The sequence below is a fragment of the Chenopodium album genome, chromosome 11 (assembly GCF_948465745.1).
Source record: "Chenopodium album chromosome 11, dcCheAlbu1.1, whole genome shotgun sequence".
NCBI classification, from domain to species: domain Eukaryota; kingdom Viridiplantae; phylum Streptophyta; class Magnoliopsida; order Caryophyllales; family Amaranthaceae; genus Chenopodium; species Chenopodium album.
The window spans coordinates 45012097-45084185 of NC_137844.1; the positions used below are offsets into that span (position 1 = coordinate 45012097).

A 72089-nucleotide genomic window follows, 5' to 3' on the forward strand; every position below is an offset into this window, starting at 1 on the left:
ACCAAACTAAGTTTGGGATTATATCTTTAGCTTTGTGAGCTTGTGGTCCTCCACATCTTTGAATAATCAATATACTAACCATTACTCCCTTGATTATTCCTATTTGATTATTACCTCTTCACTTAAGTTAATAATCTCATGTCTGAATAAATAGTCGTGTAATTATTTTAAGATATTCAAAAATAGTTTTCATCTATCTTTGAAAAGTAATATTCGTTGTTCATAACTGAATTTGATCATGACATGTCATTAATGATGAGAAGTTAGACATTGGACAAGTAATTTTGGATAAATGAAATACCTTTTTTTATTGTCCTTGTGTTAATTTAATCGTACCTATAACTATAATAATAAGGAAAATGATAGACATAGCCCTTAGGACTATGTATAAGGAACTAAAAAAGGAAATATTTAGGTTAAATTCACATTAATTACACCGATTTGTGCGTGATTTTGTCATGAATTTTTAACTTAATTTCATTTTAGAAAATATATTTAATGTTTATATATAACCCTAAGCGCTATATATATTATTACCCTAATAATAATTGAATTGTTTTACATAATACCAGTACATTGAAGTTGAAACTCAACCCAACCACCTTTATTTTATTCTCTATTAGCATTCACACTCCGTAATCTCGGTGCTATTCCTTATAATCTTGTCCTCTCTTCATTACGACACATTTTGATTTTACACATAACTCACAATTCACAAGCTCTTCTAGCTTAAACTAGCTTTTGTGATACCTTAAAAGTAATAAATAAATAAATAGCTTTTGTAATCTATACTAATATATTAAAAGGCGTTCATAAAAACGTCACTGTGCCACATAAACTCCTCCAAATTATGCCATGTTACTTTACAAACATTTCACGATGTCATGTTACTTCACAACACCTTCGTTAAGCCATGTCACCTATCCAACATCTCATCATAATACATCATATAAAAAAAATTTGAAGATAAGGAGATTCGAACAACGAACCACTTATAACAAAATTGACTTTTCAACCATCTAAGCCAATTATCAAGCATGTTACAAATATGAAAAAGAAATATATATATATATATATATATATATATATATATATATATATATATATATATATATATATATATATATATATATATATATATATATATATATATATATAGTTTAATTATTTTTTAAAAAAAGCACACACATTCATTCAAAGAAAAAAAAAAGACAGGTAGGCATAAAGGCATTGTCCGTATTAATAATTTAAGGCAGGTACTAAATTACCTTGACAACTTGACTCTTTATTTCCTATTACAAAAAAAAAAAAAAAATTAAATAAATAAAATAAAAAATAAAAAATAAAATAAAAAATAAAAAATATGCCTACACAAAGACAATTGTAAAATGCAAATTCCATAAAAAATTACAAAAGTAGCAACCAGGGACAACGTCCGGCCTACTCACTGGTTTCTAATTATAAAACAACTTAAACTAGCTTTTGTGATACCTTAAAAGTAATAAATAAATAGCTTTTGTAATTTTTAATTATAAAACGAAGTTAAGTATGTAAAATGTTAACATTGATATTTATTTACTTATTGATAATTAAAGATACTAATTGTTGAATATATGGATCGGTAAACATGATAAATTAAAGAAACTTATTAACTTAAACAAAACAAAAAAAGCGTTCCATACCGTTAATCAAAAATATTACTTGTATGGAGTATAGCTTAAGGATAAGAGAGATGGATGGTTTTAATAGTAATTGAAGAAGCCAAGTGGGATTGTGAAGTATCTCAATTACTCAATATGATTCCATAGTACACCAAACTAAGTTACTAATTAATTAATATTATAAATTAAATGAAAATTAAAAAAAAAAAAAATAGAAAATTGGTATCCTTCTCTGACAAGCAATCTTATGTAGAATAATAAAAAAAACTTCTAATCCTTTGACAAATGTGTACCATTTAGCTCAACAATTCATACTTTATAAGTTGATATTTTTTCTCTTTATAATCAATCATGAAACATGCACAGTTTTTTATAGGTTGGCATTGAATATTGTCATCCTGTTTATACATTACTATAATATTTGCTGACGTCTGAATTAGTATTGTCTTATGCTCATTCAAACAGTACACCTCGTCACATTTAATAATTTTTTTAATCTTGTTATCCATTGTAAGCAAATGACATCAAAAGGGTCATTTTCATTTTGTAATCTAATATTATTATCAAATGCTATCGTATTATGACTTTATAAGATTTAAAAATTATAAGTACATAGCATGATACCATAGTTTGTAGAACAGTTCCCTAATTAAAACTTTATAGTACTATTACTCACTTGGTCTTTTACTTAATTATGGCACTATTTTAACTTTTGACACTATTTATAAATTATAATTTGATTGTATATATTTTTTTAGAATCAATATTATAACGTAAAAATACAATGTATATTTCTGAGTTGTCATAATTTACATTATCAATGTTTAACTTCACTCTATTCGTTTCATAATACAGTGTTCATTTCAAGTTTTTTTTTTTTCTTTTTTTCTTTTTTTTTTTACTACGGGAGTTAAGAATAGTAAAAGAAGTGTGTAAAATGACATTGAATTGTATAAAAATCTGGTCAAATGTAAAGATAAACCAAACATGTAATTAATGAAGTTTTGAATAGGGGCATAGGGAATTTGATTTGTTAAAGGTTAAAAGATGTAAGTAATGACACAAAAATAGGGAAAATTGGTATTTCATTCATAAAGTGGTTGTCTAAATTGTAAAATTATGTAAATACTAAAGAGAAGCATATCATCCAAAATGAAATAAACATACACTTTGTTATGAGACGAAAGTAGTATAATTAACAACAAAAGATTAAATATACTAATGATCAGAATTGTCTATAGACAAAAGAATAATCTTTCAAAAAAAAAAAAAAAAAAAAAAAAACAAAAGACAAAAGAATAACTAAAATATTTTAGGGGGTATATTTTTAAGGTTAATAGTTGCTTGTACTTATCTTGTGAAAAGAAGATGATTGTAATTGTAGGTAGCAATTGCTACAATTGGTTAAGAATGCAACAAAGTTTTGTGAGTGATGGATTTTGTTGCACGTTCAAATAATAAGGAATCTCTGTTTACTTTATTTACTTATTTGTATCCATTTTTTCTTCTTCAACTAAATCAATTATGAATGAATAGAGGTAGGCGGCTGGGCCTAAATTCCCTATCAAACGCACCGACAATATCATACTCTATAAATAGGATTATAGTGTGTGATTTTTAGTTTTTGCAAAATTATTTGCTTTAGCACTTTTTATTTGGAAGATAAAAATAATTGAGTCTTATAATTTACAAACTAACCCTTCCTTGTTGTTAGTTGCGTTTATAATTTTAAATAATGTTATACTAGCTTATCTCCAGTGCGATGAACGGTTTAACTAAATAAAATTTGCTAATTTTGTTTGTTTTATTGAATTCAAATTGATTGTCCCAAATAATTGATACTTTAGCCGTTTTATATTGTTCTTTTTTACTTGGGCAATTTGTCTCACAAAAAAAATTCAAAAGTAGGAAGAAGAATATTAATCGAAAAGAGTAATGTTTTTAGTAAGCCTGAATAACAATGATAATATATTCTCAATTTTATATTACATAAAAAAAATAATAAAAAATAAAAAATAAAAAAAAGCACCAAGTTTCCTTATAATTTTGGTGTAGAAATCAATCCAATTCCATGCGCCTAGCCCATTTGGTGTAGCTAAGCTAGGTGTTTGTTCCTTTTGATTCCATATCAATGATATACTTGGAGGCTTGAGTGCAACATCTACAACACTAAGGGCCTGTTCACATTTACTAAACTGAACTGAACTGATTGGAGCTGAACTGAACTGATTGGAACTGAACTGAACTGAGCTGAAATGAATATTTTATGAGAGAGGGAAATTAGGAGCTGAATTGAACTGAACTGAACTGAACTGATTGGAGCTGAACTGAACTAAACTGATTAGAGCTGAACTGAACTGAAATTAAGTAAATGTGAACAGGTTATAACATAAAAAAAATTTTAATAAAATTTATGGAGTATTTATTAATTTTATATAATACATTTGTTTTATGTTATACTTATAAGTTGTTTGGAGTTGTATGTATCATTCTTTGACTCTTGTCAATAATCATTTTGAGAAATATTTTCCAAAATTTATTAGTAACATTTAACACCATTTATAAAATATGATTACCAACGTATATATGCAATAATAATGACTTATGAAAGGAACAAACGTCAAACCTTCCAAATGAAATTAGAATCAATTTAACCCCAACCACTCAGCCCAAAACTTTGAAAGATTAGGCGATTAGCACATCATAGTCTACAATCAAAGCAATCAAATGAACTTCATTAGAAAATGGAAGAATTAATATGCAATTTATCAACTTTCAACAATTTTAGCACCAAAAAACATATTGTGATAAATTGAAGAATATAGGTACTATCTCATTTCTTATTATTTACAGCAAAGGAATATTTTATGTCTCGCAAAAACTAATAACTCTTTGATGAAATTATAATATATAGAGGTAGTAATTACATTCTAATAAAATGCTGACAAATAAAAAATAAATAAATACTTTGTAATAAATTAAAAAAAACCTTCCAAATTACATATTTTCACCAAATTTTCTTGCTGACAGGCTTCTATGGCAAACAATATATTCTATCAGGGAATCAAAACAAAGAAAAAAATTGGAAGACAATATTACGGAGATACAATTGCACTTACTGACACTAAAAAAAAACCCGAAAATAGATTGCCGCATTTTATCACGGTCAAATATTATAACATGGAAATAGGAGTATTAGTTAATTGAGATAAGTACAGTAAGTATAACATGGACAATATAAATGATGCATTATAAAAGGATAAGTAGAAAAACGTACAACTATATCCTTCATATCCCACTTTTATAGGACATAGTAGTTTAGTGTTAATTTAAATTACTTATTTAATTATGTAAAATGTATGTAAAATTTCACGTTATAATTTTTTTTTTTTTTTGTAACATGCAATAAACTTTTGGGCGGGAAAATGTTTTATAATAAGTTGATACGTGTATAGTTTTGGAGGAAAGCTGACATCAACGGTTGTTACTTTAGTATATTTATAGATTTTGGAAGATGCTTATTTAGTTAACATACAAATATATGAAAAGTGTGTCACTCCACGTCATAATGAGACTTATTACATGGCACCACATGGATAATGACATGATGCCACATATACATATTTAGACCATATTTAATCCCCTCACAACCCTTAGAATGTCCAACTTTTATGACCATTATTGTATTTAGACCACATTGATTGCCCGTAAATAAATTTCTTTTTACTCTATTGCATTTGTTTTTTTATTTCACAATTAATGTCATTCAATCACTTAATTAATATTTACAAGATTTAAATTTTCATTAACTTGGATTCTAAAAGTTTTTTAACTTATTATGCAATTTGTTTAAAAAACAAATTATTATGCAATTCTCTACTTAATTGTAAAACATATACTACTTCATCTCTCTTTCTATCCTATATCTTTTTTTTTTCTACTTTTTATTTTATTATTTAAACTTAAGATAATATTTTCTAGATATTATTAAAACTTTAAGGTAATTCATTTTTTTCATACAAAACCCGGGGCATCGCCCAGACCTTAAACTATTATTAAATCATATATTTAAGCGTTGATGCATTAGGATATTATGTTATGTAAATATCTTTGATGTCTTTTATTATTTGATTTTTATAGTTGGAATCAGGAATGAAACCATATTGGTATGGGTTTGGAACTTGATTTTTAATACCATATGTTTGGTATGATTATGGAATATAATTTTTTTTTCTTTTATTTGATACCTAAAAGTATGGGAATGAGCCAAACCCACCTTTCCCTCAAAGTTTCTAAACCCCATATCTTGGAGGTTTGAGGTATGGATTTGAAACTCTTAAAATCATAAAATAAACATAAGGTATGGGTTTAAACCATTCTAAACTTATACCTTATACCTTAATTATGTGAATCAAACACTCCCTTAATGAATCATCGAGATTGTACTATAACAAGCTTTCCAACCCGTTCTCTTTCTGTTAACTCAATAACTTGACCAAAATTATCTTAATTAATTTTGTTTGGAATAAGTCAATATAGGTGAAAAAAATTGTCTTCAAAGTTTGGGGTTTTTTTTATTTTTTTTAAAGAGCCTTTAAAGTGTTTTGACATGTAAAATCATTACAATTTTTAAAGTAGTGAGAGACTGAAAGTAGTGGTAACCGGTAACTGTATAGTAAAAGGTCAATATACACAAGTAATATGGTGCGTTCATAATCAGAGAACATAGTTTTCTAACAGAACCTTTATTTTAGGGGGGCAAAAAGATCAATATTGATGTAGAAATAATAACTAATAAGCCCCCAAAAAAAAAAAAAAAAATTGTTAACAAGAAGATGACCCAAGTGATGAGTTCTTCCAGTCATTTTCGCAGGAATCTAAATTCATAAACAATCAACTCAGAAAGATACTGATACATGATATTAATATACTATTACAAGCTAATTTGAACAGAATATAACTTTACTCTTCAAGAAAAAAAAGCTTTTTATTCTAGAAAAATAAACCCCAAATCATGCAATTACCATATAAAAGCTAAAACCTTATGTATTTCTGATGACATTCCAATCTATTTACTATCCTTATATAACAACAATATGCTACAAAATTTAATATACATTCCCAATAACCTTATACTATCCCCAATCTTCAACTATTTGAACAATATATGTCTCTAATTCTATGCAAAAGAAGGTATAGTAATCCTATATTTACTACTACATACTACCTAATAAGTACTTGTTCTGCCCTTCTCAAGCCACAAAGTCTGATAACAACTGAGCTGCGAACCCCTTTCGATTTTGGATATCGATACAGTCGAATGCAGCTGCTGATGAGTGTGAGGAAGGGCTGTTAATTGTACCAAAATCATTAGCTCGACGAAACTGGATGTTCTGATTAGGTGACAGAAATGTATGATTTGTCGCAGACAGATTTTCGAGTTGCTGAGGATGATTTTCACAGGAAGGAGGTAGTCCTAAGGAAAGGGAAATCCCATTTCCTTGAAGAAATCTTGGTGGTTGAGAGAAATCCTCTGTTTCAAACCTCCCTATTTCTCCAATTTGGTATGTTCCTAATTCACCTCCTCCCATTCCTATGAAGTTCATTCCTCCTGATATGATGGGATACCCATTCTCATTCACATTCTCTCTTCCTTGCTTCTCCTCGCCTCTGCCTCCAATGAAGTTCATTCCCTCTGATATGATGGGATACCCATTCTCATCCTGTCTTTCTTGCTTCTCATTTCCAAACTTTATCATGATCTCGCCATTAGTAGTGTTCTCATCGTATCGAAGGACCTCATCGTTTCTTTGTCTCTTAGGACTTCTTTGCGAAACCCCACCATCCATCTCTAATGAGCTAGTTAGAGTGAATCCATGTTGATGTTGAGTCAGGGTATTGTTACCTTTAAAGGGTGTGTCGGGATTCGTGGGAATGCCAATAAACGAGGACGTAGCAACAGCAGCAGCAGCATTGTTTTGATCTTTTAGTTGTTGATTTTCAGCAATGTTGATTTTCATCTCTTGGTTTTTGATGGAATTTAAAGCTCCTACATTATTGTTATCCTCAGTGTTGCTGTTATCCTTGCTGCTGCTTGCTAATTTCTCTGATAATTCATTATCATGTTCTTGATCTTTTAGCTCTTCTGTGTACATTTCTTCAATCATTGGCTTCCATAGACGTACACGAGCATTTATGAACCAATTCGACACCTGAAATTTACCATAATAAAACCAATCAATATAATGCCTTTTCTGTTTGTCAAAATTAATAAATGTCTTAGTTAAATCAAACATTTAGTTCCCTCCCTTGAACCTACCTGACTTCGACTCAGCCCGGTTTGTTTAGCAAGCATAATTTTATCAGAATCTTTCGGGTACCTGAAAACATGAGTTCAACAATATCCAAACAATTTAGTGACTTCATCATATCAATTTAGAGGAACAACTCAACCAAAAGCTTAAGCTCATGGTTGAGGCCTAAGATTATGTTTTATACTCTATTAATATCAATGTCAAAAAAATGTCGCTAAAAATTAGGTGTGTAAGATGCTTACGGGTGAAGGAAGTGCTCAAACAGCCAAGCGCGAAGAACAGAAACTGATCTCTCAGGTAACCCTCTTTGAGGCCTCCAAGCATTGGGGTTTTGGATCATCCCTAGCTGCTGCAGTGCGCGTTGCTGCCTAATCTGATGATCAATGTATTTCAACCTCGACCCTTCAATCTTCCCACCAGCTGATGAACCTGAACCACCTTCTTGATCATCACCTAAAATCTTGTTGGCTGCTCGGATTTGCCCTTGAATAGCATCTTTTAGACACCGGAATTGCCTTGAAATTGTCTTCAATGCTAACGCCGTGTATGCCTTTGCTGATCCCATTCCTGCTGCTTGCTCAAACGATTCCATTACAATTTGCATTTGGTGATTGTATTGCCTGTACCTTTGCTCCGCCTAAAAATTCACAACAATAATACAAACAACATCAATAATTTCAGATAGCATAATTTAATATGCTACTATCAGTATAAGATAAGTCCAATTCAATCCAATCCAATTGACCTCATTATTTTAGTTGCAAAGAAGCTAAAAAACGAAAAAATATTTAAAGCAAGTCAGATTATTTTCCCGAAAATTTTGACAGGTAAAGCTTAAGTAATCCAGATTTTTGTAAAATAAAAAGGAAAAAAAAAAATTAAGGGGGTATGACTGATAGTAACTCCTAACAGAAAGTTCTGACACAAATTGCTGTTAAAAGGCAGATGAATCAAAGTCAGTTGAAAAAGACCCTTAATACCATAATTTATAAGATCCCTAAGACATTCAGACAGTAGCAGGAGTACAATTTATTTTCAGTACTAAAAATACCTCATCAAGCATGGTTACAAGTTTTGCCTTCTTCATCTGAATCTCTTGCCTCTCGGCCGTGTTCAGCTGTCCACCACCACCACCACCACCACTGGGGCTATGTTTTTCCTTATCCTCGGACGAAAACTCGCCTGTCGTACCTTTATTACCCTTCTTAGGTGAACCATCAGTATTGGTACTGCTTGTTTTGAACACAGCTCCGCCCTCATCACCAACATGTACCATCTCCTCAAGCAACTCCTGAGCTGCCTTCAAGTACTTAGACCCTAACACGAAACCTTGCCCACCTGCCACGTCACCCTCTCCAGCTTGCTGGGATCCTCCACGTAGCGCGGGGTTCTGAGATGATAAGCTCAAGGACAGCCCCTGCCTAGCGCGTGGGATGTCACGCGCCTCATGAGATGGGTATCCGTACAAGGTAACATTATCAGGTTGAGGCGGCGATGTAGGGAGACGAACAAAGTGGTGTTGAGGAAGAAGTGGCTGAGGAGGTGAAAGACCGGCCGCGACCGAGTTTAGTAGAAGGATGTTGTGAGATGATGGTGGTGGTTGTTGTTGGTGGTGTTGAGGATCAGCTAAATTTGGGTTCATGAGAATTAGTGTATGAAAATTATTAGTATTATGGTCTTGGATTTCTGTACTTGTTCCATGATTATTGTGATAGTATGCTGCCATTTTTTTCTTATTTTTTTGGGAGAACTAAAAAATAAAACTATGAATTTTTACAAATTAATGAGAAATAAAATCCATCAAAAAAAAAAAAATGGAAGTTGTGAAGGATGAAGGAAGGAATTTTAGAGAGAGAAAATAGAGTGAGAGAGAAAACATTGATTGGGGGTGTCAGAAAATATGATTGGGTATAATAGCTACAATTGTTTTTATTTTTATTTTGATATTTTTAAGTGGTAGGAAAATGTGTGAGGGTGCACGTGTTCCGCAATCATCTGCTATTGCTGCTGCAGATGTGGGGAATTTTCACTGTGAAAGGGCGCTAATCCCATTAAATTTTGGTCAACTTTTACTTCTACGTAAATTATTTTTTAAATTTATGAATAAATTTTATTACGATTAGTAATTATTTGCAAGATTCAACTAGTTTAGATTTGTAGAGATAGGCAAATAGCTAGGCAATGTTTATTGCCTTAGATCCTAATGTCGTACAATTATTCTTAGGAACTTGCTCGAATATTGGCCATGCGTTCTAGTTTGGTATTTTAGAGATTATTTCTCAATAGGATATGTCTTTATAGGATATTTCTTCTTATCTTAAAAATGAGGAAAAAAGAGCCTTATATATGTTTGTAATACATACAGTATATTATTGTATCGTAAAAGATGTAGAATTTTTGTTTTAGTGTAGATGTATATTCCATATACTCCTTAAGAAGAACTTCTTTCTTCATAACTAAACTATTGCTTTATAGGATGGAATCTATTTAAATTTTGAGTTCGAGATATTGTAAAGGAGTAACCAAATTGGGGGAGATAATCTCTTTGGTTACATTTGTGTTCATTAGATGATAACCAACATAACATAATTGACGATAGTTATAGATGTTTTGCCACTGATCAAATTTCAAATAAAAGAAGTTAGGTTAAGGAGCATATTTCATGGATATCGATCAATAATTTAGTAGATTTGAAATTGTGGGAGATATTTCATGCATATGTTGGTTATTGTCCATGATATAAGAGATGGGTAATGGACATGTTTCACGGATTTAGGCTTCATTATATTAACAAACTATTAGGTTTATACCATGTATTTATGGATGGTAATCAACATTAATTTGCAATCATTTGTTGTTACCAATTAAGCTACATACCTAACATTCAATTGTTGAATGTTCACAAATACAGATGGAAATTAATGACCAGCATTTGTTAGTAGAATAATTGGTAGCAAATATAGAATAATTGGTAGCAAATATTGGTCGTTTCACTTCATTTTATCTTCTATAAGTATATTTATATCAGTAATTAGATATTAAGCAAGTATATGATCTGAATTATAGGTAAAGTCATAGAGATGTACTAAATAAAGACATGAGATAAGATTTATCAACGACACTAATCACTATACTTTTCTAAAAATAATACTACATTCGTTTTTTTAGAATAATGCATTTGTATCTTATCACTTGCAACAAAAGAGTATAATTAATTATAACAGTACCTAAGTTTAGATGATTGCAAATACAAATTATTTCTAAAAGTAGCTTTATAAATTATTACCTCTTTGACTCTTTGTTACATATTAGTTGCAACTTTAAAATTTTTACGTCTCAGAAATGGTATCCAAAGTTGCAATTAATATATAACGGAGGTAATAGTTGATTTAGTACACTAATCCAACATCGACTTGATTAATTAAGAAACACACCATCTTCCATATTAAGTCCCTGTAAGATCCAATTCAATCAAAAACTACAAAAGTGCACCAAGTAACTCCAAAAACTCACTGATGAAGTAGTCCCAATGTCTTCCAAAATTTTCTCGAACCTAGACCATGGCAATGATTTTAAACCACGATTACAAACATCACCATATATACTGCGACCATGTTGTAAAATAGTTCGAGCTTGCCACAACCGAAATATTACATTACATCATCGCGATTGCATCTGCAATGATATTCGTGATTTAAACAAAACCATGGCATAGATCGCAACAGGTACTCTTGTAAAGTTGTAAGCATCGCATGATTGTAAATTATACTTCCTCCATTCTATTAATATTGTAACAATGGACTTTTTGTACTATTCATCACTCTTTATATAATATGATTTATACATTAAGCAAAATATAACCATATGAAATATTGTTGGATTCGTCTCATAAAATGCTTTCACAATATCAACTTTTTATAAATTTTAGTCTTGCACAATCATATATATTCAGCATATAAAATGTGCTTTGAAATGCGTAATTTCATCTTTGTTGTAATGTTAATAGAACGGAGGAAGTACAATTTTATATGAACTTTAGAAACTTATCATAACAGTCTTAATAAATACTTAATTAGCTGTAAATTGAACGTGAATATCCCTTACTAAAAGGATTCAGAACCAATATGTAAACTTAACTTTTCTTGAAATATCTTATTAGAATTTGGTAATCCGTTCTTAAAACTTATTCATGAACTTTTATTTTCTAAGCTAAATTACCATCAAATCATAACTTCTTAATTATTTGAACTTATATAACCTGAATTTTATTTCTAAAGTATACAAAATGGGAGTTTTAATTGATTGAAGCCTAATAATTTCACTAAACTTCCAACAAATTAAGTACATGTTAGACCCTAATTGAATATCACAAAGTAAAGCCAAATTGTACGTGAATTTTCTCCTATTTTGTTCAATAGAACAATAAAAACAGCAAATCTTACCTGCCAATATAAATTCCAATGTAATAAAATTAACTTTTAACCAAGAAAGTGAAACAAAAATCATGAAAAAAGAAAAAAAGAGAGAGAAAATGCTTTGTCACACTCCAATGGAAGCCACTTTAATTGCAATGGAAATAGGAAAAAAGAGATAAAAAGATGTGAGAAGTTGGTTTGGTGGGGTTAAAATGAAATGCCCCACTTTAAAAGATACCCATCTTTTTTGGCCTTTTTTTTTCATTTTTCATTCCACAAAACTTACGTATGTCCCTTTTCTTTCTTTTTTTTTTTTTTTTTTTTTTTTTTTTTTTTTTTTTTTTTTTTTTTTGTGGCCCAAAGCGTTAGATTAGATTGGGATGATAATCACAAAGTTATCTTCTCTTGCGTGCTCCAAGTTAGGATGAATACAATACATACCTTGATCTTTTTAGTTTATGAGACCCTACTAGAGTGAACATTTATCAATTATGAGTCTTTGACTAGTAAAGTTTTAGTGAGTCTCTTTGGAGTCATGTGTTGGGAACTTTGGATTGGAACGATTCAGAGAAGATTAGCATGTTCTTTGGGCAAAGACTAATTGGTAACGTTTGAAATACTAGCAATTGTTTTGGACCGTTTTGATACCTTTATGATGAATTCATTAATAGAATTAAAAACAATGATAGATTTTCAACCGTGCTACAGAGTATATTTTGGTTAAGTTAGTTCTAGCTAAGACGTGGTATAAGAGTCGGGGGTGAAATGGTTATGGATTAAATATTTTTCACTCATCCTCTTCTAAAGCTTTTTTCTCAAACAAGACCTATATGTTATATTATTCAATCTACAACAAATACAAGATTTATAGCAAGATCACTCAGCTATTTTTCAGCGAAGGATAGATCAAGTGGTTATAGTTTCCCTCTCAGTTTCAGAAAATCCTATCCCACCTTCGCCCTTGTGGCTCTCTAAAAAAAATATTACTTAATTATTTTCATCTCATTTTCCAATTTAGAAAGTTTCAATAACTAACTACAATAACTTACTACTCCATACTATCAATTTCTTTGGGTAAAAACAACCGTTGTAACTGCCCTTCAAGATTACATTAAAAATAAAACTATAGGATGAAGCACCAAATTTTAATGACATTGTTAATAAGTATTGGAATTTTCATATATCATTTTCTCCATCTTAAATTAGTCCATGTCAACTGTTTTTTGTCATCTCCTCAACTTGCATTGGCATTTAATATTGTTACTTTTGTGTAAAAAAGCATGTAAAATAAATTTAAAATAATGTTCTTTAAAAAAAAAAAAAAAAAAAAAAAAAAAAAAAAAAAAAAAAAAAAAAGAGGTAGGAGTTGAAGTGATGTGACAGTCCTATCAAAATCATCGGTTAAACAGTATAGATCAATAAAAACCTTAGCTTGGAATGAGCATCAATGAAATGTTGACAGAACAGTAAAGAGAGAAAGAGGAAAAAGACCTGCATTATTTCGTTATCCCTAGTTAAAAAGCCAAGATAATCAAGTTGCTCAAGAATTTTGCAATAGATTTTTTTTTTTTTAAAAAAAAAATTGTTAAAAAAGAATTGATAATGTGTAGTCCAAAGTAGACCTGACAATCCTAACCCGACCCGTGACCCGAAAGTTGATCCGAAATCATTGACTCGAAAATGACCTGAACCCGAACTAACCTGACCCGATCTGAACCCGACCCGAAATGGAGTTGACTCGAACTTCACCCGATGTCCGAAATGGTCTGACTCGATTGACCTTACTTGAAATTGACACGAAATCCAAACTTGACCCGACCCGAAGTGACCCAAAACACGAAGTGACCCGACCCGATTTAAACCCGAATTGATTGACCCGAATCGACCCGGCCGGAAATGACCCGATTCCTAAAATGAATTGGGTGAAATGGTGAATTACTTATTTTAGGGCTTCTATCTTTCCTGAGTAATAAGTATTCACGATTTTTTTTTTATCTTCTTAACGATTTTACTTTATTTTTCCAACTATTTTTTAAAAATTTTAGTGACCCGATCCAAACTTGACCCGACTCGAAATGACCCGTCCTAAATTGACTCAACCCGAAATTGACCTGACCCGAAATTGACCCGAAAATTGGTCATAAAAAATGATCCGACCCGAATTGACCCGATCCGAACTGACCCGACCCGAACTTAACTCGAAGTGTTGACCCGAACTGACCCAACCTGAATATTTACTGACCCGAAATTGGCCTGACCCGACTTGACTCAACCCGAACCCGACCCAAATGACCCATTTTCCAGGTCTACTCCAAAGTGTCCAGACCATTACCAGTTTTTTTTTTTTTTTTTTTTTTTTTTTTTTTTTTTTTTTTTTTGGTTGTTTGAATGTGGACGTTTTTATAACTTCACTGGTGATGGGGTATGGGTAGGGGTGTCAATTCGGATAACCGGATGGATTTTGGGTCGGGTCTTGTAGACACCTGATTGTGTCTCCCCAAAAACCAAACTCAGTGATGAGTACCTTTCACGTCATTGAATATCGAACTAGGTGAAATGTTTAAGAGTCTCGTGATTTCTTTTGTTTTCAAAAATGTTTAAATAAAAATAATTTATTTCATATTTCGAAAATCGTTCATTTCGTATCCTATTTATGAAAAACGTCCAATCCAGTTTAGTTTGGTCCATAATATGGGTCTAATAATTGTGTATTTTGATGGGGTTTGAAAAGAGCTTTCCAACGATATATTATAAGCCCAATTCCGAGTTATAACGAAGAAGTTATTGCCAAAATACTAAATTCAGTCCTAAATGAGTTTTATGGGCGGCCTAATAATCATGTGGAGGGTCCATTAATTTGAATTGTATTACTAAAGTCATTAGCATTATCTTAATATTCTAGAACTTCTAGAAGGTTATTTTAAGTTCTAATGGGATTAGAATTATTAATTATAATTATGATTGATTTTGAAAAGATAAAGAATTCTATTTGGAATAAAACGAGTGTTTTTAAAAGATTAAATCCGGTTTGAATAAAGATAAGTACGGACTCTAAGTAACCTAATTTAATTAGGAAAAGGACTCCGTACAGAAACTTTTTCGTATAGCAACCATTGCGTCGCGTCGCGATGGGCTTATCGCCATGCAATAGAGCTATCACGTCGCGATAGTCCTGTCTCGTCGCGATGGAGCTAGTTTTACTCTGAGTCTGATTCTGACTCTTTTCTATTGTTTACGGTCGATTTTTATAATTAGGGTCTTTTTCCTCCGTTTTTAATCATCAACAATCATGAACAATCATCTATTCTCTCTCTCTCTCTAAGCTAAAGCTTATTCTTCCTCTCTTACTTTCTAAGTCTAGCCTTTTCAAAATACACCATACGTCCATCACAAGACTTAGACACACATAACCAAACTCGAAGTTGCCTTAGACCTCGACGTGAAAGGTTGATAGTTCTAAGGATTTGGTCCCAAATCTAATTTCTATTATTATTGTTGTTTGTTTAATATTTTTATTGAAGTTACTAACGTGTGTATTGTTTTGATCGAAAAAGATACGAGGCTTCAAAGTGAGTAATTCAATTGCTCTATTTCAATAGGAATCATACTTAGATTATTATTTTAATTCCTAGTATCATATTAGGATGCCTTTATTGCTTTCTAGTATCATGTAGGGATAAAGCTTTGATTTTTATTGTTTAGTGACATGCTAGGATTTGTTATTAATCATGTTAGTATCATGCCTAGGATCTTGCTATTATTATTATGCTTTGATGAGATTGTTGTGATGGTGATGATTTGTTGCATTGTGTCAATATATTATTATGTTGCTTGATATTATTGTTATTGCTTGATCACACCCTCTCTTGCAGGTTTAAAGAGAATTTGTACTTAAAATCACGCTTAATTAAATAATTAATAATTTGATTTTAGACTAATATGATTTTAATTCAAGTTATCACCAATAATAGATTTGTTTGTGCATTAATAATCAACCAACATAGACTAAACAGGTTTAGGGTTAATATATTGATTATATGTTAATCGAAAAGCGCACATGCATATGAGAAGAACAAAGTAGAGGCCTATTTAGGGCAGGTTCAATCTCTTTTAGGTTCAATATCTAGTCATGATTCAGGACCACTATGAAATTAGCGATCTTTGTGATCGTGAAGGGGTGTAAACTCCTGAATATCCAGTCATGGTTCAGGACTACTATGGAGTTAGCAATTTCTGTGATCGTGAAGGGGTGTAAACTTCACCTCGTGAACGGCTTACAAGTTCCTAAAACTTGCTAGCGACTCTTTTACTCTAGTTTCCTTCCCTTTGGACGCCACCATGCCAAGTGCATGATACAGTGGGGCTCAAAGTTAGGTGTTTGAAATATTCCCTATACGTCTATTCGGGTCGGATATGTTCAGGTCAAAATTATTCTTTTAATTCGGATCGGGTCAGGTCGGGTCAAATTCGAGTCGGATCAAAATCGGGTCATGGTCTATCGAGTCCGGATTAGATATGGGTCGGGTCAACTCTAGATCAGTTCATGCTTAGTTCGGATAAATTCGGATCGGGTTCAAAACGGGTTTAAGGGTTAATTTCAGGTCGGATGAATTTGAATTGGGTTGGATTGATTTCGGTTCAGTCAAGTTCGGTTTGATTAAGATAAGGTTGATCCGTTAATTCATTAATTGGTCAATTTCAATTGAATTCCTTTCTGTGTTTGGCTGGATTTTAATCGAATTGACCCAATTCATATTCAAATAAGGTTTTTTAAACTAGAGTTATTATTGAGTTTTTACCTAGCTTAATATTAGGTCATTATCAAGTCATTCATGTATCATTTTTTTTATCGAGTTGAAAGAAGAGGTTTTAATGTTCAAGTATTACAAATTATTTGTAGCAAATTTTAGATGAGATGAATATAAAGCTTAGTTAATTTTATATAATTGGTACATACATGAAGTAAACTTGTTACTCCGGATTATTTCTTTGTAGTAAAAAACGTTAACTTATTAATAATTAGTAAATATAGTACATTATAAGAACTTGAATAAAAAGGTCAATAATTAATTATGGTCGGGTTAAATTCAGATCGGGTAAAAATCAAATCGTGTTAAAATCGGGTCGGGTTAATATCAGTTCGGGTCAAAACAGATCGGATTAGATCGGTTATTTGCCAGGTCAATTTCGGATCGAGTTGAGCTCGGGTCGGATCAAATCGGTTCGGTTTGAGTTCAGGTCGGGTCAAATCGGATTTGGGTTGAGTTCAAGTCGGATCAAATCGATGCCGGGTTAAGTTCAGATCGGGTCAAGTTCAGATTCAGGTTGAGTTCAGTTCGATTACAGATCGGTTTTGGGTCTTGAATTTCTCGGATCAAATCGGATCGGTTACAGTTCAAAATGGATAGTTTTTTTCCGAGTCGGTTAGGTTTTCACACCTCTAGGTATGGACCTATTATCTCAAACTTCATACTTTTTCCTTTTATTAAAAAAAATAATAAAATAAAATAAAATAAATTGCACCATTTGAAATTTTATACTATTCACACAATCTCAGTTGATCATCTTTTGTGCTTTATTCGTAAGAAAAAACTAGTTAGATTCATCTCGACGTCTACTTTTTAAATATCAACTTTTTACAATTTTTACTTTAGTATAATTAAAGATATTAATGATCAAATTATTGCATTGGCAAACGTGAAATGCGCAATTAAAAATAATAGGAAGAAGTATATATTTATAATTACTATGGGTGAGGATCAAAGAATTAGTAAATAGAGCCAGTAAAAATCTCTAATATGGTCTAATAACTGTACAACCAATGTAAGTCAGTTACTCTCTGGGTTTATCCGTGGAAATTCACCCCAATGGTAAAAGTCATTACGCCAGATAATGTTCAAAGTATAAAATTTTCTTATTGAAATTTGGTGTATGAATTATTTTTAGAATACCAAGAAACATGTGTCATATAGGGTTGAGTTCTAGAGATTGTCAAGTGGGTGGTAATTGCCTATATGGATATAAAAATGGCACTAGGTCGGGCTAGTCTGTTACTTAGTCCGACCCAAAAAAAGCCTAGACCTACACGGGCCCATTGTTAGTTTGGCCCGATCCCAACACAATTTGTGCCTGGCCATAGACTATGCCTTGGCTTGGTAAGCTAGAACATAGGCACGAGTGCACAACATGGCCCATGTTTTAGGATCCATAGAAGTGCGAACAAGTTGAAGCAAGAATATAATATAGTAGAAAGCAAAGCTAATTATTCATTGACTTGAATTAATAAAAATCACAGTACATCAATTTAAATAGTGTAGCACACTAACAAGTTTAAATGAATTAAAGAATATATGGGAAGCATAATCCCGCTTCCTAATTTTACTGCATAAACAAGGACGAATCTAGGAATTTAATATGGGCCAGGCCAGATTTGTAAAGCATATTCATAAGTAAAATTTTAGATTGCTACAACAAAGAATAAGAAGGATTATTAAAAAGTACATATTCATAACACCTTAAGCTAATAAAAAGGATATATATATAAAAAATACTAAAAGAAAAAAGATGCATCGAGAAATAGATGAAAATCACGATATAAAAAAAAAATTTAAAAAATCAGAAAATTGTGCGTAACAAGTTTTGATCTCTAAACCCAAGAATAAAACAACAATTGTGCTACCAACTCAATCAAATTATCTTCAATATATATTTGTGCAACTGAATTGTATTATACTTTTTTAGGATCATGGGGCGGGCCATGGCCAGGCTGGCCACCACTTTGTTAGCATCTAACTTAGCTAGATAATAGCAACTAACTTTGAATTAGTCATTCAACACTTCTCCTTAATTCAAAGTTACATACTCTTGGTTTCATCTTGAAGAAATCATGCTTGGCTTGAGGAAGTACCTTAGTAAGTATGTCAGCCACCTGCCCATTAGTGGCACAAAATTTCAGAATAATTTTCCCATCAACTAAAAGTTGTCGAACAATGTGATGTTGCACATCTATGTGCTTAATTCTAGCATGATCGAATTTTTGCTCCTTGCAATAGCTGACCTACTGTCACAAAAACATCAGTAGCTTCTGCTTGCACATAACCATGATCAGAAAGTACATTTCTGAGCCACAAAGCCTGTTGTGCTACTAAAGTAGCTACTACGTACTCAACTTTAGAAGAAGATAAAGCTAATGTTTCTTGCTTCTTTGAACTCCATGTTACTGCACTTGAACTAAGACTAAAAACACTCCCTAAAGTGCTCTTATGATCATCTAAACTACTTACCCAATCATTGTCAATGAAGCCCACAAGTTTGAAACTTTAAGTTTTTAAGTACCAAATGCCAAAATATGTAGTTCCAGTAACATAACGAAGTATTTGTTTTGTTGCACCAAGGTGTTTCATTGTAGATCATGCAAAAATGTGGATACCAAGCTGACTGGAAAAGCAATATTGGGTTTAGTGTGCGTCAAGTAACTTAAACCACCCACTAGACTTCTAAATAGCACGGCCTTGCATTTGCTATTTTCGTTCCATCTTCACATTGTTGTTTTTCTTTGAAATTCATTGGTGTGACTGCAATATCAAAGTTTGATGTATTGAACCTCCACTACAACAAAATAAAGCAAAGGTAACAGTGTAAAACCATTGCCTAATATAAAAAAAAGTGTTACCTTGTAGCTAAGGCAACACATATGAGGCGTAGTATATACCCCCATTGTCTATTCATAAGGCAACACATTTTTATTCAAAGACAACAATTTTGAAAGCCAAGGTAAAATGATACATAAGACAACACTTTTACAAAGACAACAAATGAAAAATGTTGCCATCTAAAGAGACAATTCAAAAATGTTTCTAAATATTGCCACTCCCAAGCATTTAGTAGTTGGTAGGGCTCGAACTTGTGACCTCAAAGTCACAAGGTGAGTTCTCTACCAACTCCACCAAACTTATATATATATATATATATATATATATATATATATATATATAACACTCGCCATAAAAGCAACATCTTAAATTATGTTGTTTTTTTAATATAAATGTTGCCATAGATGGCAACATAGATATTAATGTTACATTTTCAAACAATAGGTTTGTTATTGTTATCTTTTCATGCAACAATTATTATGTTTGTTGTCTTAGACAAGAAAAAGGTAACACTTTAAGCGACTGTTGCCTATTCTCATTTTTTTTGTAGTGCTCTTTAATAAATATATGTACAATACTTCTTTTAGCACAGTAGACACCTGATTATGTCTCCCCAAAAACCAAATTTAGTGATGAGTACCTTTCACGTCTTTGATTATCGATTTCGATGAAGAGTAGAAGAATCTCATGAATTTCCTTAAGACCCAACCATTTCTAACCTTTCTTAAAATGTTTTAAACCAAAATCATTTCTTTCGTGCGTTTAAACCCAAAATCATTCATATCGTGTCCTTAAAATCATTCATTTAGTGTCCAAACTTTAAAAACGTCCGAAAAAAATTATTTTGGTCCATGATCCTGGCCCAATTGTTGTTAGTCGGATGGGGCTTGAAAAGATTTTTCTAACGATATATTATAAGCCCAAATCTGACTTATAACGAAGAAATTATGGCCAAAATACTAAACTAAGCCCAAACAGAGCCTAGGTCCACCTTGCCTAAGACCCAATGATCATGTGAGGTTCCGAATACCGTAATCCCAGTCGTAAACCAATTAGGATTCATTAGGAACTTCTAGAAGTCTCTAGAAGGTTCTAATTAATCTTTTTCGAAAGATAAAGATCAAAGAGTTTGAAATTGAATAAAACTCCTCTTTTTGATAATCCTTGTTCTATTCGAATTTAAAACTGCTTAGATATGATTTTTGTGCCTCATGATTTTTATCCAAATTTGGATGGTTGGAAATCCCTTGAAATTATATTTCAAATGATATATCATAATCCCAATTCCGAGCTATAACAAAAAAGATATGAACGAAATACCAAACTCTGACACTGTCCCACTATTTCGATCATATCTTTTATTCTACAAAAGATATCAATCTGATTCTAATTGGTTTGGAAATTAGACTTCAATATCTTTCCAACTATATATTATTTATCTTATTCCGATTTCTAGATCAAAATTTATGATAAAAAAATCGCAAAAATTGCTATCTATCGCGCCGCGATAGAAGCGTTGCGCCCCGACAAAACCTGTTTTACTTCGATTCAGATTCTGACTCTTTTCTGAACCTTCAACCCTCTTTTTTCTTATAAATAGAGGTCGTTTTACCACATTTTTAATCATCAAAAAGCTTGATCACCAACAATCATCATCTAATCCCCTCTCTAAGCTAAGCTTATTCTCTCTCTTTTTCATATTTCTTAGCCTAGCCTTAGCCTAAACACATCCTAATACACATCCTTTGATACTTTCCAAATCAAACACCAAACCTCCTTCATGAGCCTTGAATACTCCTAACCAAGCTCGAAGTTACGTTCGACCTCGACGTGAAAGAAAGAGATATATATGAGGCACCAAAATGTGTAATTCGATTACTTAATTATTCTTTTGATGTAGAAATCATGTTTATAATATTATATTAATTTCTAGTATCATGTTATGATGTCTTTATGATTTTTAGTATCATGTTAGGATGTTTTATGATTTCTATTATCATTATGAGGATAAAGCTTTGATCTTTATTATTAGTGACATGCTAAAGTTTATTATTAATCCGTTTAGTATCATGCCTAGGATCTTACTAATCATGTTTTGATGATATTATTATTATTATGATAATTGTTGTGTTAATTATATGTTTCTTGATTATTCATGATTTATTGTTATTACTTGATCACACCCTTTCTACAGGTTTAAAGGGGATTTGTATTTGAAATCACGCCTAATAAGTTAATTTAATAATTTGGATTTAGACTAATATGATTTTAATTCAATGATCACCAATGATAGATTTATTTGTGCATTAATAATCAACCAAAGTAGATTAAATACGCTTAGGATCAATTTATTGTATGTATGTTGGTCGGAAAGCGCACATGAATATCATAAGAATTAAATAGAAGCCGATTGAGGGCGGGTTCAATCTCTTTTAGGTTAGATTCATACCATCATCCCCGAATCCTATCATGGTTCCAAACCACTATGGAGTTAGCGATCTCCGTGATCGTGAATGGGGGTGTAACCTTCACACCCGTGAACGGTTACAAGTTCCTAAAACTTGTTGGCGACTCTTTTATCTCTAGATTTCTTCCCTTTGGATGCCACCATACTTAAAAACATGTCCACAGTGGGACTCAAAGTTGAGTTTGAAAAATTCCCTACAAACACAAAAAAATTCCATCCAAGTCTTGATTTACTTCAAGACCCAAAAAATATTGCAACAACCCCAAATCTATCATCTCAAAAATCTTCATCATACTAGACTTAAAGTTGGCAACTAAAGACTCGAATGAACCCATAAAAATTATATCATCTACGTAAAGGCAAACTAGTAAAAAATTACCATTACCTTCACATTTGAAGTATAAAGTGGGCTCATTTTCACTTCTTGTGAATCCGTTGTTCTAAAAGTAGAAATCAATTCTATTGTACTATGCTCGTGGTGCTTGCTTCAACTCGTAAAGAGTTTTCTTTAGTATCTATACTTTGTCTTCAGAGCCATTTATGACAAAGCCTTTTGGTTGGGCCACATACACCTCTTCTTCTAGATAACCGTTTAAAAACGCAGACTTCACATCGAGTTGATACACTGGTAACTTGAGTTGAGTAGCTAATTCTAGCATTATTCTCACCGTCTCAAATCGAGCAATGGGAGAAAATGTCTCATCAAAGTTAAATCCCTTGCTATTGGAAATATCCTTTTTCCATGAGCCTAGCCTTGTGCTTTTGAATATTTCCATTAGCATTATATTTTGTTCGGAACACCCACTTCAGCCTTATCGCATTTTTGTCTTCTGAAGCATCAACCAATTCCCATGTGTTGTTCCTCTCAAAAGCTGCCATATATTCTCTCATAACAATCTACCATTCAAGTTGTTCTTCAGCTTCCTCAAGTAAAGTAGGGTTGGTGACCAACAGAGCTTGATTACAAGAACTATAAATCTCTTCTAGGGATCTACTTCTTCTTACTAGGGTGTCACGACTATCACTGCTACTAGGAGAACTAGCTTAGGTGACTTGTTGGTGTGGCTACTTGGAGTTGATAGTGGAGTGCTTGTGGGTGAGAAGGTGGTTAAATTTGTAGCTGACTCTAATTCTAATGGTCCATCATCTTCACCACCTATTGGAACATACTGAGCTATGCCATCCTTGTCGACATTCCACTTGAAACGAGCTTCCTTATTAAATACCACATACTACCTCCGTTAAATGTTATGTGCAACTTTGGAATATTTTATATCTCACAAATAATACCCCAAAGTTGCACATAACAATTAACAGAGGTAGTATTTGCTTATATGCCACTTACAGGGTTATGTAAGCGATATGCTTTGGATTGAGAACAATAACTAATAAGATGCATTTATCAAATTTATCATCAAATTTTGACCGGTTATTAACTAAAGCATAGCTTACACAACCAATAAATCTCAAGTGGCTTACCCCGGGTTTCTTACCTCTCCATGCTTCAAATGGTGTTCGGTTTAAAAATGCCCTTGTTAGTGATATATTAAGGAGATACACTGTTGTAGATACAGCTTCTCCCTGAAATTTATTTGGAAGCCCATTTGCTTTCAACATACTCTTAGCCATTTATACCACCGTTCGATTGTTTTGCTCGATCTGCAACCCCGTTTTGTTCAGGTATATATGGTGCTGTAAGATCTCTTCAAATTCTATGCTCATCACAAAAGGCATTAAACTGATCAAACATAAACTCACCCCCTCTGTTAGTTCAAAGAACAATTCTATGTCTGCCACTTTGGTTTTCCACCAATATGCCTTGAATTTCTCAAAATTCCCAAATGCCTCAGATTTGAATTTTAAGAAATACACCTAACTCATGCATAAATAATCAATAGTGAACAATAAAAAAATATTAACTTCATTCCACCTAGTGACTCGGTTTTCATAGGCCCACACACATCAGCATGCACAAGTTTAAGACATTTGGATGCTCTCCATGCCTTTTCAATAGGAAAAAAGGCTCTACTACTAAGCTACGATAAACACAACCTTCACAAAAAATGAGCTCACCTGTTTTTTGGTAAACCTAAACCATTTTTTCCGACTCCAAAGTTTCAAACTACGACCATTTTAAATGTCCATAGCGTAAATGCCATAACTTAGATTCATTTGTTAAATTTAGCAATCAACAATGCATTGCTAACATTGCCTCATTTGAAACATCAAATGATAACATTTGATATTGAGTCATATGAACATTTGCTATACTATGTCTTACTTCTTATCAATACTATGGCCTGAATTTTTATCAAACACAACACAAAATACCATCATCAAACACAATCTTAAACACACTAATTATTAATTGACCAATACTCAACAGATTATAATCTAAACTAGGAAAAAATTGCACATCATACAGAAGTTTTACATCACCTTACACAGTTTTGATGGCGATGACAGCTCTTCCTGCCACTTACATTTGTTTGTTACCTCCTAGATGAACACCTCATGTTTCTTACTCATTGAGCTCTTTGAACAACGACCTTGCCCCAAACATATGGTTTGAATATCCACTGTCCATAAAGCACACATCAGGGTTGCTTGGAGAGATGTGAGAATGGACCATAAATAACCTACTCTCATCTTCTGCCTTCTAAGAGAAAATTGCTTGGGGTTGCTCATTTTTCTGTTTGGTCTGACAATCAACCTCTTTTTGTCTTTGTTTCTTACAATAGTGACATTGGATTTGAGTCTCGTGCTGACGAGAGTCATTAAAATGGCCTCTGCCTTCTTGACCTCGGCCTCAGCCTCCACGGAAACCACCTCTACATATGCCATGGTTTCCTGAATTTTTACTTTTCCCTTTAAAGGAAGACTCTCCCTTCACCTGAAATGCTTTTTCTTCCACTTTAGCAGTATTTTTCTTCATTTTATTTTCATGAGCTAACAAAGAACCCATCAATTCATCAAAGGTAAATCTTGATAAATCCTTTGACTCTTCAATTGTAGGAACAACATTATTCCAATCATCATTCAAACTCCTCAGCACCTTACTCGCAATGGTCTCATTGCTAATTATTTTTACATATGAACTCATTTGACTGAGAATTTCAATTACTGCCAAATAATGTTGGACTGACTCCTTCTCACCCATGGCCAATTCAGAAGAATCACTATGAAGTGTTTGTAATCTTCCCTTAATTATCCACTAATCGCCCAAATACTTTTGTTTCAGTGCCTCCAAAGCTTCATGTGCACTGGTAGTTGCTATGATTCGAGGAAAGATGTCATTATCTAGCGGCGATTGAACGAAGAAAAACGCCTTTGCAACTTTCTTGCGTTTCTCCTTCAATTGTTGATTGGGATTTGCCGGTTCATCATATCATTCTCAACTAAATTCCATTGTTCTTGGGATTTAAACATGGTCTTCATTTTAAGATTCCATATATGATACTTCTTCCCTTTGAAAATGAGAATTAAGGGTTGGAAGAATGGATTTGTGCCATTTCCTACCATTTTTGCTCACTTGGCTTTGTGGGATTTGTGTTTGATTTCTAGGCTTCCCACGGTGGAGAGTTGCAAAGGAATTGCTTTCTCACTCTTAATTTCCTTTTTTATTTAAAGTAGGAAGTTAATCAAACTTGGTTGGGCTCCTGCTACCACAATGTTGAAGCAAGAATATAATATAATAGAAAGCAAAACTAATTCTTCATTGATTTAAATTAATAAAAAAGCACAATACATCAATTTAAATCGTGAAGCACACTAACAAAATAAACTAAAGAATAGGGAGCATAATCCCACTTCCTAATTTTACTACATAAAATTACTAAACCACCTTATTTGCATCCTAAGCTACTGCTAATTAAAAAACTTAGCTAAATGATAGCAACTAACTTTGAATTAGTCATTCAATAAAACGGCCTACAAGCTAGCTCGCTAGGCTCGGCCCATAAATAGGCCTGTGGGCCTACCCATCACCATTATTCAACAAAATATCATAATACAAATATTAGAAACATTGAACTAACTATGAGTTAAACACAATGAGCTTTATGACAGACCATCATTCATTGCATATGTAGTCAATATCATAATTTATTGTATTTATTAAGGACAGCGGTGGGCCTATGGGCTTTGTCATGGGTAAGCACAAGGTCCATGGACTCGGGTCATACCTTATTAGTACAATATATAAACTAGTTTTGTGATACATTTCTAGCTAATGCACAAGAGGTTTCATGAGAGGTTGAGTAGTGGCATCATTTCTTATACATCCTTACATTTTCAATCCCTCTTTCTTCTTACCATATAGTAAAAAAATAAAATATAAAAAGTGAAAAACAAAAACAAAAACAAAAACTAATGCCCAAGCACGGTGGCTTATTTTCAGTTCAGTTCAATTCCTAATTTCCTTCTCTCATAAAATAAGTTCAGTTCAATTCATCTTAGTTCAGTAAATGAGAACAGGCCCTTAGTTATTCTACTCCTTCATAGATTTTATATTTAGTAGGACTTGAAAACATATTTTCAAACAAAAAGAAGACATGTATTTTTTTATATTACAAAATAAAAACATTGTTGGAAACTTAAGTCTAAAATCAGTATGCACACTAAGCACATAAAATACCTCTCATTTACACTCTTCTCACTTTAACATTTAAACTAAATTAAATCGTGGTGTAGTATTAGTAATTAAATTATAAATATATACTTAAATCTACTAATTAAACTATTTCTTACAAAAAAATAATTAACATCGGAATCGAGTAATAAGCGAAATAGGTGATTTTCTAATTATAATTATTAATTAAATTGTTAACGAAAACTAATGATTATAGCTCAAAAAGCCTCGAATTGAGTGAGGACTAGGTGATTTGCTTCTACTTTGGAGAAAAGATTAGTGCCTTTGTCCATTGTTTGAGGTGTTTCTCTCTTTTCTTCCGTCATTGAATTAGAATTTGTATAGTTCATTTTATTTTTACTTATCTGAACTTATCTGATCTGATCTAGTCTAATTTGATCTGATCGTCAAATTTAACCAAACTTTAGCCTTAAGTGTACGATAATGCTATAAGAAAAAATGTATCAAGTGGGGTCTTGTTAGATTCGTAATAATGTATATTTATTAATATGTAATTTTCATAATTTTTTTCATTATCAAATTAAAGATATTTAGCGATAACAAAATGCACAAAAACGATGATCTGATTTGAACTTATTATTTTTTATCTAATCTGATTTGAATTTAGTTTCTAGATCTGATCTAATCTGAACTTATTATTTCTAAAATAAGAAAAAATAAGTTGAACTGAACAAGGCCTTAGTCAACATACGTACCGCATACATTTAAGGTTGATTTTTATACTGAGTGTAATCAAAGTACATATGGAGTAGTAGTTCACCATTCAAAGTTTTTTTTTTCTGTAAAAAATAGTTTTTTTTTAATTTTTTTTAAGTTAGGAAGAAGTCAATGTTAACATTTTTTTTATAGGAAATTGTCAATGTTACTCCCTCCGTGTTTTAATAAGTGTTACACTTAATAAATGCGAACGTGTTTTAATTTTAATAAGTGTTACACTTCCTTTTTTGGCAAAAAGTTACATTTTAATACTATATCTTTTTCTGAAAGGAATGGTGTCCTTCGAACAAGTGTATTTTTCCGATAGAGGGTTCGAAGTTTTTAGAAAGCTAATTGTTCAGTGAGGTCAAGTAATCGGAATGCCTAGCTGGAGGCCGCTTCCGATCAATAATATTAATGCATAATTAATATTACAGCTTAATCTTGAGTGAACCCTTCGGGTCACACCCAATCGAGTAACCGAAACGACGAATTAATTTGAAGGATTAAATGAGTCAATAAAGTTTTTACGTACGAACAAAGACGTAGGATTCCGAGCTTAGAGCATCGCAAGTCGAGTCGATTTTACGAATCGAAAAGACGAGAAAATAGGTCAAATGACAAGTCAACGCACGAAGACCTAGCCTTGCATTGGCCTAGCTAAGCGAGCTATGTGTGCAAGGGTAGCAAGGAAGCTAGCCATGCGCTTCCCTCAACCGCAAGCCCAGCAGCCATGCTTGTGTGCTGGCTAGGCGAACTGGTCGTGCAAAAGAGCTGCCAGTGCTAGCCTGCAAGCATGCGAGCAAGGCGATGCTAGCAGCGCTAGCACTAGACCACAAGCACACGAGCAGGCCTAACAGCAGCCCGCTAGCTCGCGTGGGCTTGCGGCATGCTACCATGCCTAGCCGAGGGCAAGGCCACTAGCTAGGCGAGCCTTGAGGCCCAAGGCTTGTGGTTGGTCATTCTTGCTTGACTAAGTGTGCCATGCACATGGGGTTGATGGGTTTATGCTTGTAAGGAGGGTGTGCCCATCGTAGGGGATCCTTCTGAAGGATTTATTTCTTCGTCAAGTGCAAGTACTAGATATATAATGGATCAAATTATGGGGATAATTAAGTTCGTTCTTTTAGGTCGTCATTATCTGTTGCTAGACGTGATCAATGATCTTTGGGCTAGTCAAATAGTCCCAATCCCAATAGAATGGATCCTTTAAGGTCACACAAAAGGGTGCTGGATTGAACAAAAGAAAGAAGCCCATTATTGGGCCTTATGGAGTAGCCGACCTTATGGGTTGTAAAGGGAGAGTATTGTGGGCTTGGTTTGGACTCTAATTATACATATGATGTATAAATAGAGGCCTTGCCTAGGGTTTGATAGATAACACTTAACCAGTCAATTGAGAATTGACTAGTGAGCAACCTCACAAAATCTCTCTCCTTATTCCCATCCTCCCATCCGTACAACTGTACGGCCTCCTTGTGCAAGGTAGTGCACGGTGGTGGTGTGGTGATGTTCGTGGTCGTTTTCCTCCTCCCCTCTCCGTAGAAGGTGGTTCGAAGTGTTCGTGCCCAACTACCTAGCAGTAGTAGAGGTTCAATCCTATCCCGTGGACTAAGTAGAGGAGCAACGTTTGGGGCTCTATTATCTCCCTAATTGACAGCAATCGCTTGTGGAAATCGCGCATCAAAGGTATGTATTATGTGATTCTTTATGTGTTATGCTTGTATATCCTATTTAGGTGCGGACGAATATGATTCATGAAATTCCGCTTAGAGTACCTAAATCCCTACAGTGGTATCAGTTAGCCACTTGCATTTACGCATATTATTCATAAATCTTTGATGTCCTGATGGAGGGGGAATTCTAGATCGTTGAAACTAAAATTCCTCCAATCAAATCTACACCTAGTAATAGGACAAGTTCGGGTCGAACCACTAGGAATGAGGGGAAGTTTGCTACGGCCAAAGTCAAGCTATTTCGAAACGTAAGAGGTAGCGTAGGTTAATTAAATTCAACTAATCAACAAAGTAAATCAATATATCAAGACACTAGGGATTTAGGATCCACATATTTTTGCAATGGACACACACTAATCGGGTTGGAGATTGATTAATTCGAGTATTGCGAGGGAAGATAGACAATGCAATCAAAAGAGCTCAACAAGCTATCTCCTAGAGGTCTAGCTAGCGCCAACTACGAAAGACTCTAACTAGGAACGTCACTAACCAAGCTCAATCGACAAATGTGAGCTACAAATCAATTGTCCGTATCAATGTAGGCACACAATGCAATCTAGTATGACAATTAAAGTTAGCTACTCTTTAACTATCACACACATGTACAAAATCAATCAACCAATTTAATCAAAATGCTAAATCAGTGAAAAACTCCCAATAGCTATGATCCATCACTCAAACATGCTTCACCACCTCCCTAGCAAGTAACTACTCACAATCCATGGAAGAAATCAAGATCAAAACTAAGCTAATCAACAAATTCATCATCATCATTTCAATCAAACAAATTCAATCAACTAATCAACAAACTTGAACAATCAACAAACAATTGAAATCAAAAGCTAAATATTGCATTAAAGTAAAAGAAATCCTTACAAACTTTGGTGAAATCAAAGGAAAATTTGCTAAGAATCATCAATCATCAACCATGAGTTTCTCTCTCTAAAAATCTAAGAACAAGTGTTTTTCTCTCTAAAATCTCTACTCTAAAAACTCTAATTAATTCTCTCTCTAAAAATGAATTCTCTGATGAAAATCCCCCTCTAAAAATAGAAGAAAAATCTATATATAGTAAAACTAACAAAGAGAAACTAGTTAGATCGTCCATAATAGACCTGTACAGGCGCGACCTTCTTCAAGAGGATGCGCGGCCGCGCAAAAGAGGGTACGGAATAGGGGGAGCAACAGGCGTGGCCCAACCATCGTCGCGCGCGCCCGCACTTGGGAACAGGGCAGCTTCCTTCCCCTTCAACTCGACGCTCCTCGTGTGCTCCACTTGATGCTCTTGATGAACACGGAACATGGCAGGATCTAAACACCTTGACGGTGGGTTCAACACCAGAATTGGTGCCCCCACGGCATGAATACACGGCCTAAGGTTACTTGGAACTTGCACATCTCCATACTTGGGCTTCAAATGGAAGACACTAAGCATCCTAATCAACGCAAAACTCGGGAAGAGACCTCGGGAATCCTTGGACAACGATCTTAACCTGAAAATGAAAGAAAACAAACAAATAAAAGGGAAAAAGACAAAATAAACCAAGAAATGCATGAAAACGGAAAATCAACTAAGGAAAATGCAAACTAAGGAAATAGAGAGTAAAACTAAGGAAAAAGGAAATAAAAGAGCTATAAAAGCAGTCTAAAATCACCCTAAAAGAGAACAAATGAGTGCCATAAATGACACTCATCAAGTTTCCCCAAGCTAAACTTTTGCTCGTCCTCGAGCAAAACCAAGCAAGCAAGAAAAAGGATGAAAGACTTATTCAAAAAGGAAAAAGAAAGACATAAGATGATAATATATACTAAGACTCGCTTTCATAGGAATCACGGTCAATTTTAGCAACTAAAGACAAGCCATTTAAACCTTTAGATCGCTCTAGAGGATGAGTGATGCTCTCGTAAGGGTTTCCTAAGAGATTAACCTATAACTCTCAACAAACAATCATGAGGCAAATCACAAAAGTAAAAGAGATCAAAAGAAAAGTAAAATCAAAACTTTTACGAATTGGACTTTACAAAATGACTACACTTCAAATGAATAAACAACTTTCTTAAGCAAATAGGGTTATGCACGTTCCAAGATATCCGAGGTTGATTGAAACATAGAATATGCTAAGCGTAGAGAACTAGTAATCACAATCCACCTTCATCCCATTCGATCTTACCGTGTTCTCCCTATTAGTTCAAATCTCCCTCTAGTGAGCATCTCAATAGTTCCTCGAAAGAACCGGAAAAGAACATATTTTAGGCTACTCGACGTCTTGACTATGCATTCCCTCTCCTTAGGCTATAACTCATAATTCCCTCCCCCTATATGTGACTCAACCTCTAAGTCAAAAGGACTTCCAAAGGTTGTAACGTAAGGGCAAAAAGGGTGAGGGTAGGCTTAAAATTTAGAATTTGGTGGTATTCCTAATTAGTGAAGCAGAAGGGTGATCAAACCTTCTCCTCATAACTAAGTAATCACCGAACAAAAACAAACTAACACCCCCAAGCTTATTCAAAGTTATAATCACAATCATATATACAAAAAGCGTAAACACTTCTCCCCCAAGCTTAAAGGAAGCATTGTCCTCAATGCTTGAAAAGGGAGAGAAGATTCGCATCAAAATATTTTTGCATTTCTCATTTTTTCACTTTTTCTTTTCTTTTTGCATTTTTCAAATTCATAACAAATGTCCTCGCCTCTTTTAACTATGGGCGGCTTTTTCAACTTTGCATTTGAATGTCCTTGCCTTTTTTAACTTTGGACGTCTTTTTCATTTATTCACTTGCCATTATTCACAAGATATACAAAACATAAGCTTTCTTACAAATAAGAACCAATATCCAAACTCATATACCACGATCTCCAATAACATGATCATTTTCTTAATAAAAACCAAAAATGGAACAAAAATGAAACAAAAGGCTCAAAATTCTAAAGATGTGGCTTGAAAAGAAGGGAAAAGGCTCAAATGGTTAGCAAGAAGGCAAATGTAAACCCAAGGACTAAAAATAATGAAGACTATCCTAGAAAAGAAAAATTACCACCCCGAAAAGATGCCTTTGTCCTCCCTAGATGGTTCGGTCTCGGGTTTGAGAATTATGAATCAAGATTCTAGATTCATAATTCTCATGCAAGTAAGTGTAGAAGGCTCATGCAAGTAAGTGTAGAAGGCTTGAAAAATTGTAAATCTCACATGGATGAAGCAAAAACTCACTATTGGTGTCAAATCGACTTTAGAAAGCAACTACAAACATGCCACAAACAAGTAGAATCGGGTTTCATGATCCCCCTACTTCTTAGACATGCTACCTTAGCATACGCCATCCTAGAATCAACCAAGCATATTCTCAAACCGTGCATACCGCTACCACTTAGGAAGATGTTCATTCAAAAGCAAAAGTCCGTTGGTATATAGTCCAATTCACAAGAAAGACACCAAAAAGTAAAATAAGGCCTCAAAAACTTTATACAAACCAAAAACAAAAAGAAAAAGAAGAAAATAAAAGAAAATAAAGGAAAAATAAAGAAAAGAGGAAAACAAAGATAAAGGAAGAGTAGGAAAATAAAGAAAGGAACAAAGATGCAAGTATAACACGTAATTCCCAATCGTCAAACAAGTGGTCATTTGACAACAACGCCAATGACCCAAAACACTCTATGGTGATACAAGCATACATCCTCGAACCATTCAACGTCTCCTAAATCTAGTCCTAATCTATGCATCCAACAAAAGTAAAGAAATAAAAGAAAGAAAATAAGAAGGATCTCACTGGGCTTCCAAGCAATGCTAATAAAAATAAGGCGAAAAATCAACCACCTTCATTAAGCTCCGAGAATCAATAGCATCAACATCAAAGCCAAGTGAGAAGAAAAATAGAGAAAATAGAGCTATAAACAAAGAAAACGGTTAGTAACTTCAAAACAAAATAAAAGAAAGCAAAACTAAACAAAAATAAACTACAAAGCAAAAATCAAGTTAAACTACCAAAAAGTAAGAATAAGCAAAGAAAACGAAAGGAACTATACACTAAACTAGAAACTAATCACCTAAACTACAAGATTTGGATTGAAGGGATTTGGATTCAAGGGTTTTGGATATTAGGGCTTTGGATTCCTGGGAGTAAACAACATGCATCATCATCATAGAAATCAACACAACAACAACATTATCAAGAGAGAAAGAATAGGCATGGAAAACTCATAGAAACAACAATCAAACACCATCGATAATAGACCAAGGCATGCAATTATCAATCATCAAGGAAAAAAAGTAGACAAGGAAACTCCCAACAACAATATTGGCCATCGAGACAAAACCCTAAGAAAGTAAAGTTCCCCCAAGCTAAACATGAATACATCTCAATATCCCATTAATACAAAGCAAGCATCACATAAAATAAGGGAGAATATTGCTCGGGCAAAGCGAGCGGTAGTGGATGATCGGGGTGGACATATGGGTAGTTAAGATCACCCCTATAATCGCTCCCACCGAGAACACGGTAATCGTAGTTACCGTACTTATCGGGGAATGAGCGAGTCTCGGTGTTGGATCCCGGGGGTCCATGCCAATAAGGATACCTACTTGATGGTATAGGACCAAGTTGGGGTGGAAAGTATGGGTAGTTAACCGTGGGGGAGACTTCCCTACGGTTAACACTCGCATCATATAAGTGTTGTTGTTGGAGAAATATACCTTGTTGCATCTCCGAAATGCCTCTCATTTGATGATAAATTGCCTCAAAGTCTTGGTCGTACATACCTTCCAATCTAATTTGCATCCCCTTCATTTGCGTACTTAGAGCATCCAAATCGGGGCTAGCAAATTTATGTTGTTGTTGTTCTTGATGTTGTTATCGCGGTTTTTGTTGTTGTTATTGTGGTTGTGGTTGAGGCGGTTCTTCTTCTTCCTCTTCATCTTCTTCTCCTATTTCCTCATCATCATTATAGGGGAGGCGATTACTCAAGGGTACATGCCATACATTAAGCACATCCTCTCGATGGATAGAAGTCAACGAGGGGTTAGGGAGATAGCACCAATGTTTATTCTCCCTAAGCCAATCAAACACCTCCTCATCATCATTCTTAGCCAAAAATTACACTTGCTTCAATTTTGCAATGTCGAGGTAGAGGGTGCTCGAACTACCCACCGGAGTACAAGAGGGCAAGTAGTGGCCAAGATGAAGGTTGGTCACGAGCCTCGTAACCATACTAACACAAGTGATCTCCTCGGACTCCCTAGATTGCAACCCCTTGCAATATCTCAAGAACATGAACCCTAAGTTCAATTGACCTCGGTACTCCTCCCTAGTAGCCAACCAAAGTATCCGGAGCTCCAATTGACTCATTTTTCCCAATTCTTACTTTGGGATTATCGAATATCCCAAAAGCCTATGAAGAACTCTTAGACACGGTTGGAAAACTTTGCTTATGGCGGCATACCGAGTAACAAAATCACCTTCCCCCAATATATCATCCCACCAAGAATTTTGGTCATACTCATTGAAGAAGAACTTGGGGTCCAAGACATCCGCCCCCAGATTAAGATCAAGCGTCGCATTAAACTCGACGAGAGAAAGATCATGATGAATGTTGAAAAGCTAAAAATGGACCCGGTAGTTGCCACCTTCTCGCATGAAACCGTAGCCAAAAATTCCAAAGTTGGCTCAAAGTAAGTACAGTAACATATGCTCACAAAGGTGCTCATGCGAAGATTGCTGAACAACTCCCTTAAATCCTCATCAATCCCCAATTTGATCATGTCCGGTTGAAAGTAGTGACGAGAGGGCTTAAGGGATCGGTTCTTTTTAAGCTTGGCATATCGATCTTTTTGTGTTGGGTCATTGATTTTTATCTTGGGTAGAGGAGTAGGTTTTTGTGTTTGGGAAGTAGAGGGGTTTGAAGAAGGTTCTTTAATTGTGATGGTGGTTTTTCGTTTCTTAGAGGAAAAAGCTCGAGCAAGCTTTGACATTGTGCTTCCTCCCAAATTAACCAATTCAAAATCCAATCAATCAACTCCACAAATAACAAATAATCACCACAAAACACTTCCAATCACCAAAATCACAACTCCTTAACCAATAACACCAATCACACAAGCAACACCTTACTACCAATAATCAAAATTTTCAACTTCTCACAATCACCACCAAATGAACCAAATTTGCTACACAAACATACAACAACACAATGTGAGCAAAAATCAATCAACAATCAACACAAATTATCAACCAAATATCACATTCAATCAACAAATTCATCAAAACACATAATACTACTATTCACAACCATAAACAATCAAATTCTTGCAACAATATGATATAAAAATGTAAATAAGAGCTTAAGAAGATGATTATACCATACTAGAAGCAAGATTGAACAAGAATTAGCCACCAATTCCCACCAAACCGAAAAGCCCCAAATTTGGTCTTCAATAGAGGAGAGAGATTGGAGATTGAAAATTGAAGAAAGTAGTATGATTTTTGTTGTTAAGAATGAATTTGTAGAAGGAATTTGATGATTTTTAATGGATTTTTGATAATTTGAAGATGAAAATTTGATGAACAAGGGCTAGGGTTTCGTTACTAGAGTGAGAAAGAGAACCGTGCACACAAGGAAGAGGATAAAGGGGAAATGAGGGAAAGAAAGGAGAAAGAAAGAAGATAAAGGGCTCGGCACGCCCAAGTGCGCGGCCGCGCGACCTGGCTGCGCACCCGCGCCTGCTAGGCTTCCTTCTTTGAAATTACTTGATGCGTTCTACCGTGGGCTCATTGTCCAATATCATCCCGGGATTATTGAACCCACTAAAGATGGCAGTTTCAAAACATGATGACAGTGGGTTCAACATCCAAAAATAATGAGAGCACCATAATGAACCCACCAAGTTCAAACTTACTTCAAATTTAGCACAACTTTCCTAACTTACCTCACTACATTACCTCACCCTTTTACCTCAAGATTCGATAAAATCGAACATATTCTCATCAAAAACACAAAACACCTTTCCATTGCTCATGCTCTCTTGAAAGAATCCAATTCCCATGAATTTAACCTATCAATCCAAATAGGTTACAAGTGAAAGAAAGGAAAATAAAAGAAAGAAAATTAAGAAAAATAGAAATCAAAAGAAAAGGGTTAGAAAACGGGTTGCCTCTCGGGAAGCGCTTGCTTAAGGTCCTTAGCTCGACCCTTCCTCCAAATCATGGAGGGTCAAAGAGCACCACCTTGTTTAAAGTGGCGGATGGAACAAACTCCTCTTCAATTTTTATCAACCACACATTGTTGCTAGATGAAACTTCACTTGATGAAACCTCAAAAGCAAGCCTCTCTTGCTTCAACTTTATCCTTTTCTTCCTAGAAGCTCTTGCCTTCTTCTTTGCCTTGTTCCTTCTAGTAGACTATTTCTCACCATCCACATTCTTGGAATCATTCTCCTCCTCTTGAGGGTAAAGCTCAAACCAATGAGGAATGTCAATCACCTCCTCGTCCATGAGCTTTGAAAACTCCTTTTTTTTCTTCACTAACCTTCTTGCGATCAACACTCAAAAGCATATAATCACAAATCTCAAGATCATCGTTAGTTGAAGAGTCAATCATGCAAACATTATCAATGGAGCAAGGGGAATCAATACACATGATTCCATTAATAAGGGACAAAGACTCATGCATTGGTTTTAGCTTAAAACTTGCCTTATTATTACCAACTCTTAAAGTGATTAGGCCTCCCTTAACATCAATCAAAGCTCCCGAAGTAGCTAAGAAAAGTCTCCCTAGAATGATAGGTATGTGGTCATCTTCTTCAATTTCAAGCACAATAAAATCTACGAGGATAGTAAAACCACCTATCTTAAGGGGAACATCCTCAACCCTTCCCTCCGGGAACTTAATGGATCTATCGGCCAATTGCAAAGTCATGTTGGTAGGAAGAAGCTCTCCTAGCTTAAGCGTCTTGAAGACGGAATAAGGCATGATACTAACACTAGCACCAAGATCACACAATGCATTTTCAAACAATTTGCCTTTAATTTTGCAAGGAATGGAGAAATTGCCCGGGTCTTTCATCTTCTTGGGTGAGTCATTGTGAATCAAGGCACTACAACACTCCCCTACCTCTACCAAATCTATCTCATTACACTCTCTCTTGCCACTCAAGATATCCTTAAGAAATTTGGAGTATCTAGGCATTTTGGTCATGGCTTTGGTGATAGGGATTGAAAGATGAACTTCCTTCAACATATCAAGGAACCTCCCAAATTGTTCATCAATTTTGTTCCTCAAAAACTTTTGGGGGTATGGAAGGTCGGGTTTTCTCACTTCCTCTTGCACTTTCTCAACACTCTTCTTTTTCTCTTGAACTTCCTCTTTTCTCACACTCTTTGACATATTGTTCTCATTTTTCTCACTTGAGTCACTCCTCTTCTCATCTTCCTCACTCATCCTAGAAACTCTCTCTTCAAGCACTCTCCCACTCCTTGTGGTAATAGAATAAACAGGTTTCTTAGGATCAACTCCTTGAGAAGGTAATGGAGAAGGGATAACACAATCTTTCAAGGTATTGGCTAGTTGAGTGATTTGGGTCTCAAGCATTTTGTTGTGTGTCATCATCTCATTGAACTTCTTGTCACTCATCGCCATGTAAGTGTTCAAAATTTTTGTTTAGTTTTCAATGATCTCCTCCAAGTTAGTTTTAAAAGATGGGGGTTGAGCATAGGAATTATCACCATTGCCTTGAAGTCTTGGAGAAAATCCGGGTGGGGGTCCCCTTTGATTGTTGTTTTGAAAATTGCCCCTATTTTGATTGTTCCAATTACCTCGGCCTTGATTGTTGCCATAATTTTGGTGTTGGCCACCAAAGCCTTGAGATTGGACTTGATTTCCATACCCTTGGCCTTGGTTTTGATTACTATAACCTTGATTGTTATAGTTCCCTCAGAAACCTTGATTTCCTTGGTTCCTATAACCACCATTGTTGTAGTTGTCAAAATTCCCTTGTTGGTGAGCATTCCTAGTCCCAAAATTCCTTGGACCTTCAAATTTTTGTCCATTGTTTTTTTTAGCAACAAAATTCACTTGTTCACAATCATTGTTCTCAACATCATCACAATTCTCAAATGCATGTAGGCAACTAGGAGAATCATGGTCATATGACCCACAAACATCACAAAATACACATCCACTTGGCATATTACTTGAAGTAGAAGGAGAAGTAGATTTAGAAGATGTACCTCTCCCCTTAATGTGGGAGGGAAGACTCGGTGCATTTGAAGAGGCACTCTCTAGCTTAGCCTTGATTAATGTCATCTCCTTCCCCAAGTTTGAGATTTGAGAAGACAAGTTATTGATTTCATTGAGATGATCAACCGAGTAGACCGTTGAGCCACTTTTGCTTGTAGACTCTCTCTCTCCCTCTTGCCAATCCATGTAGTGACGAACTACATCCTCTATGATATCAACAACTTCTTCCTCGGTCTTGTTCATAATCGGGCCTCCGGCTGCGGCATCAAGACATGAATTTCCTTGGGGACTCAATCCTCCATAAACGATTTGTATGATTTGGTAGGTCGGGATTCCATGGTGAGGAAATTCTCGTTGATATTCCTCGTATCTTTCCCAAGCCTCATATAAACTCTCGCTAGGCTTTTGCTTGAAACTTTGGATTAGAGTTCTTGCCTCGGCAGTCTTCTTTTGAGGGTAAAAGCGGGAAAGAAACTCTTTTGTGACCTCATCCCAAGTTCTCAAGGAATTAGGCTTCACTTCCTTATCAAGCCACTCTAAAGCTCGTCCGATTAGAGAAAACGGGAATAGCTTGAGCCTTATGAATTCTTGAGAAACCTCATTAACCTTGATTTGTGGTGTAATACTTCTAAAACTCTTTGAGACGATTTAGTGGGCTTTCATGCTTGGCACCACTAAATTTCCTTCTTTCAATCATTATTATCATCGCCGGCCTTATCTCAAAGTCATTAGCTGGTGTTGTTGGTGGAGCAATACCACTCTCAAATCTATAGGCACCGGGAGTTCCCAACTCCTTCAAAGCAACCCTTGGTACTTCACCCATGCTTCCTTGTTCTTCTTCTTGAAATTCTTCTTCTCTTGATGAGCTAGAACTTAAGTATCGTCTAGTAACTCTTATCCTTGCGATTGTTCTCTCAATCTCCGGATCAAAAGGTACTAAAGTCCTTTCTCTTGTCTTATGCATACAATCTGAAAGAAACAATTAGTAGCACGGCTACAAGTGTAGCCTAAAAGAGAAAAATCTTTTTGTATTTTTGAAATGAAAGGAAATAGACTCAACAACAATAGCAAACAACTACGCCATTCCCCGGCAACGGCGCCATTTTGATGGAGGGTGGATTCTAGGTCGTTGAAACTAAAATTCCTCCAATCAAACTAAATTTGTAACCAAATCTACACCTAGTAATAGGGCAAGTTCGGGTCGAACCACTAGGAATGGGAGGAATTTTGCTACGGCCAAAGTCAAGCTATTTCGAAACGTAAGAGGTAGCGTAGGTTAACTAAATTCAACCAATCAACAAAGTAAATCAGTATATCAAGACACTAGGGATTTAGGATCCACACATTCTTGCAATGGACACATAATAATCGGGTTGGAGATTGATTAATTCGAGTATTGCGAGGGAAGATAGACAATGCAATCAAAAGAGCTCAACAAGCTATATCCTAGAAGTCTAGCTAGTGCCAACTACGAAAGACTCTAACTAGGAACGTCACTAACCAAGCTCAATCGACAAATGTGAGCTACAAATCAATTGTCCGTATCAATGTAGGCACACAATGCAATCTAGTATGACAATTAAAGTTAGCTACTCTTTAACTAATCACACACATGCACAAAATCAATCAACCAATTTAATCACAATGCTAAATCAATCAAAAACTCCCAATTAGCTATGATCCATCACTCAAACATACTTCACCACCTCCCTAGCAAGTAAACTACTCACAATCCATGGAAGAAATCAAGATCAAAACTAAGCTAATCAACAAATTCATCATCATCATTTCAATCAAACAAATTCAATCAACTAATCAACAAACTTGAACAATCAACAAACAATTGAAATCAAAAGCTAAAGATTGCATTAAAGTAAAAGAAATCCTTACAAACTTTGGTGAAATTAAAGGAAAATTTTCTTAGAATCATCAACCATCAACCATGAGTTTCTCTCTCTAAAAATCTAAGAACAAGTGTTTTTCTCTCTAAAAATCTCTACTCTGAAAACTCTAATTAATTCTCTCTTGAAAAATGAATTCTCTGATGAAAAATCCCCCTCTTAAAATAGAAGAAAAATCTATATATAGTAAAACTAACAAAGAGATATTAGTTAGATCGTCCAAAATAGACCAGTACAGGCGCGGTCTTCTTCAAGAGGATGCGCAGCAGCGCAAAAGAGGGAACGAAACACGGGGAGCAACAGGCGCGGCCGCGCGCCCGCGCCTGGGAACAGGGCAGCTTCCTTCCCCTTCAACTTGACGCTCCTCGTGCGCTCCACTTGATGCTCTTGATGAACACGAAATATGGCAGAATCTAAACACCTTGACGGTGGGTTCAACACCAGAATTGGTGCCCCCACGGCATGAATGCACGGCCTAAGGTTACTTGGAACTTGCACATCTCCATACTTGGGCTTCAAATGGAATACACTAAGCATCCTAATCAATGCAAAACTCGGGAAGAAACCTCGGGAATCCTTGGACAACGATCTTAACCTGAAAATGAAAGAAAACAAACAAATGAAAGGGAAAAAGACAAAATAAACCAAGAAATGCATGAAAACGGAAAATCAACTAAGGAAAATGCAAACTAAGGAAATAGAAAGCAAAACTAAGGATAAAGGAAAGAAAAGAGCTATAAAAGCAATCTACAATCACCCTAAAAGAGAACAAATAAATGCCATAAATGACACTCATCATGTCCACAAATTTTAATTCAATTAAGAGGGAGAATAATCTAATTATGGTTAAATATTTGTTTTAAATGGAGATTTAAAGGTTTGGAATTGTTTTAATGTGATTTGAATTGCTCAATTTTTCCTAGCAAAATCTGAATTAAGCCCTAGTTTTTCGAAAATTTTGATTGAAATAAAGCCCTAAATTTTGATTTTTGTGCTTAATTTTGATAATTTTCGAAGTTTTATGCTTCATTAATTTAATTGGATTGATTTGATACATAAAATATGATTTTTTTGTATAATCAATAATTTGATTTAAGTGTTAGATTAAATTTTGAATTAATTTTGTGAAGAACCCTAAATTTGAAATTGAATTATGAATATAATTTCAAAATTGAATTAGGCATAAATGTTATGTTTTAATTCAAAAGACCTAATTAATTTAATTTTGCAAAAGTTTTTTAATTAAATTAAATCTCAAAAAAAAAGGGATGATTTTGAGAGGGGGCAGCCGTGGCTGGGTGGTCGGACCACCGTTAGGTGGGCCACGACGGCTGTCCAGGTGGTCGAAAAGAGGGGTAGCGAGGGCGGTGCCTGGTGGCGTGGCTGGGCGTTTTGCCTAGTTGCGCGACTGGCCGCGGCTGCGGCTGGGCTCCGGCCTGGCTGCGGCAACTGGTGCTGTTAAGGCTGGGCTCCGGCTTGGTCTTTGTGGCAGGGCTGTTGTTCCGGCTGGGCTGTGAGCCTGGCTGCAGTAGCAGCAGTCACTTGGCTGGCAGCTAGCTCAGCCACAGTTCAGCCCCATTTTTTCAAAAAAAATAAAAAATAATTTATTATTTTTATTTTAAAATATTTCAAGATAGATATGATTTATTTTGGGATAAAATAGAATTATTTTGAAATAAAATCTTTTATTTGGGATAAAATCAAATCTTTCAAAAGTTGTTAAATTTGATATTATCCATATTTAAATTTGTTAATTTTGATTATTATCCATAATTAAAGTTGTTAATTTTGGATAGGATTTGTTAGGATAATTTGAGCATATTCCAAAAAGATAAAGATTGATTTAAATAATGTGATTATCCCATAATTATTTTAGGATATAATTGATTTAAATTTTGTGATTTCTAGTAATTAGGATAGCATTTCCTAATTTTGTAAGGATAATCTTTGAGGATAAATATGATTTATCTTTTTGATTAAAATAAGATTTGATTCTATCTCATGCCTAATTTAAAATTTGTGATATTTTATTGATGGTCATGAATAATATATGATATTATCTAATGGCAGTAATTAAAATATGAGATATTTAGGTGTCATGTTTCCTTAATTATGAACATTCGATGTTGTAGTTTAGGAAAACATGATGAGTGATTTATTATGTGGCAATTTTATAATATATGATATTATGTTTCTATATAATGACTAGTATGGCCCAATAGATTGCTAAATACGATCTGCGCATCGTGATGTATTTTTGTAATCTAAAGTACGGTCTACGAACCAATAAAGTATTTTTGTAATTTTATTTATTTTATTTAAGTAATAAATAGAATAGAGTAGAATTACAGGTTGCAGTTAATCCAAGAAGCCCATGAAGTGAAGGCCCAAATGAGCGAGGTGGATGAGATCCATGAAGGCCCAAGTGGGAGCATTTACTTTATTAGTTTTCTTAGGATTAGGGGCCATGCTATGTCTATATTATGCATTCAGTATTTTATGCATGTTAGATTTTATTGATGTTAATGATGATGCGCTTGAGTTCACTAAATTAATCATAACATAATAAATCTAGGTCCCATTAATATTGAGGTTACTTTTCCAATTAAAAACCCAACAAACCTTTGATATTTATGATAGGTCATGCCAAAGCTGGGTGTCATTTTATATCTTGGGAGAGTTGGGGTAAATCAAGTTTTACAATTTTAATTGGTTATACTCAACAAGGTTACCTAAAGCGTTTATAACCTTGAAGCAAAGGGTAATAATTAAGCATGTGATGGTTAGTTATTCAACCAAGAGTTACAAGAGTTGTAATCAGTAAAGAGTAATGGTTGATGGTAGGGCCAAAGTCCGGTCAATTATTGCACAAATAAAGGGTCTTGGAATCACTTATTTCAAATTGGGATCATTTAAATTGAATGAAGTGTTTTGAAGTTACCAAATTAAATCGTTTATGGTACTTTAAATTTTATTAAACATAATTGAATTTTGCATTTATTCATAAGTAATATTTCGTTGTAATTTTATAATTATATAATCTCCTTGGTTGAGAATAAAGTTGAGAAACGTTCTCAAAAGTTTAAAAGATAATCCATAAACCTATATTCCAATTTTGTTAAGATGATTCTAAAAGACAAGTTTTAGAAACCCATGTCACATGTCTAAGTTGGTTTTATTCAAAATGTTTGAATAAAATACTAACATCATCTTCATTTTGAAAAGTGTTTCAAAGGTTAGAATGAGATGATAGGTGCAAATCCTCTAAAAGACAAGTATAGAAGTCCAATAAAATCTCTTATCTTCAATATGATTGAAAATAAGAAAGTGATTGAAAGTCTCTATGATCAAAAGTTATTAAATGACATTATTCTTCATCCATTTCATATAGAGTTAAATAGTTGATTAAACTCAAATATGAATAATGAATGAATAGACTTAGCAAAATCATGAAAAGTGCTTAAAGGTTAAGCAAAGCATCATTTTGAACCTAAGAAAATTGTTCTAAGTAGCTCAAATTGGAAAGGTTTAAGAATATATGAGGATTACATTAAGAAGTTATAGGCCAAGAAATGCAAACAAGTTGCTACTTCTCAAACCTAGAACTACTTACATGCTAAAAGTTGTTATGAACAACAAATGTTTCCAATTAAATGGAACCAATTCCAATTGATTAGAAACTACCTCATACAATTGGAAGGTAAAAGAATGGAAATATTCCAATTTAAGAAGTATATTATAGAAATTGATTTAGCATATTACTACTTCTTGGACATATAATGTCATGTATAGTTCACTCTCATTGAGAATGTGGTTGAACTAAATGAAGAAGTATGGCTAAGGGAGAAATGAATCTACAAGTTTAGAAGCAAATGTTGCTACTTCACAAGTAGAATCTACAAGTCTAGAAGCAAAAGTTGCAACTTTACAAGTAGAAGATTATTTTCACCTTACCTAGCTATGGCTTAGAATTAAGTAAATGTTATTTATTCTTTCCACTATCAAAACACCAATAAAAGTTAGTAATGACTAAGCATTGAAGGTTCAAAAACATGGAGTAAATGTTATTCTATGCTTTATTGAGTCAATGTGTTTTGAATAGCTAAATAGGTTTAAAAACTTTATATGATAGATATAGATAAACCAGTTCTATATATATATAAATTGTCTCTATACGTCAAATGATTCGGATGAAAATGAACATTGCATGCGAAAGATCCAAAGGGATGGACTTTCAATATCATTAGATTATGAATCTATTGATATATGTGAACATCATTCCAATTTGAAAATTTTGACAAAGTCACCATTTAAAGAAATAATGATGCGAACTCGAGGTCGAATACATATTGATGTAAGAAAACCAAAGGTTCAAAGGCTAGAGACGGGCAATGAAACTTCATTTGTGATATGATCACCAGTACTTAGTTAAAGCATAAGTGTGAAAGTTTTAAAAAGTTCAAAAGTTCAGTATAAAGTTCAGTATGAACTTAACAAGACAATGATTACATTACAATATGATTGTAATTGTGAAAGTTTGATTCAAGACATTTACTTGGCAATATATATTCACTTTATTGCGATATGATCGTGACAATGAGAATTCAAGCCAAGACCTTAACATCCAAGAGTTGTGAAATCGTTTTACAACAAACTCCAAAACAGACCTTATGAAGTGTTTATAAAGGAGCTATCAATCTATATGAGATATATTTTGATAATGGATATAAATTACCTATCTTCCAACCATTATTCAAGGAATATACTTTTAAGATAAGCTACAAAACTAAACTAAACTACATTCGTCAAATCAAAATGTAGCAAAGGCTTCATATGTGATATGGATAAGAAAAGTTCTTATAAAGTCTTTCTACAGGGCAAGGAATGAAAATTGTATTAAATCGTTTAATGCAGGTACAATTCCTATACAGAGCACGAGGTACTACTACATAACTCATACTTAGCATAAAATGTTTGTTGCTCAAGTAGGTGCCCTTATGGAAAACATGTCAATTCCAAAAGGTCAAGTGGGAGTAGTGTAAATCTCGAAAGAGTTCAAGAAAAGCAACAAACAAACATGGTTCAAACCATGGTTAGTTCACCCTATGCTAAATATTCCTCTTCAAAAGGCAAGTGGGAGTATAAGCTAATTCGAAAAATTCGAGAGTCTTAAAAGAGTTTAAGAAAAGTGAATTCGAAATCTTGAAGAAATTTGAGAAGTTATCGAATAAAAGCAACAATATGAGCATGATTCACCTCATGTTACAAATTACAACGCGTGGTCTCATTAAGTGTAATGGGATTAATAACCATGTGTCGAAGGTAGTACATTCCAAGTGCACACCCTCAATTGTCGTTTCTCATTGAAATCTAAACAAAGTTGTTGTATGAGTTTCAATTGTTGCATAAAAACCCACAATGATGACTAGCATATATAAAACTTAGCCAAAGAAATATGATTTCATATTGACTATGAGTTCTAAAATATTTATTTTGGAACATGATGATTATGCAAGTAATAAAGATGATTTGACAAGTTACAACTCCAAGTGGTTTAAAAACCATGGAAATCTTAAATAGATTCTAAATTGTAACCAATTTGCCTAATTGGGTGAGACCCATTATAAGCAAAATAGACAAGGAAGAAAAATATTTTCTAACCAAGGCAAAGACTTGTTAAGGGATTCAACAAGTTCATAGTGTGACTATGACTACGATGAAACCTTTACATTAGTCATGTTGCCAAGATCTATTAAAGATATTTTAGTGATTTCTACCTTATGAGATTTGGTACATGGATTTCAAAACACTTTATTGAAATTTTTCATGAAAGAAGATTTGTATACGATACAATCAGAATAGTTTTGAAAATCCAATAATCCTAAAGGATGCATAAGAAGTCCATTTATGGATCAAAGTAAGCATCATGGACTTAAAGTCTTCAGTTTATTGAGTTAATCAAAATTGTTTGATGTTCTCATAAAATGAAGATGTTATGTATACAAGATGTTTAGTGGGAGCTATGAAGTCTTTTTGGTCTAGTACAAAGAACAATTATTCATTGCTTAAAGGGTCAAGTAATGGCTAAAACATTTTGTATGAAAACCCTTGAAGAGGAAGATGAGTGCAGTTGGGATTCAAGATCTATTGAGATAGGTTTCGAAGGATGTTTGAGTTTAGTTAAGAAGCTTATATTGATAAGATTCTTATGAGGTTCAACATTATATTGAAATATTTTTAACCCCATGTAACATGGCACATTGTTTGATGATTCAATGCTTTGAGAAAGGTTGATGAAATTAAGGTTTTGAGTGATGCTCCTTATGCATTTTGCAAAGGATGCATCATGCATGTCATGGCCTATACTCGTCTATTTGATTCACATGTTTTAAGAACAAGTGATGATAGATTTCAATCGAAATCCAATGTAACATTGGAATACAATTAGAAATTCCTAATTCCTAGTAAAAGGATGAAATAAAATTCTTAGTATATGGAGATGAATATTATTATTAAAATTTAGAAGTTACAAAATTCATATTTATGAGAATGTCTCATGAGTTATACTTACTAAACCCCTTCCATAACTAAGGTATGAGAGTCATACTAAGGTTCTTGGATTGAAGCAAGTTATGTAATTTAAGTTGTATATGTTTTGAGAAAACATATTACATAAGTAATACATCAGCTTGCAGAATTATGTTTATCAATTGAAACAAAGTTTCAATCTTATTTAATTATGGTTTTTGAAATTAAATAAAATGTCCAAAATAATTTGAATTGATGGGCTCATCAGGTTGATGACCTGGTGAATGAAACCCCACAAGTGAACTGAATTCATACATTATTTAAGTTCCTAGTTCGAAATTATTAAAGTGGAAATTAATGATTTCAATAAATGGACTAGCATGTAAGATTGATTGGATAGCGCGGTTTCATGGGCTATAGGGGCATAGTGATGCTTGGTCAATCACATGGATATGCATGGATGATGCATGATCGAACTATTGACCTACTTTGAAGTTCAAGTATAGAACTTCCTGATATATTAGTGGATTCCTTTGACATGAGTGGAACATTGATTTCATTCAATGATTTGTTTGACTATGGTACATTCAAACGTCTTCCCGTAACTGGAGATTATAAAGGGTGTTTCCTGGTTATTTCAATAGTTGAGTGGGAGCTTTGGTTGCCACAAGATTGGATTGAGTCTACCTATTTAGTTAGGAATGTGTCATTGCGATTTGAAGAGGGAGAATTCAGTGAATGCGTGGCCTCGCTCAAATGTATTACTTAGTAATCATTTGTTTTGTAATTCTATGAGTTAAGTATACAAATGGTCCTTTATGTTTGGGGTTTGTTTGAATTTAGTCCCTAATGTTTGAAATGGTTGAATTTAGTTCCCAAAGACCACTAAGGGTGGTGTAAATGATGACTGGGACAAACGTGAGGGAAACGTTTGATGATTTGGATTTGAAACATCAAACTTGAGGGACCTGCAATAGATGACTAGGCAAAACATAAAGGACCTTAACTCATTTATCTGATTTAATTGCTGAGTGGACTAAACTTAAGGGACTTTGGTTGATTTCTTCAGCAAATGTAACAAAATAAGAAGTTGTTAAAACATTAAGGACTTAAATAAATGCAAAAAAAGATTAATAAGCATGAATGTTTTACAAAAAAAAATCAGAATTACCTCCTATTAAAATTCATTCTTCATCCGTAGTATTGAATTAATAAGCATGAATGTCCTGGAAAAAAAAATTCCAAAAAAAATTATTTTCAATCCAACATTCAATGTGTTGATCAATGTCTTATTCTTAAAAAAAAAAACTTTAACACACATACACATATAGTTTTATATTTAGATGATTAATTGATTACTTAGCTAATTATCTGTTTGATTTAAAAATCTAAATCATGAAGTATAAAAAAAATAAGTAGTGATATCTCGTATGCATGACAATACGAGAACAAGACAAGCTAGCTAAGTAAACTTTATCTTCGATCAATTACAATTTACAAGTCTAAGCTACCTTTCATTTAATAATTGGGCTTAAGATATAGCAATAAGTAAGCATTTAGTTAATTCATTATTTGCCTCAAAAAAAAGTTAATTCATTATTTCCAAAATTTCAGCAATCGATCGATAACATTAGTGACATTAGTATAAAATTTTATAGCATGCAAATAAAAAAAAAAAAACAAAGCAAGTGAAATATTAAATAAGCCTAAAACGGGGGCATCATCTTTTATAAAAAACAAAATAGTGCAAAAGCTAAGAAGCCAAATGATTGATGATAAAATTTACATACACATTGAATTTCAGTTATTTTGAATACACATTGAATTTCAGTTATTTTGGCTGTTAAAAATCTTTTTTTGCATTTATTGAAGTCCTTAATGTTTTAATAGCTTCTTATTTTGTTATATTTGCTGATAAAATCAACCAAAGTCTCTCAAGTTTAGTCCACTCAACAATTAAATCAGATAAATGAGTTAAGGTCCTTTATGTTTTGCCTAGTCATCTATTGCAAGTCCCTCAAGTTTGATGTTTCAGATCCAAATCATCAAACGTTTCCTTCACGTTTGTCCCAGTCATCATTTACACCACCCTTAGTGGTGGTTGAGGGACTAAATTCAACCATTTCAAACATTAGGAACTAAATTCAAACAAACCCCAAACATAAAGGACCATAAGTATACTTAACTCGTAATTCTATCTCAGATTTCAAGAAAATATTTGTAGATTAATATGATCTCGACATGCGATGCAATCATATTATCAAATCGACACATATTGACTTAAGGAATTTTAATATTGCACACTTGTCTCAAACAAGTGGGAGATTAAAGGATTTATGTCTTCCTCAAGTGCAATTACTAGATATATAATAGATCAAATTATGGTGATAATTAAGTTCATTCTTTTGGGTCGTCATTATCTGTTGCTAGACGTGATCAATGATATTTGGGCTAGTCAAATAGTCCAAAGCCCAATAGAATGGATCCTATAAGGTCACACAAAAGGGTGCTGGATTGAACAAAATAAAGAAGCCCATTATTGGGCCTCATGGAGTGGCCGGCCATATGGGTTGTAAAGGGAGAGTATTGTGGGCTTGGTTTGGACTCTAATTATACATATGATTTATAAATAGAGGCCTTGCCTAGGGTCTGATAGACAACACTTAACTAGTCAATTGAGAATTGACTAGTGAGCAACCAAACCCTAGCCTCACACAATCTCTCTCCTTATTCCTTTCCTCCCATCCGTACAACTGTACGGCCTCCTTGTGCAAGGTGGTGCACGGTGATGGTGTGGTGATGTTCGTGGTCGTTTTCCTCCTCCCTCTCCGTAGAAGGTGGTTCGAAGTGTTCATGCCCAACTACCTAGCAGTAGTGGAGGTTCAATCCTATCCCGTGGACTAAGTAGAGGAGCAACTCTTGGGGCTCTATTATCTCCCTAATTGACAGTCAATCGCTTGTGGAAATCACGCTTCAAAGGTATGTATTATGCGATTCTTTATGTGTTATGCTTGTAGATCCTGTTTATGTGCGAATGAATATGATTCGTGAAATTCCGCTTAGAGTACCTAAATCCCTACACCTTCTCCTTTATGCCCATGGCCTTTTAAAAACCTAGGACTTTACACTTTTGAGGGTGTATTAGGATTTGAATTCCTAACTGTTTGGGGGACCTTGAATTAGAGTTGATCCTATCATTACGCTTTTTTGTAAGAAACTAGTAAGGAGTCGCGAATAAGTTTTAGGAAAACTCATAAACCTCGTTCATGCCTTTCTCCCAAGTAGAGTTGAATGGATATTTAGCATAAATCATAAGTTTACCCATTCCCAAATTGGTCTACTTGTACCATAAATGAGTTCAGGAGCGAAGGTACTAAAATAATATTCCTTTTAGGGAGGAATCGCTATTCTAGCCCTAGTGCGGCCTCTACTAGCTCTTCCTTTTCACAAATATCATCACCAAAAAATACATGCAACGTGATACCTAAAACTAAGTTAGTTGACTTTATTTACAAGCATTAATCACGTAGGAATTACATTGCAAAGTCGTTAGTCTTTATTTATTTCAAGTTCGTGAAAAGGAACGATAAATAAACAAGATTCACCTTGACTTAGGTGATAAGACAACAATTAATTATTCTAATTCTATTCTCGATTAACGTAAGAAGTTATGTAAAATTAATAAATTAAGAGTTTATTTAAAGTGACCAAATAACACTAAATAATTGATTAAAGTTATTTAAACAATGAAAAAGAAGGTGATTTATCTAAGTGCTTGGGAAACTAACCACTTTTCTTTGCTAGATCTTCGTTTAGAACACTTATGGACTCCTCCTTGTTCGAGAACATCCACCATAAGGACAAGTAATAAGAGGGGTGAGGTTTTAGGACAAGAGGGTTGGTACTACACAAGTTCACAAAGTTCCTACCAGTTTTTCGGGTTAATTTCTGTGTGTTTAAGCTTCGTATTAAGCCCCTATTTATATGGAATAAGTGCGTTTAGGGTTTTGAGCATCCTGCCGCAGCAGGTGGTGTGCGTGTCTACTGTGCGCAAGTGATTTCGATGAGTTGCCAGGGGCATCACAACTAATTTTCATGCGCACAGTATATGGTAAGATTCAATTCAGTATTTTCACAAAATTCTGAATCTTCCGTGGGCGCATCACTGGGGGCTGCGCTGGTTGCCACGCGTAACCTTGTGAGTTGTGCGCGTCAGGCCAGCGCGACTTTTTGAGTTGCTTGCGGATTTTCCTGCAACAACTTTGGTTTTTAACCTTAGCGCCCCTAAATCCGTCAAAATTAGGTTTTAACTTCGAGTTTAGGCCTAATTATTGATCGGGCTTAGTCAATTGGACTTTGGTTCATTTCGTTTCGGGTCAGGCTACTCGTTTTGTATTCTTATGACTTAATCAGTAGTCCATAAGTATTCTTCACGTTGATTCAACACAAAAATGGTTTTATTTATCATCAAAGCACTTTCGGTTAGGACAGGAGGCCAAAAGTAGATGTCTACAATGCTTGCCCTCCAAGGATGGGTTTGTGGTCCTTACCTACTCCCTCCCACATGTTGGCACTTGTCAATTGACTATTGCATAGCTAATTTAATTTAATTTGGAATTAAATTAATTAATTACTTTTCTCACTCTATCATTTCTCCCACATGGAAAGATGATTGAAGTTTTTGGGAACCTTTGCCTATATATACCAACCTTAGGAGTAGGGATTATTCACTTGAGTTGAATTTAATCCTCCAATAGGTGATAAAACCTTTAAGTTCGTAATACTCTAGTATTTTGGTCTAGCCCCGACTAAGCTCCGGGATAGGGGTCGTTCGGGTCGGGTCTCGAGGGTGTGAGACGTTGGAGGCTTACGCATTTGCGGGGCTCGATGCTTTCAAGTCCAAGCTCTAAGAAAGAGCAATGCACGCATCAAGGGTATGATCGTCTTTTCTTCTTAGTTAATTAATTATGTAGTAGTTAATTAATATGCATGTTTTAGTTGCTTTAATTTGTGTGCGGGTCTTGAGATGGGTTTTGTTTCGCGTGATACCAGACATCACAAAACGCAACATTTTCCTCTTATGAGCCCACACACAAACCCGCTACTTTTATTTTAATTATTATCATTTCTTCCCTCTTACATTCATTACTTTTCAATAAACTTTAAATATCATTCCTTTTCATTTAGTAGTACAATTTTGGAAAAATGGAAATAAATAATCCCTCCTTTGCCCGAACTAAAAAGAACAAACCCACCTTTTGATATTTACGAGGCAAACCCACCTTTGTATGCCATCTTTTTTTAATGAACCTCGACCTGTTGGTGACCAAATTTAGTAGGTTGTATGCCACGTGTTAAATCTTAATTGGTGCATTTTATTTTACTTTTAAAAAAAAACAAAAAAAAAACTTCGCCCACCACTAAACCAGCCAGCCGCCCTCCTTAACTTCCGAAAAATGGCTGGCCGGCACCTGTCCACCAGGGAAACCATGGACCTTAGCTGGTTTCGGCGGTTTTTAGGGTGTTAAAGGGAGATTTTGAGGTGGTTAGGGAGGTATGGTGGGGTCTTTTGGGGGGGGGTTAGGGAGATTGGGTGGTGTTTTTCGGTGCTGGGATGGAGGTTTCGGGGGTTTTCGGCAATTGTGATGGTTTTAAGGGCGGCGGTTGTGGTGGTTCATGGTGGTTTAGAAGGTAGGATTTATGTCAGGGGTGAATTCGGGGGTGGCTTTTGGATAAGGGAAATTCGGACCGCCGTTTTCGGGGGTTTAGGGTGGCAGCCAACCGGTTTTCACTGGGGCTAGGATAAGGGTTAGGGTTTCACGGTGGGTGGTTGGTGGTGGGTTTTTTTTTTACATATTTTTGTTTTTGTCTTTAACTTTTTTATTTGGACCAATTATTGAGTGACACATGGCTTTAAAAAAATAAAAATAAATCATTTTAACTTGTTTAAGAGCATCCACATCAGTGAGCATATTTTTGCTCATGAGCAAAATTAATGAGCATCATGAGCAAATATGGGTAAAAAGGTCCTACATCAATAAGCAACTTAGAAAATGCTCATAGGATGAGCAAATTTAACTATGAACAGTGTATGCGTGGGCCCCATTAATAAAGTAAATTGACGTCATTTTTTTGCTTTGCACACCCCTAAACAACGCATTTTGGGAAGAGGAGTCAACAACCCTCCATCAAAACGCGTCATTTTATTGGGGGAAAAGCAAAAAAAATATAAATGCACCCCAGCTGACAGGGGCGCATCAGATAGCAAGTGGGGCGTTGACACGCGTCCCTGTCAGCCCAACACCCAATCAAAAAATAAATACCGTTTTAAAACGGTAATAAATTTAAACGGCTATTTTAGCCGACTTAATTTAACAAAAAAAAAAATCATCAATGGTTATAAAATTTTTTTTTCTCTACAAATAGAGATCCATTTTGACATATTTTAATATACTTTCAAAAATCACAAAAATTCTCTATATTTATTTTACTCCCAATTCTAGTAATATTAAATTATATTTTCTAATATAAAGTTCTAAAAGGTTATTTTTTGTGTTTAGAAATTAATTTATTTTTAGTACTCTAATATTTTTAAAACGTTATTAACGATATTTTAATTATAATAACGGTGCATTTTTTTAAGTAATTATTATTGTTCTTATTTTATTATACAATTTAATGGATCCCAACAACCCTAATTAATATCAACTTTCTCAACATCTTTCTGATTTAGGTGATGATTTCATCACTAGTCCCAATTTTCAACTATTCCTAGAAAGGTTAGGAACCCGTCTTCGCAAAATTCTGATCATCAAAAAACACCTCCACAAATTCCTAATGAAAACACTTATATTGAACAACAAACTCCTCCCGATACTGTAGGGAGCAACTCTGAGTATGACGTGAGCCAAGAAGAAGTTGTTCCGGAGACACCAAATACCTTCCACTACCTCTAAGGTTTTCAATCAACCAACCACTCGCTAAAGCGAGTCGCATTTGGTCGGTTGCTGAGGATGAAGCTCTAATTGGGTTATAACCAAAAATAAGTGATGATGCCCTTGTTAGTATGAACCAAAAGGCATCCGATCTTTGGCGAAAAGTATATGCAGCTTACTATAATGCTCAATCGGAGAAGCCGCATATACTCCAGCCAAGACCTATGAAGAGTTTGGAGACACATTATATTGGAGAAGAATGGCAGCTGATATGCTACAGTGGACTAGTTGCTATGAGGAGGCGGGCAAACTTCCAGAAAGTGGAAGTGGTTACGACAAAAGCTGATCGAATTAAATATGCATCCAAGTTGTTTTTTATCTCCTTTAATCCAAAAAATAGCATTTCCCCATGCAGCGGAAATCGTTAATAAAGACTCGAAGTGGAGGACAAAGCAAAGATGAGGTCTGTCGAAGAAGGAAAGAAAGGGTTGTGGTGCTGATGACGAGGAAGATAGTGGTAGAAGTTGGAAGAGATCTAGGGCAGAGGGTGAGAATGACATCCAAATAAATGGATTTACGTCCGGAGGTCTACGACGACCTAATGGTGTTAAAAAAATGAAGGCTAAGAGTAAGGGCAAAGCAGTTGCTTCTGATAGTGCAATTTTGAGCATCGGTGAATAGATAAAGGCGTGTGTTGAGGTTAGAGAATGGGAGGCAAATTTACGACAACAACGGTTGGAACTTGATACGGAAAAGGAAATGAGGAAGCAAAAACAAGTTGAATTAGCAAAGAAGAAGATGAATTTTGATATGCTGCAATTTCTTTTAGGAAGGACAACACCACTCACTCTTGATGAATAGGCCCACAAGGAAGAGTTACTTCAACTAATCTATGGTACAAGATGATTGTAAGTTTTTAAGTATTGTGATATAATTCTAAATTTAAGTATTAACTAAAGTTCAAGTTGTATTTTAGTGGTGTGTGAAGTTTATTTTTAATTAGTTGTATTGTGAGGTTAGAGTTTTTTTATTTATGTAATCAAGTTGAATTGTTGTAAGCAAAGACTAGTCATAATCACTGGTTTGTATTAACATGCACTGAATAGTCATGTTCTATTTCTGTGAAACTTGACAAAAGTTGTCATGTCTCATTTCTGTCACACTTGCCAAAAGTGGTTATGTTCCATCTTGACAAAAGTGCTCTTGTCTCAATTATGTTACTTGTCTTACTGTATTTTGAGTAGTCATGTGTCATTCATGTCACTTGTCTTGTTGTATTTTGAGTAGTCATTATTCATTTTTGTCAAAAAGTTTGTTTAATCACTCATTGAATTGTCATTCATATTTTTGACCTCCAATTGATAGTTCATGCTTATAAATACTACTGAAATCATTTGCACATAACCAAACCAATATAATCCAACTGCACAAAATTATCAAAAAATCATCAAACAAACACAATGTTTTCCATCAGCTCAACCTCCATCTCATCTGATTCTGATCAATATGCAGAATTTGATCAATTAGCTAACAAATTTGTTACAACCCATCTACCAACTTTGTTGTCTAACCAAACACAAGCCCAACCTGTATCTGAAGTTGATTGTGTTGCGGAGCGTAGAGGTGATACAGATATAAGAGATAGGGAAAATGGACATGTACAGTTGTTTAATGATTACTTTGCGAGTAATTCAGCTTATAGCAACAAACAATTTCGGTGTAGATTTCGAATGCAACTTGTTTTGTAGGATTATGACCAAGGTGGTCGAGGATAGGGGTGAGCATGGGACGGGTACCCATACCGTTAGTACTAATGGTTCGGGTACCCGATAACCAATATCACTAAAAGTGATATCCATAAACCGAACCGATAAGTTCGGGTACCCGGATTTTCGGATCGGTTATCGGGTACCTAATAAGGTATCCAATAATGATAATTAAACTTAATAATTTAGTTATTATGATATCTTTTAACACTAATTAACAACAATACCACATGATCTTGACCAAATTATTAATAATATTACTAATCATTGATATTATAAAGTAATTATGATGTAAAGTAAGAGTTTAGATTTTAAAAAAATAGATTTAAGTAGGGAAAAAAAGCAAAAAAAATGCTTATCGGATCGGATCGGGTAACCGTTAATTTTAAAATGATACCCAATAACCATACCCGATAACAAATTATCGGAACGGGAACCCGAACCGTTATGGTTATCGGATTGGGTGCCCTAATTTTCGGAACGGTTACGGAATGGGTTTTCGGTTTTTTGGGTAGTTTTGCTCAGCCCTAGATGAGGGGATCACTTCTTCCAGCAGCGTAGGAATGCAGCTGGAAGACTTGGGTTATCACCGTTGCAGAAATTCACCGCTGCGATTAGAATGTTGGCTTACGGTACCTCTCCGGATGCCGTGGATGAATATCTACGCATTGGCAAACAACCTCCCGGAAGGCATTGCAACATTTTTGTCAAGGGGTTATTACACATTTTGAAGCTGAATATCTCAGAAGTCCCATAGATGAAGATGTAAGGAGAATCTTGCATCAAAATGAAATACGAGGTTTTCCCGATATGATAGGTAGCATTGCCTACATGCATTGGGAGTGGAAGAATTTTCCTATGGCTTGGAAAGCGCAATACGCAGATCGGAGTAAAAATGCAACCTTCATTCTGGAAGCCGTCGCAGATCAAGATTTATGGATTTGGCATGTATTCTTTGGAATCCCTGGATCTTGTAATGATCTTAAAGTCCTTTATCGTTCTCCGATATTTGATGATATTCTCCATGGCCGGGCACCTCCAATTAATTTTTCCGTGAACGACCATGAATACAAGTTGGGTTATTACTTAGCAGACGGCATTTACCCAAAATGGGCTACTTTTATTCAAGGTATAACACTTCCTCAACTTCAGAAGGATATATTATTTGCTGATAAACAAGCTACGGCTCGGAAGGACGTTGAACGAGCTTTTGGGGTTTTACAAGCTAGGTTTGTCATTCTACGACAACCATCCCTTACGTTTAACGAAGACATTTTGTGTGACATAATGAAAGCTTGTATCATTATGCACAACATGATTGTCGAAGATAAATGACACAACTATACTCGGGCCGAAGTTTTAAGAAGGTACTACGAAGAAGATCGTCCACAATTTACAAGAGCAACTACAAGTGCTACAGTTAACAACAACGAGCCTTTTGAATACAATGTTGTCCGATCGCTTAACGTTGATTTCGACACGTATGTCCAGAGAAGAATGTCCGTACGTGATAGAGACACTCATGTTCAATTAAAAGCAGATTTAGTAGAACACATTTGGCAAAAAAATGGTTCTATTAATGAGTAAAAAATTCAAATGTCGTACGATAACTATTTAATATAGTCTAATGTAGTTGTACGATGATAATCTAATTTCGTTAATTATTTTGGTTTGTAGTGTGTATTAAATGTAATCGTACGCTACAAATTTAGATTATGTTATTCTTCGGTGTTAAACATTTCTAATGACTATAATGTAAAGTAGTCGTACAATAATAATTGTTCGGTGTTAAATGTTACAATACATAATATTACTAATTTATATTTAATAATTGTATTAATTTAAATAATAGTATGATTGTAATTAGTAGCATTATAACTTCATTAACCAAAACATAATTAATAATAATATGGTGATGTGTAAGAAAGAGAAATATTGGTGGGGTATTGAAAAAAGTAGGAGAGAGAATGATGAGGAATTTTTTTTTTTATTTTTTTATTATTATTTTTTTTTTTTGATCACTAGTGGGATAAAATATGCTCACCAAAAATGCTCATGAACAAAATAAGGTGGGAAGAGAGAGAAAGTGGGTAGAGAGAAAATGAGCTATTTTATTTTTTATCATTGTTATAAGTGCTCTAACAGGTCATAGGTAAAAAGGTTCATTAAAAGAAGATGGCATACAAAGGTGGGTTTGCCTCGTAAATATCAAATGTTATTTTCACTTCGGGTAAAGGTGTTATTTCCATTTTTTATTGAGGTCGTCTCAACAGTCCCTTTTCAGTATGCCCTGGCTTTCAGTGTTTATGGTGATCAGGTTTGTGCATTTGTGTGATTAGTGTATGTTGTTTGTAATACTTACTTAGTGAGAGCATAGTATGTGAATTCAGTTTGTAATAATTGTAGCTATTGCTGGGATTAAGGTTTCAGGCTCTCGCAGAATTGCAGATTTGAGTGGGTGTGGCTCTGTTTCATGTTAACTATGAAGTATTTTTCATTGTTTATTTGTTATGGAATTGTTATTTGGCGTCTCTGGCAGACCAATCAAGCATCTGAAAGTTTGTTTGAGCCTTGAATGAAGTAGCGCCACCATGGCTTTATAATTTACTTTGAAATTTGTGAGTTAATGTCTAGAAGCCTGAGAGGTTGAATTTGGTATTATGTTAGGGTTAAACTTATGCTCATTGTATAAGGAGTTGAGTGTATGTATTAACTTGCCAATCAATTGATTAACTGACTGATAAGATCATGTCTATTTGATTCGATATTCTTCAGGGAGGGAAAAACAAATTGATTTAGCAGGCATGACAGCACTTTTGTTCAACTTAATTTGGGGCCTAGTGTAATATTTTATTTTTTTATTTGTTTTTTAAATGGCTTGCGTGTGTCAAGAAGTGGTCCTTAATTATGTGCTTTGAATTTTTAAGGTGCCATAACTTCAAGGTCATGCCATCTTGTAACGGTCTTTGAAATCTATTTACTTCACTCTTATTAGTAGAGATTTTGACTTCTAATACTTATTCCTCTTACTAATCAATGTAGGTATCTTTGTTGGGGATAATAAAGTGATCCACTTCACTAGGCGTGGTCAAGAAGTAGGAACAGGGACTGTTTTGGATGTTCTGTTTGTAAGCTTAGGACCTACTCGATCCCATGTACCATGCCCTACTTGTATTCCTCCCGAAGAAGGCCATGGGGTTGTCTCATCTTGTTTAGATTGCTCCCTCACCAGTGGCATCTTGTATCGTTTTGAATACGATGTCAAAGCCACCCTTTTTGTTGCTAAAATGCGTGGCGGGACATGCACTCTCGCTGCATCAGATCCCGATGAAATTGTGGTGCATCGAGCAAAATACCTACTTGACAACGGCTTTGGCTTTTACAATGTCTTCAAGAATAACTGTGAGGATTTTGCTATATATTGCAAAACAGGGCTTGTAGTCATTGACCAAGTGACGATGGGCCAAAGCGGGCAAGCAGTGTCACTTATTGGGGGCCCACTCGCAGCTGTTCTTTCAACACCATTACGTTTTCTAACTGCCAGCCCCTATGGAATGGCTGCAATGGCCGTGGGTGTATACTGCACAAGCAGAGTTGCAGCTGATATTGGCATGAGGAAGGATGTCATGAAGTTGGAGGTTGAGGACCTAACGACACGGCTAGCAATTGGTGCTCTTCAGGTACTAAACCCACAACTTCCAGCTCATAGTGTTTCGGAGTGCAACATCTTGATCGCTATTGATTTGCTGGATATCAGCTCAGTTGGCGTCATTCATAATTATTATAAGTGATGACATTTTGTTATATTTGTGGACTCTGTCTAGTTTGTTTAATGAAAATAGAGATATGCTACACTTTTACCTGATGTGGACGATTCATTTGGTTTTCCTGTGATTTTTGTTGAAATAAGTCACAATCCATGAATGTTGTATCGCCTTCAATATTAATACAATGTACAAAAGACTACAAAGAATGTTAAAATGTTAACAAATTCAAATCTACAATTATTACATAATCACACCCTCGCAATCAAAATGGGAGGAAGGTAAAATAAATTCAAATAAATAACTCGAACTTGTTCATAGTGTAGAGATTTAGCGGAAATTGATTTTGGCACACCCTTAATTAATTTTGGCATACCCCTATGTGAGAAGAGCATAAAAAATTGTGCTCTTACATAGAGATGTGTCAAAATCAATCAAGGATTTGGCAAAATCAGTTCCCAGATTCAGCTAATAGTGCACGTGTTTCATTATGCTGCCATGATCATTTCATGATAAGGACTTTCAAAAGTTAAAATTAGTGGGCAACAATGCAATATAGGCTTTAATAAAGCTAATGTTCTCAAAGTATTTCTGCCTTAGAAAGTGTTGACAGTTCACAATTTAGAAGTAATATCTTTAGATTATGTTTCAATTTATTTTTAGCTATTAGCAGTGTAGCATATAATGCTACTTACTAAGGGCTTGTTTAGTTCACTTTATTTTTACTTATTTCAGGAAAAAAAAATCAAATCAGAAAAAATAAGTTCAGATCAGATCATCATTTTATGTGCGGTTTTTTATCACTAAATATCTTTAATCTAGTAATGAAAAAAAATCTGAAAATCACAAATATTAATAAAATACACATTATTACGAATCTTACTAGACCCCACTTGATATACTTTTTTCGTATAGATTATCGTATATTTAGTGTCAAAGTTTGGAGAAATCTAACATTCAGATCAGACCTGATCAGACCAGACCATATCAGATCAAATAAGTTCAGATAAGCAAATATTAGGCGAACTAAACAGGGTCTAACTAGGTGTCTTATCTTTCAAAGTTCAATTCATCCAACGTTGTTTGCTTGTTTCCTTTGTTTCATTACTTTTGTTCAAATTGTGAATTTTTTTTTTTTTAAATGATTAGTATCAAGGGTAGGGTTGTTCATCGATCCAAGACCGGACTGATCCGAATTGGACCGAAGATCGAAAATTAGAATTTCAAAAATCGAAGACCGGACCGATTAAGTTGGTACCGAACCCGGACCGGACCGAAAGAATCGTCCAAAATCCGGACCGGACCGCTTTGGACCGATTTAAGAATTTTTAAAAGAAAAATCTAAATTTTTAATAAAGTTATGGAAAACACGAAAAAAAGTAAAGGAAAAACTATATTTAAACGTCTTTTATTGTATATTTAGTACAAAAAAGCTTATAAAATTAAAGTTTTCTAAGCTTATTAATGATAATTTTAATCATTATTTAAGGTTTCACGTATAGTATATTTTTAATTAAAAAATCGGTCCGCTTCAAGACCGGTTTTTATAGGGGTTTGGACCGGACCAAATACCGGAAAATTAAATTTCAAGACCGGACCAATTAATTCAGTCCGGTCAGGTCCGTGGTCAGTCCGGGGTGGTCCGGTCCATTTTTTCGGTCCGAATCGATTTATGAACACCTCTAATCAAGGGTTATACTATGTAGTCCTTAGGGCTAAGACTAAGCATTTAGTATATTTTCTAATTTGGTATTAATTTAGGGGTGTATGACAAAATCACATGCAAATTAGTGTAATTAATGTTACATTTTCATTTGTTTTTTTTTTCATTTTTAATTCCTTATATATGTAGCCCTAAAGGCTATGTGTAGCATTTTCCTAGTATCAAAGCCAAATAAGTAAATCATATTGTTTTTTTTAATTAGCAAAGAGATCGAGCATATATTAGGGTAGTCATGATTTACTGAACTAAATTAAACTGATTGGAACTGAACTGAACTAAATTGAATTGAACTAAATATTTTATGAAAGAAGGAAATTAGGAACATAATTGAACTAAACTGATTGAAGCTGAAGTGAAGTGAACTGAACTGAAAATAAGCTGAAGAGAACATGTCCTCATTTATAAACGCGTATATGTTAAACTCCAATCTTGATTTAGGGTAAACTCCGTATAGATTGGACACCAAGCTATAGAAGAAAGAAAACCTCTTGAACATATTTTACATACTATGTACATTTTTTCAATTAAACCCTAATAATACAACTGTAACAACTTGCCGCCTTAAAAGCTCACAAGGACATCCAGAGTCTCTTAAACTATTTAGGGGCTCAATGCTAATTATAAACATAGGCCCCTAAAAATAAAGTCATAATAAGTGCAATGTTAATTTATCATCCTAACAGTATATGTTAGTATAAATGTTAGTCAATGTGAGTGTACTATTTGAAGATAGTTAATGAACCTATGTGATGAGTATAAAAGAGTGGATCCTACCTTATTAAAAGTATTATTTATAGTGTTATGTCAACTATATCTCTAAAATGTTTATTTATATATATATTCCAATTTATGTACTACATTCGTTAAATATTATGTGCAACTTTGAAATATTTTATATCTCATAAATAATACCCCAAAGTTGCATATAACATTTAACGGAAGTAGTATGTGAATCACGTGTAATATTTTTTTTCCTTTTTATTTTTCCTATTTTTTATTATGAGTAAAAGTGTTTGAACAAATACGGAGTATAACATTTAAAATGTTTATTTATTTGCCCTCATTAATGTTAGTGGATTATATTATTAAACTCTTAAAAATAGTGTGCGGATATTTATACTTTTAAATTTTTTTTATTTACATATTTTCCCTCATTTATGTTACCAATAATTAAATTTATGACATAAAACCAAATTAAAAGAGATTCTTATATTATGGCTGGCTATGCACACGCATGCGTAAACCATATAAGGGTGAATTTAAAACAGATCCATGTATTGAGAAGATATATTGCTTATAAATAACACCGTATAAAGGTAGGAAACATCACGACAATAATCACCTAATAACTACTTCGTACTTGATTATCATCCCTGAGTAATTGAATCTTCCACGAACATTAAGCTTGAGCAGTTGAGCCTAAGCCTAATCTGGTACGGAGTAAAATACGTCTCTGTAATAACAAGCTAAGGTCTAAGAGTATTTTATTCACTTAATTTTTACTTATTAAAACAATATATTCCATACTTATTTAAACTTACTTTTTCTAAAATAAATAGAAATAAGGTAAACAAAACAAGACGTGCCTTTATGAAAATATATGTAAAATTGTAAATATGTAATGCGTAATACTCCCTCCGTTTTTAAATATTTGCTCTATTTTTCATTTTCGGCTGTTTTTGAATACTTGCTCAATTTTCTTATTTAGAAAGCTTTTATTATATTTAATTCAATTCTCTCACCTAGTAGATCCAACATATCATATTTTATTGATTTTATATTCTCTCTCCTTCAATTCTCTCAACAATTTTTGCTCTTTACAATTTTTTATTCTCCCAACTATCCCACTACCTCCATATTTTATTACTTTTTTCAATTTAATCTAAAACTCCGCGCATGGAGAAATGGAGCAACTATTTAAAAACGGATGGAGCATTATTTGCCAAATGATAAATTTATACATGTAATACTTCCTCATTTTAAAAAAAAAAAAGCATTATTTGTAATTTTATCTTTGTCAATTTGTTACTTTGGCTACTGGTATCTTTTATTATACTTTAGTGAAAAATGTAAAAAGTTGATACTTGAAAAGTAAATATCGGGACAAATCTAACTAGGTTTTGTGGCCTATGCATCATTTTAATTACTTATTCTTGTTAAAATCGTGTCAAACCATAATTCCGTTTGATTATTTTCATATATCTTTAATTTCGTAATTGTAAAAATAATAAAAAAAAAAAAAATTACAAGTACATTTTAAAAATAGACGTTGTGACAATCAGATAATCTATAACTCTTATAAAAGCCCCAAGCACCCTTACTATTTCACATTTACTGTTCCTTAACAATAGTGGATTTCCCTATTTGCCCTCCTCTCCTTGAACAAAGTTATCCAATTTTCCAGGGTATATTTGTCTTTCCTGCTGCCCAATTCCCCATTTCACTCTTTCCTGCTTTTGCTCCCATCCTCACATTTTTTTTATTTTTTATAGCTCCTCCTCTTCTGCTTTATTCCATCTTCCATCTCTCCCGTCGATTGAAATGCGCGTTGTGAATCCTTAGCTCATTGAAGCAGTTTCCGAGCTTTCCCTCAGCCATTGAAGCAGTTGCTCATGTAAGTAGCTTTTTTTCCTTTTTTTAATTGTTGTAATTATCAAATATCAATTTCACAATCTAAGCTTAATTATTAATATAATTGTCAGTTGGGCACCTAAATTTGCTTTCTTTCCACCTCCTCCGGCAAATAGTGTTGCTTTTTACTTGAAATCTTTATTATTATTATTATTTCTATTTTATCATTCGTTTTTAGAGTTTAATACTATAATTGCTTGTCTAGGTTGCTCTGTTTTTGGTTTGTTTTGTTTCTGGAGGGTTATGGATGGCAGGATGAGCATGTGGGATTGTGCCCATTGTGGGATTATAGAGATAGAGTTTTGTGTGGCAGGATTCCATCCATTTTTTAAAAATATTATCAAATATCAATGCAATCTATATACTTGTCAATGTAATCAATATAGGTGGAACATTGCACTAATAGTTATAATTAGTGAATTTATAATAGTTTATACGAATGCTTTCCGAATTTCGATATTTTACAGAAAGATTTAATTTGGTTTGGTTAGCCTTGATAATTGAGTTCGTTTAGGATTTTTCTAAGGTGGATTAATGAACAATAATTACTAAAATTACTACTCCGTATATTGTATGAGTGAACCGAAACAAATTTCATGTGATTTGAGACCTATAACTCTATAAGGCATTAAGGCTACCCCCCGTTTTTTTTTAAATTTTGGTGTTTAATTAAGAGAGTTGATTTGAGGGGTGATTCAAGCAAACTATGCAGGTTACATTGGAGATTCCTTTTAAAAAAAAAAAAAAAAAGGTTACATGGGAGTCCTGGAAAACCCCATTTGTTTTTCTTAATTATTTCTTTCATTGTCTTTGGTTTTCTCTGTTTGGAGAAAAGCATCTATAGGCTAACTAAAATAAGAATTCTTATAGTGCAACATCTACAGGTTCAAACTCACTTACAAACTTCTTGATATGGTGCCCGAGCTTCAACTTGCATTTTGTGGTTGGAGGAAGATAAACCATTTTGATTAAATTGTGAGGTATGTAATTTTAATTACATTATCCATCTATTTGTATAATTCATAGACAACTTTAATCCTTGAGACGAAGCATGTTTTATTATCTACAATTATTTTAAAAGTTTATATTGAGACAAATATTACAAGTCTTATATAACTTGTTTTCCTTGTGTATTAATCACATAAGTTAGTCAAAGAGAAGCGTATAAATAGTGGGAAAGTACAATTTTGCATATTTTGCTAACTTTTTGAATTTTGATGATAAAAACGTTAGGATCATAGGTTTGGGCATGTATTGAATTAACTTTTAATCTTCTGAATTGTTGATTTGCTGAATTATTGATGTCATGGGTTTAGCTTCTGCTAATGGCATTTGGCAGAATTGGATTTAAATATGTATGGAAGCCATCAATGAGTGATTTGTTATCTATGAGACTGTGAGGTCTTTCAAAACTGATTTTTATGGAGCATTTTTCAGAATTTTGAATGAAAATTGAATATTTGTTTGGGTTTTGTGAAATTCCTGTCATTTCCTCCGAGATCTCCCATTGAGCATGAAAATTTTGGTTTCTCATTTGTTAATTTTTTATTGGTAAAATTGCCTTACAGTTCTTTTTCATTACCTTTTCATGCATTTTCTTGGTTACACTAATGCAGTAATGGAATTTAGGATTCTCCCAAGTTTGTAATACTTATAAGGAATTAAATTCAATCCGAGTATATGTCGAATCACACATAATTGCTCAAAGGCTCAATCTTTATGAAAGTGAGTTCAATCTTGATGGTTTATATTCTATGTGAACACTAGCTTAGCTATTGAAAGACTATGTAGGTCAATGTTTTATCTTTATAAAGTTTCACAATGTGTAATGTATGCTTAATTGTGGGGACCTGTTATCTGTTTTTAAATATTTTTATCCAACTTGCTATGTTGAGTCTCTCTTGTTTCAATGCAGGATGGTTTAACTACAGAGGAGATTACTTGTAATCAGCCTCAGGAGGCATCAAAATGCAGGTCAATTTTTATTGTGTTGGCAATGCGTTAACTAATGATGGGAATTTTGTGAGTGAATTCATGAACCAGCCCAAAAAAGCCGAAGGTGACTCTCAAGATGACTCGAGCTCAAATTCTGATAGTTGACTGATACTATTCGAGTGGTAAATTCTGATTCGATAAGAAGCCTCGTAGTGCTAATCAAGTTGCTGCTAAAGCTATGCAGCTAAGGTTCAAAAGGAAAACATGCAGAAGCTGAGAAACTTCTGGTGAGATTCTTTGACATTTTTATATCTTTAATCTCAGTGGTGTATCCTCCCTCCCAAAAAAAAAATTAATTCATTTGAAATAAAAGGTAAACAGTGATGATTTGGGTTAATTGGCTTGTTAAATGGTTTCTCAGAGATTAATTTAAGTTGGTAAACTAATCTAGATGTAGTTCTTGCCTTGGGTTATATCGCAGTTGGGAATCATTTGTCATTGTTTTAATCAACTTTGATGGTCTCCTTTTAAGTTAAATATTTTAAAATTGTATCGATTGGTTACTGCAGTTTTGCGGTATTTGATTTCTCTCAGAAGATCATTTCTGATGTTATTGTTTTGTTGATGTCATTTTACAATATTTTGTACTTTCTTTCTTTGCTGTTAGATTGAGCTTTAGAGTTTTAGTCTGGGAGATCCTAGAATGTCATATATTGAGCTCAGCAGATCATATTTAAGTTGATTTTTTCAATTTTGTATCAAGTTACATAATTACATGTATACCATATGAGATTCTATTTGGCTTTAGTGATTGGTAATTTTTGTGGGTGTTATTTGAACAATAAAGTTACTTAAACCATCATGAATTATTTTGTTTATTAGTGATAGAAGCAAATAGTGTTTCCTTTGCCAATTTAGTGTGTGTCTTGTACTGCATCTTTCCCTTCTTACATTCAGCTCCAGTATTGTATTATGAATTAGGCACCATTAGTGCATGCTTCCTATACGGCTATGTGCACTCCCGGCAACTGCCAGGCTTAACTTAATACCCCTCCCTTTGAAAATAATACTCGATGGTAGATTCTTGAAGTTCTGATTTTAATTGATACTTGATATATTCCTTCTCTGCAGGTTTTGGATGAAGCGGATTGTATGCTTGACATTATGGGGTTTGAACAAGATGTTCGTTCCATTTTCTTTTTCTAGAACTCTGCGAATATGATGGTAAAAAGAATTAGAAGCATCAAGTTTATTATAACCAAACATATCTTTTGTTCATAGGTATTTTAACACTGGGTATAAATGTTTGCCTCTGATTTGGATATATCTGCATTTTTCTTTTTGTTTTCCCTTCATTCTTTTTGCCCAATGTTCTAACTTTTGGTGGAAAGAGCACAAGGTAAAATAAATGATTATCTATGATTAGAGTCCTTTGACAAATTTAGCAGCATGTAGTATTGACTGTGCTGGCACTATTATAAATAAATAATGCTTATATGAAATCATCGACTTGGAATAGCCTTGCAGTTTGCAGTTAGTGAATTTCTTTCAGATTCGTCATTCATTGTTTTTTCCAAACTCGAATTCGAGCAATCTTTGCATTTTATTGTAGAAATAAGGGATTTTAGATTTACTCATATCAGATATAAATAAGTTACTAAAGACTGATTGCAATATTTACACTAAAAATTATTTGGCTTAATACATGTTCATCATTGGTTATGTTAAACTGATATTTTGACCTGCTACTTAATGCATGTGTTTATGCTTTTCTGATTTTGTAGGATTTTGCTACTTTATATTTTGATTAGAGATTATATAATTAATGTGGGCATTCAAATAAATAATCTGTTCTGATTATGGGTTTCTCCTTTATAATGTTAGCTGACATTTTGAAGTAAAATAAAGTAAAAAATTCAGGCATGAGATTTGATCCCGGAGTGAGGACAGTTGATTTCGATAGGTTTATAGCCAAGTATGAGAATGGTCATACTTCTTATTGTTGGTCTACTTTGATTAATTTCAGGGCAAATGAGGAGGAGATCAAGGAGGCTCTTTACCGAACTCAACCTCAAAAAATTCTGAAAATCCGAAAAGTTCAGGCTCTTCACTCTTTTGTGGGGTGTGCTGCTGAACATCAATTTCATTTATGCTTTGTATCAAATCTTATAATTTATAGCTTTTATAATTTATAGCTTAAGTAGCAATTACATTTGAGTGGACATGTGGACATGTGCATATATATATATATATATATATTGAATACCGCTCACATTATCAAGAATTACATGTTCGATGATTTTCAAATTTGTCACACTTATAAATACACATAACTTTATTATAAGTAAACAAATAAATTAATGATTAACATAAAACATAAGCTAATTAAATGATAAAAACTCCATCAAAAAAAAAGTGATAATAATCAATCAGAGTTCGTCAAATTGAGGGATTGCGCACCATTATTTATGATGATGCAAATTTGACATATACATTTTGCATGTATATTGCTTTTCCATTTGAGTTAAAAGTATCCTTTTAACAATTGATGCCCCAAGTGATTTATTTTAATTCATTTAAAGCAAAGCTCTTAAATTCGATTCTAATTCATAACAACTATTTTAATTCGTTTAAAGCAAGTTCTTAAATTCGATTTTTAATTCATAATATAACTATTTTTGTCACCAAAACGTTTAATACCCCATTAATTTTCGAATAAACAATTTTACAGTGACTTCTAACACCTTTGAAACCATGAGTAATTTATTGAAATTATTTAATTTGCTAATCAACACACACATATATTACATCAATTCATTAGCAAAACAATCTATTCCATCAAATTTCATCTTTGTTCAATAGTAACAGATTTACCTGACTCCGTTACCAAGACAAAATTAAATTAATCTACACATACATCAACGACTAATTACACATTAATTACCGAGTATAGATCACCAAATTAGGGGATTGCGCGCGTACCGATATAGATCACCAAATAAGGGGACAGCGTGCAGGCCAACAACTCATCTCTTTCCCTCCGTAACATTACTTATTTATTTACTTATAATAAAGTTATGTGTATTATTCCCATCATCATTACTTAATTTAGTTCAATACACTCTGAAATGCTACATATTTTTGCGAAGTTCGTATAATTTAAACATAATTATTTGACATTACGTTACAAACTGGTCCAATTTTAGTTGAAGCATTAGTTTTGTGCAGTTATTTATTAACTATAGTTAAAGCAAAGGAAAATCAACAATCAAAATGCGACCAATTACATTAACACATAAACAACGACTAATTACACACTTATCACCGAGACGAAATCACCAAATTGGGGGATCGCGCGCTACGCGCGCGGGCCAACAACTAGTATATCTAAAAATAGATATTGTCATATATCTACTGAGACCTCACTGGATAATGATTTTTCTAATTTACGGATATCAAGATATAATTAAGGTAAAGTTTTGTCAAATTGTACAATCAGATTAAATTAAATAAGATCAGAAAAATCTCCAAAAAAAAAAAAAATAAAATAAAATAAAATCCAAACCTCACCAAACTTTATGAAATTCAGACTAAAACATCTTATATTAAGCGAAGAGAACAAGGCCTATATCACACATGATTATGTTTCTTTACATATATTATACGGGTTTTTCACCATATGTTCCTGTGTTTTTTGTTTATTCACCATATACCCTTAAACTTTTTTAAATTTATCACATACACCCGAGTTTTCATAAAAATACATCATATACCCTTGATGACTAATGATTGTTAATGTCGTCAATCATTAGGGTTAATTATGAACCGAAATCACCCTAAATACATTCCCCTGCCCTCGAAATCACCCACATTCCTTTTTTCCACTCCCAAAACCACCTGAAATTTCCTTTTTCATCCTCAAAATCAATCATACGGTTATGGTTAAGGAAATTTAGAGTGGTTTTGGGGGCTGAAAAAAAGAGAGGAGTGGTTTTAGAATGAGGGGGAAAGATCTAAGGTGGTTTCGATATATAATTAACTAAATTCCAGTCATTTTATTTTCATAAGGGGTATATGATGAATTTGTGTAAAAACTTAGGGGTATATGGTGATTTAAAATAATTTCATGAATATATGGTGAATAAACAAAAAACTCAGAGTTATATGGTAAAAGAACCGTATATTATACGAGTATATAGCACAATGGATGTTCCATTACAATTAAAAAAAAAACACATAGCTAATTTAATTTAATTTGGAATTAAATTAATTAATTACTTTTCTCACTCTATCATTTCTCCCACATGGAAAGATGATTGAAGTTTTTGGGAACCTTTGCCTATATATACCAACCTTAGGAGTAGGGATTATTCACTTGAGTTGAATTTAATCCTCCAATAGGTGATAAAACCTTTAAGTTCGTAATACTCTAGTATTTTGGTCTAGCCCCGACTAAGCTCCGGGATAGGGGTCGTTCGGGTCGGGTCTCGAGGGTGTGAGACGTTGGAGGCTTACGCATTTGCGGGGCTCGATGCTTTCAAGTCCAAGCTCTAAGAAAGAGCAATGCACGCATCAAGGGTATGATCGTCTTTTCTTCTTAGTTAATTAATTATGTAGTAGTTAATTAATATGCATGTTTTAGTTGCTTTAATTTGTGTGCGGGTCTTGAGATGGGTTTTGTTTCGCGTGATACCAGACATCACAAAACGCAACATTTTCCTCTTATGAGCCCACACACAAACCCGCTACTTTTATTTTAATTATTATCATTTCTTCCCTCTTACATTCATTACTTTTCAATAAACTTTAAATATCATTCCTTTTCATTTAGTAGTACAATTTTGGAAAAATGGAAATAAATAATCCCTCCTTTGCCCGAACTAAAAAGAACAAACCCACCTTTTGATATTTACGAGGCAAACCCACCTTTGTATGCCATCTTTTTTTAATGAACCTCGACCTGTTGGTGACCAAATTTAGTAGGTTGTATGCCACGTGTTAAATCTTAATTGGTGCATTTTATTTTACTTTTAAAAAAAAACAAAAAAAAAACTTCGCCCACCACTAAACCAGCCAGCCGCCCTCCTTAACTTCCGAAAAATGGCTGGCCGGCACCTGTCCACCAGGGAAACCATGGACCTTAGCTGGTTTCGGCGGTTTTTAGGGTGTTAAAGGGAGATTTTGAGGTGGTTAGGGAGGTATGGTGGGGTCTTTTGGGGGGGGGTTAGGGAGATTGGGTGGTGTTTTTCGGTGCTGGGATGGAGGTTTCGGGGGTTTTCGGCAATTGTGATGGTTTTAAGGGCGGCGGTTGTGGTGGTTCATGGTGGTTTAGAAGGTAGGATTTATGTCAGGGGTGAATTCGGGGGTGGCTTTTGGATAAGGGAAATTCGGACCGCCGTTTTCGGGGGTTTAGGGTGGCAGCCAACCGGTTTTCACTGGGGCTAGGATAAGGGTTAGGGTTTCACGGTGGGTGGTTGGTGGTGGGTTTTTTTTTTACATATTTTTGTTTTTGTCTTTAACTTTTTTATTTGGACCAATTATTGAGTGACACATGGCTTTAAAAAAATAAAAATAAATCATTTTAACTTGTTTAAGAGCATCCACATCAGTGAGCATATTTTTGCTCATGAGCAAAATTAATGAGCATCATGAGCAAATATGGGTAAAAAGGTCCTACATCAATAAGCAACTTAGAAAATGCTCATAGGATGAGCAAATTTAACTATGAACAGTGTATGCGTGGGCCCCATTAATAAAGTAAATTGACGTCATTTTTTTGCTTTGCACACCCCTAAACAACGCATTTTGGGAAGAGGAGTCAACAACCCTCCATCAAAACGCGTCATTTTATTGGGGGAAAAGCAAAAAAAATATAAATGCACCCCAGCTGACAGGGGCGCATCAGATAGCAAGTGGGGCGTTGACACGCGTCCCTGTCAGCCCAACACCCAATCAAAAAATAAATACCGTTTTAAAACGGTAATAAATTTAAACGGCTATTTTAGCCGACTTAATTTAACAAAAAAAAAAATCATCAATGGTTATAAAATTTTTTTTTCTCTACAAATAGAGATCCATTTTGACATAT

The 72089-nt window shown here is 34.0% G+C and overlaps 2 protein-coding genes, 1 long non-coding RNA gene, 1 other non-coding gene and 1 pseudogene across 6 annotated transcripts; 4 read left to right on the forward strand and 1 right to left on the reverse strand.

Annotated features, from left to right (window-relative positions):
• Positions 1-6543: 6543 nt before the first annotated feature.
• On the reverse strand, positions 6544-9882 carry LOC145567605 (BEL1-like homeodomain protein 1). Its single transcript, XM_081626923.1, has 4 exons — positions 9027-9882; positions 8218-8612; positions 7981-8041; positions 6544-7873 (listed from the first exon to the last, which is right to left on the reverse strand). Exons 1-4 carry the CDS (start codon positions 9699-9701, stop codon positions 6914-6916), a joined length of 2091 nt encoding a protein of 696 aa, XP_081483049.1. The 5' UTR covers positions 9702-9882; the 3' UTR covers positions 6544-6913.
• A 29267-nt stretch (positions 9883-39149) lies between these two features.
• LOC145569740 (small nucleolar RNA R71) lies at positions 39150-39255 on the forward strand. Its single transcript, XR_014096279.1, has one exon. It is a non-coding gene; the product is annotated as a small nucleolar RNA R71 (small nucleolar RNA).
• A 16387-nt stretch (positions 39256-55642) lies between these two features.
• On the forward strand, positions 55643-57283 carry LOC145566685 (uncharacterized). Its single transcript, XM_081626026.1, has 2 exons — positions 55643-55868; positions 56682-57283. The coding sequence occupies exons 1-2, from the start codon at positions 55643-55645 to the stop codon at positions 57281-57283; spliced, it is 828 nt and encodes a 275-aa protein (XP_081482152.1).
• Positions 57284-58983: 1700 nt separating this feature from the next.
• Positions 58984-59739, forward strand: LOC145566686 (protein LEAD-SENSITIVE 1 pseudogene; annotated as a pseudogene).
• Positions 59740-63908: 4169 nt separating this feature from the next.
• Positions 63909-68275, forward strand: LOC145568945 (uncharacterized). 3 transcript variants are annotated; one of them, XR_014096021.1, is made up of 5 exons: positions 63909-64049; positions 64937-65046; positions 65982-66288; positions 67133-67225; positions 68028-68275. It is a non-coding gene; the product is annotated as an uncharacterized LOC145568945 (long non-coding RNA). The 3 variants fall into 3 exon arrangements; XR_014096022.1 differs by having other exon boundaries at positions 64951-65046; positions 67133-67282; XR_014096020.1 differs by having other exon boundaries at positions 64951-65046.
• Positions 68276-72089: the final 3814 nt, after the last annotated feature.

Bases quoted from the DNA above. Each gene is read 5' to 3' on its own strand.
- LOC145567605 (XM_081626923.1), bottom strand. From the start codon at position 9,701: ATGGCAGCATACTATCACAATAATCATGGAACAAGTACAGAAATCCAA. The intron at 8,613-9,026 runs GTATTTTTAGTA...GTGAATTTTTAG, and splicing joins TTGTAACCATGCTTGATGAG to GCGGAGCAAAGGTACAGGCA. The intron at 7,874-7,980 runs GTAGGTTCAAGG...GGTAAATTTCAG, and splicing joins CCGGGCTGAGTCGAAGTCAG to GTGTCGAATTGGTTCATAAA.
- LOC145566685 (XM_081626026.1), top strand. From the start codon at position 55,643: ATGTTTTCCATCAGCTCAACCTCCATCTCATCTGATTCTGATCAATAT. The intron at 55,869-56,681 runs GTAATTCAGCTT...CACATTTTGAAG, and splicing joins GTTTAATGATTACTTTGCGA to CTGAATATCTCAGAAGTCCC.